The sequence below is a fragment of the Apodemus sylvaticus genome, chromosome 2, assembly GCF_947179515.1.
Source record: "Apodemus sylvaticus chromosome 2, mApoSyl1.1, whole genome shotgun sequence".
In the NCBI taxonomy this organism is placed as follows: domain Eukaryota; kingdom Metazoa; phylum Chordata; class Mammalia; order Rodentia; family Muridae; genus Apodemus; species Apodemus sylvaticus.
The window spans coordinates 144,673,054-144,738,716 of NC_067473.1; the positions used below are offsets into that span (position 1 = coordinate 144,673,054).

The following is a 65,663-nucleotide window of genomic DNA, read 5'->3' on the forward strand; positions in this document are numbered from 1 at the left end:
ACAGTCAGCTGTAAGTCCAGTTCCAGGGAATCTGACAGGATCTTCTGACTCCGCACGTCCCTGTGTTGAGGTCTATCCATCACCAGCAGCAACATAGCCGTAGCCATTTTGTTCCATGCCTGCTAGCTATTTCACAGTGTCGCTGTAATATGCCTGCCAGTCATTGACACAGAAAAATAACTTGACTCAGAGCAGGGTCATGCTGACCACATTCCCTGTTACGTTCTATAAGTTCTAAAGTTTGTTAATCTTAAGAAATTCCACAAAGCTTTACATAGGACCCATCAAGTTAAAGTTCAACATGAATTGTGTCTAAAACGGCTTGAGTCAGAGCTGGCCTGCACTTCCTGCACCTGTGTATGAGTTCATTTCGATTTTTGCAGTTTTAGCCTTTATAAGCTGACAGAGAAAGATGTTTATCACTGTGGCTCAGCCCGAGACTTCTGAGCTACAGTCCTGATCGATCAGTATTAGGGTGTGTGCTCAATATACCACCCTGTCTGACCGAGATTGGTGTTTATATGGTTTGTGGGGTGATGCATGGACTCTCCAATGCCCTGCGTGCATGTGGTATACAAAGAGAGACAGCCAGAGACATGTACATACACGCAAAATAAAATTAATTTTTAAAAAAGCCAATACAGTAAAATGGGTTTATGTAACCAATCAAATGTGAGGTCAAGAAAAAATTGCCAATAGCAAACGCTTTCTGAACAGATGGCAAACACAATTAATTCAAAACCAAACATATAAGGAACTGAGGTTTCTTGAAGTTCTTGTCCAGGCTGCACTTTGTTGATTTGCTGCAACCCTGAACGCAGCAGAGGCACATGACCAGAGTAAGTCCCTTTTACTGTCCCTTTTACCACGAGTCTCCAGCAAACACCTGGGTACCAAATTTGTCTGTCTCTGAATTGTTACAATGTGTGGTTTTCTTTCTTTACTTCCATCTTGTTTTGGTTTTTTGGAAGAAGGTCTCACTATGTTGCCATCGCTGGTCTAGACTGCTCTCTGTGTACCAGGCTAGCCTCAACCTGGAAGAGATTCCTCTGTCTCTTTCTCCTTAGTCTCTGGAGCTAGACACATGTGCCACCATGTCCAGCTAGATTCATTAGTTTGAGTTTCTGTCTCAAGCTTCAGAAAAAAAAAATGGCTCAGTGAATTTTATTTGGGGATTAGAACAAAATTTCTAACAATTTCTAAAAGGTCGTAAGCATGCTTATGCCATGGTGTACCATGCATCTCTGCAAAGCTGTGTTCTCAGCATCGGTGATTATAAAACCAAAACATCAATCAACTCTGAAGAACGTCGAAGATGCCCTTCATCCTGGAGCATCAAATGTTCAGCCGAGATCTAATGTCTTATATAAAAATAAACACATCCACCACATTAGTATGCAAATTTGCTTTCATCTTTAATAAACAGTGAAATGCTGCATATACCAAAGAATTGTTTAAAATAATGATCTTCATGATATATAAATGTTTGATTCTTTTACCCATTGAATTAACCTATATATCCAGGGTCACATAAAAATTCCTCAGGCAGAACGGGCTATGAGCAGAGACTGAAGGAAAGGCCATTCAAAAGCACCATCTCATCCGATATAGAAAGGCCATTATTAAAGGCTAACACGGAGGCTGGTGAGGGTGCAGAGAAAGGGGAAGTCATGTGTGACTGGCAGAGGTGCAAGTTAGTAAGCCATGAGGGGAAAGAGTATGGAGATTACAAAAAGAGAGAAAACAAAAAGAAAAAACCCTAATAATAGGAGCTGCAAAGGGGCTGAGGGTGAGAGTGAGCTGGCCATGTGTGAGGCCTGGGCTTACCTCTCAGTGATGATGCCGGAACCCTGGAATCATCCAGCAGTACTTCTGAAGGAAAGGAAATTGGAATGTCAAAGAGATATTTACGCTTTCACTTTTATTTATTGCAATGCTATTTGCAAAAGCCAGACGAGGGAGTGAACCCAGGTGTTCATCAGCAGATGAATGGGCGAGATGCAGGACAGCGTCTTACTCAGACCTAAGAAACGAAGATGTGCCATCAACCAGAGGAGCCCGGAGAGCACCATCGTTAAGTTAAACAAGCCAGGCACAGAAGCACAAATGCCACAGCCTCACTCAGGTGTGAAAGCTAACCAGAAGCTGGTCCTAGAAGTGTGGGAGGAAAACCAAGATTGGGCAGGAGTGCCGCTCGTGTAATGGGCTGACTCAGACTCCCAAGGCTCAGGTTCACTCCCCAGTGCTAACTAACAAGGAAAAGGAAAAAAGGAAGGTTGCACAGAGGTGAAACCAGGGCCGGGAAGAGGAACTGAGAAACATTAAATAATGGGAATCAAAAGAAAGTTAGAGGCAGAAGGTAGACACCCTGGTGTTCTAGAACACAATAGAATGAATACAGCTAACCCTAGTTCTGTATGTGAGAATTCTCTCGCTGCCTTCTGACCATAGCTGTCCCTGAGAGAAATGATACATATTCCCTACGACCAGAACCAAAGGAACATGGCTTTTTCTCTCTGAAGGTGCAGAGACCCAGGGAGGCTGAAGGAAGGAGCCTGACCCACTTCCCACCTCACCTCAGCTCGTGTCCCTCTGGGCATGACTCACCCCTCAGCCAGCCTCTTATTTTCCACTGCTCTTCAGACCTAACCCTAAAACACACAGGCTTAGCTGTCTCAGAAGCCTTCACTTCTCAAGACTCTCGTGTCTGAAAACACTTATGTTAAGTAAGTGTGGATGCTCTTGTTCTCAGCATGGGCTGCCTTTTTGGAGGGCCTCAGTCATAAGCCTAGTGATGGATAGGAAAAGAGTTCTCCTCTCATACCCACACGCTTAGCACCTTCACATACTCTCTCTCTCTCTCTCTGTGTGTGTGTGTGTGTGTGTGTGTGTGTGTGTATGTATGTAGGTATGTATATGTATACATATATATATGTATATACACTTTTTTCATATTTAAAATGGATTGGCATCTTAGTCCCTTTCCACCTCAAAAAAAAAACAAAAAAACAAAACTGAAAAGATGGGGCTGGAGAGATGGCTCAGAGGTTAAGAGGACGGACTGACTGCTCCTCCAATGGACCCAAGTTCAGTTCCCCGCACCCACATGGCAGCTCACAACTGTAACTCCAAGCCCAGGGGATCTGGAACCTTCACAGTCATACATGCAGGCAAAACACCAATGCACATAAAATAAAGGTAAATCTTTAAAAACAAAAAGAACTACAAAGACAGAGTAAAAATCAGCTCACACAGTCCACACTTGTGGATTCACAGCCTTGGCTACATAGCTTAAGTTTTCCCTGAGCTACATGAGACCCTGCTCAAAAGTAAATAATAAATAATAAATAAATGCTGTAAAAATAAAAATAAAAAAATAAGTGTGGGCAGTGGTGGTGCATTCCTTTAATCCCAGAACTTGAGAGGCAGAGGCAGGCAGATCTCTATAAGCCTGAGGCAAGTCTGGTCTACAAAGCAAGTTCCAGGACAGCCAGGGCCACAGAGAACCCTGTCTTGAAAAAAAGAAACAAAATGATAATAATAACAATTATAACAATAATAACAATAATAAAATAAAAATTCTGAATTTTAATTATTTCCTCTCACAAATTCCAAATTACTGTTTTCATATCTTTTAGTTCTTAGCTTTCCACGCCTCACGCACAGGTATTGCCTTCTGGAGGTCCTCTATTCATGTGCGAAAATTCTTGGCTCCTCACTCCTTTCGCTGCAGACCCTTCTTCTACACAAGGTCCAGATGTCACTGATGGGAAACTGGAAAGGTGACTCAGCACTTGATGCTATTCCAGAGGACTGTAGCTCTGTTCTCAGCATAGGCAACTCACAAGGACCTGTAACTCCAGCTCTGGGGAACCGATGCCCTCTTCTGGTCACCATGGGCACCTGCACACATCCATTTTTTAAAATCAGAATTTCCCTGGTTATGAACTCTCTCAGACTTTGCCTATTAATACTCCCATTTGCTCCTCCTTTTGAAAAAATGTTTTACTGTATAATCCCAGGATTTAATTTTTTCTCTGCACATCTAATATTTTTTAATTGTTTTTATAATTGCTGACACAAAGACAATGGGGGTTGTCACCGTCCTTTAAAAGTTTTCTGTCTCCCCCTGTTCCTCTGTTTTGCTTTTGATATGTGCAGGTGTGGATTTTGTTTTGTTTCTCTTATGTGAGCTTTCCTGGGCTTCCCTGAGTACATGTGTAGAAAGGTGTTTTCATTAATATTGAAAACAGCTGGTATTTCTGCACACAATACTTCCTTCATTCTGCCTTCTACATCTCTCAAACTCTTCTATGCTTTCTATCTCTTTGTCTCTCTAATATTTTAATTTTTTCAGAATATTCTTCCCTCAGCCACATCTAATTAACTGTTGAATCTATATTTCATTCCTAGAAATTCTTTTTTTAAGAATCTAATTTGTCATTTTCAAAGTCTTTTTACTTTTAACTTTATCTCTCATCTCTCTTTTGTTTGTTTGTTTGTTTGTTTGTTTGTTTGAGACAGGGTTTCTCTGTGTAGCCCTGGCTGTCCTGGAATGCACTCTATAGACCAGGCTGGCCTCAATCTCAGAAATCCGCCTGCCTCCCAAATGCTGTGATTAGAGGCGTATGCCACCACTGTTACATCACCACGGCGAGCTAACATCTCTTAAACCTCTACATGACAAACTTCTATAAGCCTGGAGGAGACCAGTGAATTTGGTTCTGTTGAGCTCCTGGGGATTGAGATCCCACATAGCGACACCTTGTATTAACTCATGCTTGGGTCATCAAGAGTTTTGACCTGTGGTGACAGTTTTAATTCTTGAATGTCTTTGTGGGTGTCCTCTGTCCAGCCCAACTGTTTAAGACAGGCAGTTGTCTCCTTTCAGGGGACAAGATTCTCAGCCACCCTTACAGAAAGTCATCTTTTCCCCAAAGCACAGTCATTTGAGATAAGTTATATTACATCCTTCACTTGAACAGGGTTCATGTTTTGGCCTGCTGTCCTCCATGACTGAAGCCGTGAAAAATCAAAGGTCAAAGCTCAGCAAGCTCAAAAATTGTCTAATAGGCATAAGTCAGCTTTGAACACCATCTTTCTTAGTTTTATACTTCGGGACACTCCTTAATTTCCTGGCTCGGGTCTATCTGTATATCTATCTATCTATCTATGTAATCTACTTTGCATTTTCTAGACAGGGTTTCTCTGTGTAGCCCTGGCTGTCCTGGAATTCACTCTGTAGACCAGGTTGGCCTCGAACTCAGAGATCTATCTCCCTCTGCCTCCCAAGTGCTGGGATCAAAGGCGTGCGCCACCACTGCCCAGCTCATATGTGTTTTTAATACAGGTGGGTTGCTTGGCTTTTGTTTTTGAAAGAGAGAGGAGGGTGGACACATGTGAGTGCAGGTGTGCACATCTATGCACGTGTAGAGGACAAAAGGAGGATGCCGGCATCTCCCTCTGCAGGCAGTCTTCTCTTCTGAGGCAGAGCCTCTAGGAAATCTGGAGCTCTGGTTACTTCAGCCGGGCTGGCAGCGATCAAGGCCCAGCAATGCTCCTGTACCTGCCCACACTCAGTGCTAGGATTCCAGGCTTGTTACATGGGCGTTAGGGCCCAAAGGTGGGACCTCTTGCTTGAGCAGCAGTGTCCTTAACTGCTGAGCCTCTCTCCAGCTCCTAAGCATGGCTGTTAGGTGGGAGCCAGCGTGTTCAGTTGCTTGCAGCAGGAAGATGAGTGAAGGAACCGATGCTGGCACACTGCCAGAACACAAATTCACACAGAAGCACCTACCAGGTGAAGGATAAAGGGGTCGACATGGGTTTGCTATGCGCAACAAGACAAAGAGAGGGTGGTGAGACTGGAACTATCCCTCTAAGCTGGGAACGCACCAGAACAGCTCAGTGGGGACTGTGCAGGGAGGAGCACTATCTGCCGTTCTGTGTTTGAACTTTTTATTCAGTAAATAATGAAGAAACTTCAAAATTAGTACAATAACTTCAAAATTAGGAATTATAGTGGATATCATGCCCATTCAGTGTTTATGTGAGTTTGGGGGATGCTAACCCTAATCCTCATGTTTTCACAGAAAGTGTTTTAACCCCTGAGCCACCCCTCTCCATCCTAAGTTTCCCCTTAAATAGTGTTTGTCAGAATGTGGTCCAAACTCTGTCTACATCTAAATCTTCTAGGTCACCTATTAAAACTTGCAGATCCAAGCCACAGCCCCCACCAAACAGGTATCCCCAGAGAGAGAAATAGGAAGAAGAAAAATTTCCAGAATGTAGAAATTTGAATTTTAACCAGCTTGCAAGTAAACTTTATGCACAGTAACTTGGAGCCTATGAGTCGGAGTGAAGCTTTCCAAACATTTGAGACCATTAGTGGGTTAGGGGTTTTTATGAATTAGAATAAAGTAAAAACTCTAAAGGATGAGGAAACCTGCCTAAAGCCTTGTTAGGTTAGAAAAGTGTATATGTGCATGTGCAAATGTGTGTGCATGTGCTCCTGTGTGTGTGTGGGGGGGGGTGTTTGCATGTGTGTGTGCATATACAAGACTCTAAGCTGTGTTTTCTGTGCTGAGTCTTAAAAAGTTAGACAGGCACTGCCTTAGAGGAGGCATCACTATTATTTTAATCAGATCTTACCTATAACTTAAAAAATATAGGGGAAAGGAAGCAGTGTAATTGCCCCCTGTCTGACCCTGTCTGTAGTACATCTATGTGTTTATGTGAACCGGTTCATTCCGGCACTTCCTGACTCCAAGTAAACTGAGCAAATGAAGCATCCATTTGAACATGGCGAGCTGAAGACATGCTGTTAATTGACACCTCCCCAGGGAAGGTCCCTTATTTTTGTGAGGACAGCAAAACACTCGAGTTCCAGCTCTCATTGCATCTCAGCAGATTTACACCAAAGGAAAAGCAGGATCACAGTGCTCTGACAAAGTACTGTGTGCAAGATTCTGTCATACTGAGTTTTGCTCCCACAAGTAGGTTGTGGGTTCCGCTGGAGCACGTTTGCTGTGTGGGTATCTTCCTCCCTTGCTCTGACGCTTGCTGCAACCAAATGTCTCTGCAGCCTTCTCTCAAAAAAATAAGTAAAATAAAGGAAAGAGGAACAAATCTACTCAGTCAAGCATCAATTCCAAATATGCACACAAGCACACATTATACACATGGAAATACACACATAGACACACATGTGTCTATATACACTATACACATACATAGACATAGATGTACACATAGACATACATGCAAAGACACATACAGATGCACATGTGTATGCATATGTGTATGTGCATACAAACATTGGCTATCTTCAATACATCTACATCGCACATTTTAATCATTCTTGTACTTCTTGTATTTCTCATTTTTACAAACTTCTGATATGATTCTTTATCTTTTTCAGATTGTATTTGTTATTATGTACATGTATGTATAATGTGTTTGAGTGTGCTTGTATCATGTCATGCGCATGGATGTGATGGTTTGTATATGCTCAGCCCAGGAAGTGGCACTATTAGGAGGTGTGGCCCTACTGGAGTAGAAGTGTCCCTGTGGGTGGGGTCTTAAGAGCCTCACCCTGGCTGCCTGGATGTCAGTATTCTGCTAGCAGCCTTCAGATGAAGATGTAGAACTCTCAGCTCCTCCTGTACCGTACCTGCCTGGATGCTACCATGTGTCACACCATGATATTTTTAAGAAAATTTTAAAATCTGGATGCCAAAGAAATCCTTGCTAAATGTATATGGCATCATATCACTAAGCATGCCGGTGCCTAGATGAGATGGAAGAATTCATTTATTGGCATGGCCGTTATCCTCAAGATAGATTAAAAATGTTTTTAGATATACATGAGGTTGTATTTCCTAATATGATCTTTACAGCCTCTGCATAATAATACTCTTTTGATTTTCATAGATGGCTCTTCTGAAGGAAGAGCTAGATATCTTATTTATAACCAACAGGTGGTTATAGAAAACATCTGGGCTCAGCTCAGTTAGCAGAGCTGACAATGGTATTAAATGTTTTTCAACCTATAAATAATACTTTTAATCCTTTTACAATTAGCTTGTATATTGCAAAATTTGTCCTTTTATTAGAAGCCTATGGCACGTTTAATTTTAATACACCATCAGGATCTTTGTTTTCACTATAGTAAAACAATGCCCTACCTGCCTTTCCTTATCTCCAGCTCCTCATTTAGGGGTTGATCCATGTGGCCTTATGCCCAATCATTTTTGACAAATGGATGTAACTTACTACACAAAATTAGAAAATTAAAATTTATACATGTTTACATTGATACTTGTCCAAGATTTCTTTTCACTTCTCTACATTTGAGAGAAGCCTCTAAATGTAATCAATTATTGTTCACAAGCTTTCTATACCATGGGATTACCCAAAGTCATTAAGATGGATAGTGGGCCAGCCTACACTGGCAATAACTTTATCTCGTTTTGTAAAAAATTTGGTTTTAAACATAAAACTGGAATTCCTTATAACCCTACATGTCAAGGAACTATTGAGCATGCACATCACACTCTTAAAAATTGACTTTTTAAAACAAAGAAAATAGAAACTATACCCTTCTAAATCACCCAAAGCATGCCTTGATTTTGTTTTGTTTGTTTTAAATTTCTTGCAAACTGATGCTAAAGGTCAGTCTACAGGGTATCGTCATTGGCAACTTGCCACTTCTAATTCTTATGCCATGGTTAAATGGCAGGACACTTTAACTAATACATAAAACGGTCCAGACCCTGTTTTAATATGGAGAAGATGTTCTATTTATATTTTCTCTCAAAAAGAAGATGGAGCCCGATAACTGCCAAAAAGATTGATATGATAGATAAATAGAGACCCCGAATCAGCTGGTAAGTATGACTAATTCAATAATATTCTTAAAGCTGCTTCTCCCATATTGGGAAGGTAGGCTGCTTTTCCCCTAGCCATTAATTTGCAAGCCAGGTTTTATTCCTGAGCTAATAATTTACAACCAAATTAAATACCACGGGTCTTCCAGAGAAACAGTCCAAGCAGTTTTTCCTTTTAATCTCTTATTTTGTGTTTCAAGCAGGTATCTCTCAGATATAGCACTTGAAGATGGGCTGCTACAGCAATGGCTTCCAGGGCTTGATGGGTGGCTGTGCAGGCCCACCAGGCCACACTCACAGGACATTTACTTTACCAGAGGATCCCCAAAGATGGAGCTGCATAGAACTCAGATATATGCATGTTTGTTAATTAAATAAACATGGACACCAGTTATGAGGTGCGAGGAGAGGCACTGCAAGGGAAAAAGGAAATGTCCTGCTTCTGAGTTTCCCTGAAAGTAAGCCTGGCTGCATAGGGGTCGACGCTGAGAGACTGTCCTTTAAAATAATAAGGCAGTCTATTTCCCCTCCCCTGAAAAGGACGTCAATTAATATTTAAGGGGGTCGAGGCCAATTCTTTCCCTCACTGGTCAATGCCCATCATCTTTTTTGGGGGGGGGGGATTTGGTTTTTTCGAGACAGGGTTTCTCTGTGTAGCCCCTGGCTGTCCTGGAACTCACTTTGTAGACCAGGCTGGCCTCAAACTCAGAAATCCACCTGCCTCTGCCTCCCAGAGTGCTGGGGTTACAGGCCTGCACCACCACCGCCCGGCTACCCATCATCTTTTGACGAATATATTTATCCACTGGTTTTTTTCTTAAAATTAATAAAAAGGGAGGAATTGTGACCTCCTCCTGCCCACTGTTCTAAAAGAATAGCAGCCAGCAACCTGATCCACCTGCCTCATTGAAGAACAAGAAGAACTGGTTTCTAGCCTTCAGGGGAGGGGCTTGGCCTGCCTTTGTATCTTGGAAGAGAGGGATTAAAGATGGAGACTTGTACCAGGAGCCATGTGGTTTTGTGTCTCTCCATGTGTTTTCTTTTGCCCCTGTTCCTATACCCATCTTTCCTTCCAGGAAACCTGCTGTTAGAATGTATGAGCTGGACTCTACACTGGACTGAACCTCTGAACCTGTAAGCCAGCCCCAATTAAATGTTGTCCTTTATAAGACTTGCCTAGGTCATGGTGTCTTTTCACAGCAGTAAAACCCTAACTAAGACACACTTTTTTTTTTCATTTTGCTATTAACTAAGTCAGTGTCAGAGGACAACTTTGTGAAGGGTGTTTTTTTCTTCCACCTTAGCATTGGAGTCTCTAGGATCAAACTCAGTCATGGGGCTTGTGCCATAAATGACTAAGGTGTCTTGCCAGCCCGTTTACCTCTTTCCCATAACCTGAGTAACATAAAAATGGTTTTCAAAGGGAATACCTTATCCCACCCTTACAGATGGAAAAGTGGTATCACTTGGTAAAAAAGAAGGAATCTGTGAAAAGGAATGAGGGAGGAGAGAAGGGATGATGCTCGGGCTCAAGTCTGTTGCTGACTGAGTCTCTGGAATTAATTGAAGTCTGTTCTCATTGTGCAAAAACATTCACACAGAGAAAGATTTGGGTGTTACTTCTTAAAGACCCATGGGATCAAACTGAGTCGGAGGATGTTAGCAGACGGAAGTTTAGGGGAGAAAACACGTATCCACAACAGCCCACTCTTCCCACTTAGATTTCCACCTGACCGGGTACCTCAGAGCATGACCAACCTGTTTTTTAGCATCTCGGACTCGGGAGACCATGGTAGAAGTCTGTGTGAGCATGAGGTCCCCACTCCAAAGCCTCTTACAATCCAGATGGCTGTGCCTTGTCCCCAGAGTGGCTGATCTGTAGGCAAAGCTGGGAAAGTCTGCATTTTTAGCAAGTTCCCAGAAGGAACTGGTGCTGTCGGGCTCAGAGCACTTTCTGAGAGCCACTGAATAAATAAATCCCGCCTGTGCCCCAAACCTGCTTAGGGGAAGCTCATCTCTGCTCCCCAGGAAGCCTCCTCTGCTCTCTGCCCCCCTTAATCTTCTCATCCAGTAAGAACACCCCTCCCATTGATTCCCAGTGGTTCCACCAAAATAAAACATCTTATTTTTCCTCCCTTCACAAAGACTACGCTTTGAAACACTTTCTATCGAACAAAATGCATTTATTAACTGATAATGAATTCACTTTCTCATGTTTTATTAATCAAAGACTGCCAATCAGAGCCTCCAGTCAGCACGGGGTAACTGGTGTTTCTATACTGAGTTGATCTAATTCTAGCCCCAAGCAAAGAAACCTGATGTTTTGGTTTAATTAGCCCGAGCATGTCATCTCTGGTAAATAAAAGCTGCTGGGATCAGTTCTTTTTGAAGCTGGAAATAGCATATAGGCCCTCTCCCCTCCCTCCCCATCACTGAGACCCTTGGGAGCCTGAGGTGCTCAAATTGGGACCACCTGATATATATCACTCCTGCGGTGATTAAATCACTCATTGTCTTTGTCATTTCTTCTATTGTTGTCTGGAAAGAGCACACAGTGGAGGCGGGGTCATATCTGACCTTTGCTTTTAAACTGTGTCATGTCTCACTTTAGGCTTCAGAATTAGCAACTACCAAAATTTTTTTTACAAAGGCAAAACCAAAACTAATTATTTAAATTATATGTTTGATTATACAACCTTTGTATCCAGGGAAGAACAACTCAGTTAAAGTCCCTCTGCTGTAAAACAGCCTATCACTGTAGATGGGAGAGTAAACCTCCAGTCAACAACAACCGCCTGCCTTCCAGGACTGGTACAAACTTGAAAAGAACCATTTGCCTGGGGAGGTTGACCCGGATGTAATTCCAGCTGACAACCTTGCCTGGCACGAAGGATGGTAAAGGAAAATGGCTGAAATGAGCCCAGCCTAATGAGAAGCTTCAGATGACGCTAAGACCTTAATGAATCCAGTCTGCCTTCCTCAAAGGGATGGCTTTTTCTACAGTTCTGCTTAAAACTCCTGAGTCAGTTTGAATAAAGAATTGAATACAGAAATCTCTGCCGTAGGCTCGGCATTTAACACTTGCTCCCCAGTTGGTGGCGCTGTTTGGAGAGGCCATATGGAGGAAGCTGCGGCCATTTTGGAGGAAGTGTGTCACTGGGGGTGGGCTTTCAGAATTTGGGTTTTTTGGTGTTTTGGTTTTTTGAGACAGGGTTTCTCTGTATAGCCCCGGCTGTCCTGGAACTCACTCTGTAGACCAGGCTGGCCTCGAACTCAGAAATCCTCCTGCCTGTGCCTCCCAAGTGCTGGGATTAAAAGTGTGTGCCACCACTGTCCCGCTGGGCTTTCAGAATTTAAAGACTGGAGCCACTTCCAGTTCTGCAGGGAGCCTGCGCTGTGGGAAAGGGTTGACGTGGAACACGGCAGCAGACGCGGGCCATAAGACTGATGAACTCCCGCCCTTTAACTCTTTCTTACTATTCTGTGCTAAAAACTCAAATTACGATTACTTGTAATTAAATAAGCGCTATATAGCAGGGGGGAAATAAGTGAAAGGGTTTATTGCTAGTGTTTCTGTCTCTGCAACCCTCACTGCCAGGGAGGGAGTTAACTCCTTTTGAACCAGAGAGAAAAAGGAAAGGAGAGATGTCACTCACACAGACACAGACAGACCGGATGAAGTGGGAAAATGGCTGCACCCATACATTTGGATGGATGGATGGATGGATGGATGGATGGATGGATGGGTGGATGGATGGATGGATGGGTGGGTGGGGAAAGCCCCCCCAAGCCACAACTTTACTTCTTTTTTCTGGGCTTTTTATAGACAAAGTTCTTAGAAAAGTATCTCATAGATAAAATGTTACAAAAGGGGAGTTACAAAGGATGCTGATATTAAGTTCAAAGCAATGTTTCATTGTATAAACTCATTATAAATTCAACAGTTTTCACATGGCCTTGCCTTATAGTGCATACCCGTGGCTTCATCCTTGGACCTGAATGTTTTTTCTTGAACACAAATTTGTCCCAATTTGCCTATATCTCTTTTTATTGTAATTATGAAAGCTCATTATATTTCTTGCTATGTAGCCTTTATTGACTATTATGAGGAGTGGACACCTTTTTATTTTTTATTCTAATTTTACTACATCTTCCTAGCAAAACAGCTAAAACTGTCTCTTAAAACCTTCTTTCTAAGGTCAAATTAGGAATTCTATAAAATCATTAATTCATCTAAACAGCATTAATTTATGAAAGTTCAACTTTATGTCGATCTGCAGGAAATCTGCTCAATAAGGTGGGCTAATGCCCAGGGATTATTATATTAGTTTAATGATGACAGGAAAAGCACATTAGCTGCAAGAAGCAATCCTGAGGTGCAGTCCCTTTGGGACCTTGCTTCTCAGAACTCACCCATCTTAGTCCATGCAAAAAGGTGAACCGCCACCTCCAGGAAGACCACCTGGTAGCCTTAGCCTTTCGTAGATGGCTCCTGACATAGTTTCCTTTCTGCCTCATGCTTAAGCCTGGAGGTATGAGATCACAGCTTCCTGCTCCTGCAGCCAGGTCTATAGTTTACTCTCACCCTTCCCTGCTATGGTGGACTCTTATCCCTCAGGAATTAGAGACAAAAAACTCATCCTTTCAGAAGTTGTTGGTGCTCATGATATTTTATCACACCAGCAACAACAACAACAGAAAATAGCTAACACCGCTCCTGTCTTCCAGAAGCTGAGATGTGGTGACTGCCACCACACAAACCTGCTTCCTTCTAGTCACACACTATTCTAAACTCCCCCAGCAGTACAGTGCATTGAAATTGAAATTTCAAAATCGCTCTCCCCACTCCATGACAGAGTCCTGAAACGTGACTTCTCCACCGTAGTTGCTTCATATGATGACCTCGCATGTACTAGACATCGTGAAAATGTGAATCAGCAATGGCGGCAAGCTGTTATCTCTCATTAATCTCCCCATGTGACTTCTCGTCCCGCACTAGTGAGAAGAACCCTCCAACACTGTTACTAACTCTGCTTCAAATACTTCACCAAAGAAACCCCAGGAAATTCTTTTGACTATTGATGACTCTGAGGGTAAGGAATGCAAAAGGCAAGACTTGGGAGGTTGTTTTACTTGTTTTAAGGACTTATTAGATTTGGCTAATTATGCAGCTTATCAACGTAGAAGATCTTCTGGGTGCCATGTGATGATCTGCCCCATCATTTGTGCCTAATTAAATCATGTAAGTTGAAGCTAAGAAGGCCTTCCTGTAATCAGGTTCCTGGTCGGGCCTGTTGCTATGGCAACTTAGAGCTCCAGCCAAGATGACAGCAGCTATATTACACGTCACTGCGTGTTCTGTCCCCTTTAGTGCCCTCAGAGCCAGACTGTGCTTCGTGCTGTACACATAGACAAATACATTATGTCCACAACTCACTTTTTTCCTTCCGAATGAAAACCAATCAAATTGATACTTTTCCAGTATCTTCCCATCCATGCAGCAGAGACTAAAAAATATGTTACAGGACCATGCACCTCTCTTCCTGAGAAGAGAGATTATGATCAAGAGATTAGAAAGGAAGCCAGAAGTTGTGGTTCACACTTTTAATCTCAGTACTCTGGAGACAGAGGCAGGCAGATCTCTGAGTTTGAGCCTAGCCTGGCTCCTAGAGAGTTCCAGGACAGCCAGGGCTACACAGAGAAATCTTGTCTTGAAAAACAAAACAGGGGGCTAGAGAGATGGCTCAGAGGTTAAGAGCAGTGACTGCTCTTCTAAAGGTCCTGAGTTCAAATCCCAGTAACCTCATGGTAGCTCACAACCATCCATAACAAGATCTGATGCCCTCTTCTGGGGTGTCTGAAGACAGCTACAGTGTACTTACATATAACAAATAAATAAATCTTAAAAAAAAAAAAAGAAAGAAAGAAAGGAAAGGAAAAACAAAACAGGAGCAGAGGGGGAGAGGGCGATTAGAAGGGGGTGTGTTCACATCGACCCGGAGAGTGGAAGGCATTATTGCAGTGAGTTAGACATTTTCACCCGCTCCCGAGTTTGCTCTTTTTTTTTTATGACATAAATTATAAATAATACTACATTTGCCATTTTAGGGCTGAGGACATAGCTCAGTTATAGAGTACTGGCCTAGACTGCAGAGAAAGGAAGGAAGGGGACAGGAGAGCGAGGGAAGGAGGGAGAGGGAGGGGGAGCAGGGAGAGAGAGGAGCCGAGAAGCCATTTTTAGATGTTCACTTCACTGGCATGATATACATTCCCATTATGCATAAAGGACCCAAGCATCCTTCTCAAGAACTTCCATAGTCCCAAACGAAAATCTGTGCTTGTGAAGCGCTAGCTGCGGCCTGCTCCTTCCTCCTCTCGGCACCCCCCGCCCCCGCCCCGCCCAGCCCCGCCCCCGCCCCGCCCCCGGTCCATATGAACTATTCTTATGAACTTTCAGTCTCAGTGTACTGCTGCGGTTGATGTCTCATGTAAACGAAACCACACTGAATACATACTCAGCCCTTCTGTGTATGGTTCATTTCGTTTTACATCCTCTTGGTCGATCTATGTAGTGATATATATATATATATATATATATATATATATATATCACAAATATAGAATAAACCAACAAGATTGCCTACCACAAACGCAACAGCAAAGAGCCCCATGTCATAAGCCCTATCTGTGCACCTGGGCCTTCTTTGGTGACTTGATTGATTATCAACTTCAGAGGATTGAGAATCACCTTGGAGACACATCTCTGGGCATGTCTATGAGGGAGTTTGTAAACTGGGTTAGTCGTGGTGGGAGAATCCACCTTCAGTGAGGGTGATACCATTCCTGTGCTAGGGAGGCAGGACGGCATGGAAGGAGGAAGTTGACAGATTGCTGGTGACTGCATCCCTTCTTGTCCTGACTTCGAGTGTGACCAAGTCCCTTAAACATGGCCTGCTGCCATGACAGACTATATGTTGGAATTGTAAACCGAGGCAAACCCTTCCCGCCTTCCTTAATCTGCTTTTGACGGGTACTTTGTCAGAGAAATAAGAAGTAACCAATATGGCTCCCAACCAGGTTTTATGCCAAAAACATGAAGTGATAATGTAAGGTCTCCAGGTATATTAAAAAAAAAGGGGGGGGGGGGCTTCATTAGAAGAGAGCCCAAGTCGTCAGTGGCAGCCATTTTCCGGTAACTCACCAAAATGACGAACACAAAGGGAAAGAGGAGCACCCGGTATATGTTCTCCAGGCCTTTTAGGAAACATGGAGCTGTTCCTTTGGCCACATACATGAGAATCTACAAGAAGGGTGATAGTGTAGACATCAAGGGAATGGGCACCGTTCAAAAAGGAATGCCCCATAAGCGTTACCACGGCAAAACTGGAAGAGTCTACAGTGTCACCCAGCATGCCGTGGGCATCACTGCGAACAAGCAAGTTAAGGACAGATTCTGGCCAAGAGGATCAGTGTGCGGACTGAGCACATCAAGCACTCAAAGAGCAGAGACGGCTTCCTGTAGCAGGTGAAGGAGGACGATCAGAAGGAAAAGGAGGCCAAAGAGAAGGAGAAGGGCGCCTGGGTTCAGCTGGAACGCCAGCCCTCGCCACCCAGAGAAGCCCACTGTGTGAGGACCAACGGGAAGGAGCCTGAGATACTGGAGCCCATTCCACACGGATTCATGGCCTCATGTACAAAAACGAAACAAAGGATCCGGACTGCAAGGTGTCTTCCAAAAGAACAGTGCCCCCTTCTACTGAACCAGATACGAATAGGAAAGGCCACTAATGAAAATTATGATTGCTACCCCTACAGAATTTACACATTGCAACAATCAACTTTAAAAAACAAAACAAACAAAGATCTATGAAAAAGAGCTCTTGGGAACTTAAAAGTTAATTGACTGCTTGGAAGTAATCAAAAGGCATACTGGTGGGAAGGGTAGGTATAATATAAATAAATATCTATATAAATATAGATAAAGAAGTCGGGGATGAATTCAGTTCATTCAGGAAAAAGAGGGGGTAACACCAAAGAAGTAACGTTAGAAAGTTAGAGCACAAGGGTCTGGTTGAAAGTACTATCAATGACAATTTCAACAAGCCAAGGGTATCGAGAAGAGGCTGGAAGTATCCAGAAAGATACATCTGATACAATTGAATGAAATTAAGAACTGTATTGGGCTCCTAGAATATGATCCTGGAAACCAGGACCACACTGGGACAATACCTTCAAGGAAACATAGTTTAAATAGATTTTTATGCAGCTGAACTGAAGAATCCACATGGGATAGAAACTTCAGAAAATGTTTCTCCCTTGTACCTTTCTAGGACAGGCTGGGAAGCATGTAGACCACAGGGCCCAACATAAGGGCTAAAGCAAAAGCAACTCCCCAAATTACAGTTGGCTGAAAGGTCTAGAGAAAGATCTCAGTGTATGTTGGAGGGAAGAGACTTCACAGAAGGAGGGTGAGAACACATGCTGTACGACTGCATGAAGGATTATTGACATATCCTTATACCCATAGATGAGTGCGGCTCTCTCTCCCTGTTCACAAAGCTTCTTTTAGTGGCAGAGATCATCACAGAAAGCCACGAACGGGCAAAGAACAACGACTGACCACGAGGTGCCCAAACCCAGTCGATACAACTACAGCACAACTTCTACATCTACAGCTTAGGGACCATCTCAACAGAGGAGACGAAAAGAGTGTGAGAGACAGAGGACAAGCACACCTGCTAGGAGCTCATGTCTTCTACAGATGACAGGGGAGCTGCATCCATGAAATCACATCAATGTGGCTGTCTAACCAAGATCTATCCGGCTGGAGTGCATGCCTTTGATCTCAGCAATTGGGAAGCAAAGGCAGGTGAATCTTTGAATTCAAGGCCAGCTTTGTCTACAGATGAAGCTCCAGGACAGCCAGGGCTATACAGAGAAACCCTGTCACAAAACAAAACAAAACAGACCTGAACAATGACAACACTCGTTGACATAGCAATGTGGATGGGGGACATTACATCAAAAAAGGCTCCACACAGAGATAAAGAGCTACAGTCAAGTAATGACTAGAGAGAGAGAGAGAGAGAGAGAGAGAGAGAGAGAGAGAGAGCGAGCCCCGGATGAGTCTTCTAATTGGCTATTCAATACCAAGTGCTCAGTCCTAGAAACACATACATATGAGCACCACCAAATGAACTCAGTAGGTTATGCTGATATATTTATATATATATATATATTTATATATATATGTATATATGTATATATATATATGTATGTATATATGTATATATATATATATAAAATCTTTAAAAGAAAGAATAGGAAAGTTAAGCTGAATACTCATCCTATCTGAATTAGAAACCTGCATTCTCTTTTCAAATACTTTAATTCATGATGATGATGATGTGATGGTGGTGATGGTGGTGGTGATGGTGATGTGTGTGTGTGTGTGTGTGTGTGTGTGTGTGTGTGTCAGGGTGGGCATCTATATATATATAGATATATCTTTTAAAGATATAGATATAGATATAAAACAAAACAACCTACTGGTAGGCCCATGGAAGTTCTAATAGGAAAGAAAAGGACAGACTCATGAAACTGCAGAAAATGAGAAGACCTTATTAACTCCAAGGAACACAAAGTTATACAATGAAGGAGACATAATTCCAGCACACTTTATAGATTTTAATCAGAAAATCATTACACAATATTCAATAATATAATGCAATTGTGATTAAATATCAAAGTATAGTATTCAATAGATATCCATTTGACTAAAAATTGTGATTTGCAAGAAGAGGTGGGAGATAAGTATTAAAACATAGTTTTATCTCAGCTATCAGCAAGCTAAGAGATGGTTCCCAAACTGACTCGCTAAGCAACAGCGTCGTTAGTACTTTCTTTGGTATGCATGACTGGACACTCTGATGACTGTGGTTTAGAACTTTCAGGTCTGATGAACTTTATCTGACTAGGGCCCTTTTTGTGGAACTGGCATACACTCATTCCTCACCGGGTTTCCAGGGACCATGTGGGAGCAAACAGTTGAGGGTACAGCTTGGGGACTGGAGAGAAAGCCCAGCTAACGAAAGCACTTGTCACACAAGCCTGACCTGAGTTCAGTCACTGGGACCCGTGATGAGAAGAGAGACTCAGGGCTAGAGAGATGGCTCAGTGATTAAGAGCACTGACTGCTCTTCTGAAGTTCCTGAGTTCAAATCCCAGCAACCACATGCTGGATTACAACCATCTGTAATGAGATCTGACACCCTCTTCTGGGGTGTCTGAAGACAGCTACAGTATACTTATATAATAATAAATAAATAAATCTTTAAAAAAAAAAAAGAAGAGAGACTCAACTCCTGGGAATTGTCTCCTAACCTCTACATATGTGGTATGCATACTCATGCCCACCCTGACACACACACACACACACACACACACACACACACATCACCATCACCACCACCATCACCATCATCACATCATCATCATCATAAATTAAAGTATTTGAAAAGAGAATGCAGGTTTCTAATTCAGATAGGATGAGTATTCAGCTTAACTTTCCTATTCTTTCTTTTAAAGATATAGATGATATAGATGATAAAATATAAAATGATATATAATTTATGTATACACATACACACACATATTTAAAAAGTTTTGTTGTTGACAACCAAAATTAGCCAAAGTTATATACATAATCTGTTTTGCCAGCATGCATATCTGGGCACCACATCCATGCAGTGCCTACAGAGGCCCAAAGAGGATGCAAGAACCCCTGGAACTGGAGTTACAGATGGTTGTAGGCTGGCATATGGATTCTGAAAACTGAATTCACATCCTCTACAAGAGTACTAAGGACTCCGTACCATCTCTCCAGCCCCAGATTTCCCACCTGCTTTGCTTTGCTTTATTTGAGAGCTTTGACAGATGCTCAGGCTAACCTTGAACTCATGACCCTCTTGCTGTTTTACCTCCTAAGTGCTAGAATTATGGGCATGTATCACATTCTGCCGGCTCTCATTAGAGTGAATTTTTGCAGTATTTGTCACATAGTCTGTGCTCCTTAAATGTAAGCTGGTGCGTGTGTTGTCTTCATGTTAAACTCCAGTTACATTGGTCTTCATATAATAACAGAACCAAAGGAGAGTTTGTGACCAACTCAACTGAAATTATCCAAGTTTATTACAGTGGTTCATAATTACTCTCCATGGTTTCTACTGCTAAGTTTGGTTGTCACACCTGGGAAGAAGGAAAGCTAACTGAGCATTGCCTCCCTTTGCCTGTGGGCATGCCTGTAGGGCTTTGTCTTGCTATTGATGGATGTTGGGGAGGCTCAGCCTACCTTGGGCAATGCCACTGCTGAGTAGGTGGTCCTGAGTTGTATAAAAAAGCAAGCCAGGGGAAGCAAGCCAATTAGTAGTGTTCCTCCATGGCCTCTGCTTCAGCTCCTGCCTCTGGGTTCCTGCCCTGACTTTTTGCCCTGGCTTCTCTTAATGATGGACTTTGAACTGTCAGTCACATCAAGCCCTGTGTCACCAAGTTGCTTTTGGTCAGTGTTCTATCACAGCAACAGAAACTGAACGAGAACAATGTCTCCGATCATCCGCTTCAATCCATCTTCCAGGAAGCTGCCACGGCCTCCTGAAATAAAAGTTTTAACTGTGCTAGCTAGTACCCAAAGATGCCCTCAAACCATTCTGCTCTCCCAGCGTGCACCTGCCGCTCCCTCCATCAGAGTCCAACCTAATTCCCCTCTCCACGCATCTGCCCATGAGCACTTTGACCAGCACAATACACGGGAGATGAGGGCTGGGGACTTGAGAGTCCAGGCATCAGGAAGACCTGGCAGCTAGTAAGCCACCAGGAAGAACAGGCCGAGCACGTGGTTACAGGGGCAGATCCGGAATGATGGACAGAGTCTCGTCCGGGCACCAGACATCCTACCCCAACCATGCCATTGCTGCCTTGAGACTACAAGCTAAACCAAGAAAGGCCCCGCGCAGCTGAGCTCCGGACACTCCACAGAATGGAGGGGTAGACGCAGTGATGCTGTTCCACCCAGTAAGTGTGCGTGCCTCCATATGGAAGGCCACGCCCTTGGCTCTTTGACCGAGTTTCTCAGTGAGGCATACAAGAAATCAGCATGCGCCGGGAAGTGGTGGCGCACACCTGTAATCCCAGCACTCTGGGAGGCCGAGGCAGGCAGATTTCTGAGTTCAAGACCAGCCTGGTCTACAGAGTAAGTTTCAGGACAGCCAGGGCTACACAGAGAAACCCTGTCTTGAAAAAAAATAAAAAAAAAAAAATCAGCATACACTATGTGCCCTGGACACAATACCTCACCACCTAGTGTGTTTGTTTCTAATCTGCAGTGAATGAGGCAGAACCTGACAAATATAACCTGTTTAGTGAGCATTAGCCATCCTCACCCCATCACTGCCTTGCCCTGCTGACCTCCTAGTCATTCCTAGTACACGCTCTGCGGGGGCAGCCATTCTAAAATACATTTGCCCCTAATACGTCATGCTCCACACTTTCCTGGTATGTATCCTTCTGCCGGGAGTGCCCTTCACTCACCAGGTCCGCCATGTGCCCTCCTGGGGAAGCTTTTTGGATCTCTCCAGCCATTGGAGTATGTGTCCCTGTGATTTTTCTGAGCACCTAGCTTTTGCCTTTGTTGACCCCTGCCTCCCTAGCTGAATTCTGAGTTCTTGAAGAATGAGCGAATACCCGACTCACAAGCCAGCAAAGCGTCTGTGCTGGCTTAAGTTATGTCGGCTTGACCCAAGCTTGAGTCATCAGAGAGGAGGGAACCTCCACTGTGGGAATGCCTCCATAAGACTGGGCGGTAGACAAGCCTCTAAACATTCTTCAGTGACTAATATGGGAGGGTGAGCCCTTGTCGATGGGGTCACTCCTGGACTGGGCTGGGATGCTGTAGGAAGGCACGCTGAGCAGGCCATGAAGAGGGGGCCGGTAAGCAGCGCTGCTTCATGGCGTCTGCATCCGTTCCTGCCTCCTGGTTCCTCCTGTTTGAGTTCCTACCCTGACTTTCTTAAGATAAGAATTGTAATATGGAAGTGTAAACAAAATAAACTCTTTCCTCTCCAAATTGCTTGGTGATGGTGTTTTATCACAGCAAAAGGAACCCTAACAAAGAAATTGGTACCAGGAAGCAGGGTATTGCTATGACAGACCCGACCTTCCTGTTTGGGGAAGGACTGTGGAAGGATATTGTAAATTTGAGCTAGGAAATCCATTGAGTATTCAAAGGTTGGCAAGCTGCTGTGAGAACTTGGAATCTGAGCCTTAGAGCAATGCAGGGGACAGAAGCCTGGCTTGTGAAGTTTCAGAGGGACGCAGACTCTTTCGGGGTCATTTGATATTCGGAATTTAGAATCTGCGGTTCTAGTCAGCTGTGGCCAAAGAATCAGCTTTGATTAACAAGAGACCCAGAACCACTAAGGTGAGACTTTGGCTTAACTGGGACAGTTGGTGCCAGTTAGCTGGAGCAGAGGAATCAGCAGTGCCTAAGAAGGGGCTAGTATCATACCAGCATGGCAGCAATAGAAACCCTAACTAGGACACCAAGGCACACAAGGTTTATTTTAATTGTGTGCATTTGTGAGTAAGTATGTGCACGCATGGAGGCAGGTAACTGTGGAATCCAGAAGAGATTGTTCAATCCCCTGGAGCTAGAGTTCCAGGCAGGTGTGAGCTGCCCAGTAGGAGTGCTGGCAAGCAGACTGGAGCCCTCTGCAAGAGCAGGATACGCCGCCAACTGTCAGCCATCTCTCTAGCACTCAGAAAACTTTTAATACATATTTCAGGAAGGGAATGAAATGCTTTTACAACAGTGATTCTCAATAAGAGAGCGGTGAGGAAGCAATTCTATCCCCTGCCTCATCCAAAACATCTAGAGGCATTTGGCTGTTGTATTCCTCAGGGAAGGTTATACTACCTGGTGGGTAGCAGGCAAAGATGATACACCAGACAATGCACAGCACAGCTCCTTGCAACAAGCCATTACCTTGACATAGATGAGATTGAGAATTTTTGTTTAGAAGATCATCACATGCAAGAGACACACAGACACAGACAGACAGACAGACAGATGGACAAGAAGAGAATGAGAAACAGTTGGATGCATATATGCATATTGTCACCTTCCTTCTGCCTACCCTTCCCTCAACAGGACCCACTATCCATTTTCTATGCATGGTCCTTCTGGGCCTGCCTGGCATCTATGATTTAGTGACAGTCGTGTGGTGTCTGTTTCTTTCCTTGCTAAAAGCTGTTGATATTGCACAGACTGTCACATGCCCAGAAAGGAAAAATCCCAGAGAGTCTGGTCTGAGTCACAGAGTGCTTGTGTTACTTCTTGGATGGCTCGATGGACCTCACGTGCCTGAGATGCAGGCTGCCCGGCTGCCCAAAGAACTAGCCTGAGGCTGCACAAAAAAGCAAGATGGTGGAAGGTGCCCCTTGAAGGTTGTAGGGCTAAATATAATCTAAGAGTCCTTGTATTTGTCACTCAAGGGACCTTGCGGGGAGCAGAAAAGCATGAATGACATCTACCTCCTTGTCCCCCAGGTTAAGAGCAGTAAGAAACTGCTCAGTGCTTAAGAGCACTCGCTGCTCTTCCAGAGGCTCAAAGTTTGCTTAACAACACCCTCCCCAGGCTCCCTAAACACAAAACTCCAGCTCCCAGGGGATTCAACACCCTCTCTGCCTTCCTCAAGCACCCCAATACAAGTGGCATGTATTCACACAGATACAAGCACATAGTAAATCAAGCCAGGTGTGGTAGTACATGCCTTTAACCCTAGCACTAAGACGAAGCAAATGGATTTCTGTGAGTTCAAGACCAGCCTGGTCTAAATAGAGAGTTTCAGCCCATCCAGTGCTACAGTGAAAATAAGAGATAGATCTTTTTTAAAGGGATAAGAACCATCACCCTACAGATGGGTGGCTCTGGGAGGACTGGACCCTGCAGGCTACCCTGAGCACAGGTAATGCCCACGCTGTTGAGGGGTCCGAGCTCACTGTTTTTGCCAGTTTCGAAAGGAGGCAGTAGAATGCAGAAGTCAACAGCTTGCTCTTACAGCTTAGTCAGACAGGCCTGACTGTGAGGCACCCTCCTGTCACTGGGCAGTGACCTGCAGAGAAGACTTTGTCATCTCTGAGCCTCCTCCATGTGATAGGAACATGCTAAGTGCCTACTTCCCTGGGTCGGGCTGCAGGTCCCTGGAGAGAATGAGAGCCTGGGTTTAACACACCGCATCACACAGCATCACTGAAATGTGTGACAAGTGTCATAAAGGGATGCTGTGGCAGGAATACACAGGCGAGGGCCAGTATGGGCAGCCCAGAACCCTCCGGGAAGTTTCTCTGTCCGGGGAGGGTGCTGGTGAACCAACCACATTCTCATCCCATAAGCCTCCACCGCCGTGAGTGCTTCACCTGCAGCGGGCAGCTCCCATGGGATACTTTATTGCCCCAACTTTATGGAGGGAATAATGAGACACAAGTTTACTCACAGCCCTTTATCCTGCTGTGAAAAGAGGAAGGGTTGTGACAAAGACGCTTTGGCTCCAGGTCCTTCCCCTAGCTGCACATACACTGCCCCTGAATGCCTCCGGAAGGGGAAGAAATGCCAAGAGCCTGTTCCCTTTCCTGTCCACAAACACCTTCTCCACCCGTAAGAGCAGAAACTGATAAATGCCTAGCAGGGAAGCACTAGCTCTGCCCACCGGGGTCCAGTGTGAGGCGAAGTCTGAAAGGCAAGATCTAGAAGAGTCTGCAGAGAGCTGGAAGAGAAGTAACACAGTGGGAAGCGGATGAGGTTCAGAACTGAATAAAACGGGACTCCGCCTGGTGACGTGGGACCTTTGAGCCCAGAGACATACTCTCTCAAAATTCTATTTCTCCCTGTCTGAAACAAGGCTTAGACACATTTAGCTAGCTCTAAAATGCTGGGTTGTCCTGGTGGGGAGAGGCCACTGCATGCTGGGAAGCGAGAAGAGGGCGTTGGTCAGAACCTATCCCGGTAAAAGAGCGCCACCTGGTGAGGCATTCTGAGAATATTCCTACTGGCTGCTCTGACGGATCATTGTAACCCAAGGAAGACACTTCCATTCCCTGAATTTCAGAACTTAAAACAGTAAAAAGACGTTGGAAACTGGCAATGTAATAATTCCTGCAATTGTTAACCCCCTTACCCCCACACATTCTCTTACCACGCTCTTTCAAAATGGTAAAGTGTTGTGAAGAATACAAAGAATAAATCTTAGAGTGGTGATCTTTTGTTCTGGAAATGCTGTTAAGACCCTGCCTCTATTTTTTTTTCCTTAACTTTTCTTTACTTAGGGTTTGGATGGATGTTTTTGTTGTTGTTACTGTTGTTGTTCTGAGGCAGGGGTCCACTTTATACCTCTGGCTGGCTATAAAGGTCAGGCTGTCCTCAAACTCACAAAAGGTCCTCCAGCCTCAGCCTCCGGAGTGCTGGGATTAAAGTCATGCACCATTATTCCTAGCTGTTTGTTTGTTTGTTCGTTTTAGTTTTTCAAGACGGGGCTTCTGGCTGTCCTGGAATTCACTCTGTAGACCAGGCTGACCTCGAACTCATACAGATCCTCTGCCTCTGCTTCCTATGTGCTGGATTTAAAGACATGAGTCATCACTGCCCCGCTACTTGTTTTTAATTGTAAGCACACAACATAAGACTTTCTTCTTAGGATGGTGGTATGTGCAGGCAGGGTGGCACTAACTCCAGGCATGATGTTATACAGATCTTGAGAACTCACTCATCTTGAATAACTCAAATGATACATATCGTTTACCAAATGCGGTCTGAATAATGATTACATGATTAACCTTGTTGAGAATGATTTATTCTTATGACTTCACTTAGCCCCTCCCCCAAGTAACCACATGAGTAGGGAAGGAACGGGAAGACTACATCACTGTTTGTGTCGTCACCTAAGACTCTGCCAACTTGAAAAGTCCACACTAACGTGTAATGTGAATTACACTTGATAAACATGCACTTAATTAAAGCCGTATGACCGCTGCAGAAGAGAGTGGTTGTTCTCCCAGTCAGGAAACTGTAAATGTGCTGCAGTTTGAATCTTAAAAGTCTTTCAAAGGCCCATGTGTTAAAAGGTTGGTTCCTGGACCACCTTGTTGCTAGGTATGGCTAGGAGGAGGTAGAACTTTAAGATATGGAGCCCTAGGGGGGAAGCTTTCGGTAATAGGGGGACACAAGGCCTGAGGGAATTATGGGACTCTGATGTCTTCATGTATCTGCACCTGAGGTGAAGGGCTGTGTTCCACACTGTGTTTGCCACATGATGTGCCTCACCACAGGTTCAGAAGCAAGGGGCCCAACCATTCCCAGACTGAGATTTCCAAACTGTGAGCTAAAATACACCTCTCCTTTTGACATAGTCTCAGGTGTCCGTTGCCGCTCTGGAAAGCTGACTGTACAAGGTGTCGGCTTCTGAGCATTGTGCTATTTAGAGGCGCACCTGACTAACGTACTGGGGAGTCTTAGTGCTTAGGAAATTATCCACTTGTCAGGAAACAGAGGTATGACTAAGCACTCTAAGATGGACATACAATATGGGCGCATCTAGAAGCAGAAGAGCTGACTTGAGGTACAGAAAGAACTGTCAAAATGGCGATGCCCAGGCGGATACTTTGCAAGCATCTGCAGCCCTCCTGAGAGCTCTGCTCTCAGACTATCTGCCCCATCTTCCCTTTTGACAGCTCAGCTCAACAGCACCTGTGTCCTGATCGCCTGATAACCAGCGCCCAACAAGGAGCACAGCAATGGCTGCTAAGCAGATTTATTCAGAAGACGTCTCTAATTCATCTCTCCCTTTCTTTCCCCAGACCTTCCTCTTGCTCCCAGTACCCACACAGATTAGCTCCCTAGTTCCTCAACGGACATCTAAGGATGTGGAGATTCAGGTAGCCTCCAGCCTAAACAAACTAATGGCACTAATGCCTCACGGATGCGTCTCTTCACCAGCTCCCCTGGCACAAGGCCAGTTAAGACAGAAACGCTGACAGCGGCCACAGTTACCCTTCACTGAGCCCTTACCCCGTGCTAGCCTGCTGCTAAGCCCTGGTTCCATGAACTTTTCCTATGGAGACATGACCAAATGACTGCCCACCCCAAATAGGGTATGTGCTGGTTAGGAGTTTTGTTTTTGTTTCTGTTTTGTCAACGGACATAAGCTTGAGTCTTCTGGGAAGGGAGAATGTCAACTGAGGAATTGCCTCTGTCACATTGCCTCCATCTTGACAGATGATTGACGAGAGAAGGTCCAGACCTGTGGTTGGTGCCGTCCATGGCCAGGAGGTCCTGGGTTGCATAACAAAGCAGGCCGGACAAGCCAGTGAGTAGCGCTCCTCCATTGCCTCTGCCTCAGTTCCTGCTCCAGGCTTTGGCTTCTGCTGCTACCCTGGCTTTCCTCTGTGGTGGATTATAATCAGAACATATAAGCCGAATAAACTCTTTCTTCCTCAAGTTGCCTCGGGTCCTAATGTTTACCACAGCAATAGAAAGCAAATCAGGCCAAAACACTGCTGACCAAAGTACAATTCTCCCCAGGTCTGCTTTGGTTCCCACATGGATTTCCCCATATCTGTATAGACGGAGTCATCTCTCCATCTCCACCCCTGCCTTACACGTTCTATATTCTCTAGAGCAGAGGTTTTCAACCTTCCTAATTAAAACCCTTTAATATAGTTCCTCATATTGTGATGACCTTAAGCATTAACTTACTTTGTTGCTACCTCATAACTGCAATTTTGTTACTGTTGTGAATCATAATGTAAATATGATATGCGGAATTTCCGCTGTTCTAGTGCCTCCTAAGCCCATGGGCAGCTGGGACAGGATTACACACAGGTGGCAGAGAGGAGGCATGGGAGAGGCTGAAATCTCAGGAGAGGGCCAATGACCTGCCCCACCCGCTCCTTCTCTAAGGCAGTAGTTGCAACAGTAGTTGGAGCTGCTCTGAGGACAAAGACAGACATGTTTGAGGACAGAGTTCCACAACAGTCCTTCACCACGTAACCTCATTGTGTCCTTACAGGTCTGTAAGTAAGGACCTTATATTCTCGTGTGCTGTCCACCATCATTCAGATTCTAAAGAATAAAGAGTTGTCAGGTTGGGCCTTCTAGAAGACAGTGTTAAGACAGAATTAAATATGCAAGAGACATCCTGGGCAAAAGACTTGTGGAGGAGAGGGAGCTGGAGTGGTGAGGAGAGCCTCCGCCCATATGGCCTATAAGAGAGAGGGGGGAAAGAGGCTGGGCAGGGAGAGCTCTTTGCAAAGTTCTCCCTTAAAGTGGAACTGTGTAGTGCATCCCCATGGTGACAAAAGACTCCATTCCCTGGCCGCCACATCCCAGCCCTAGCCCAGGCCATAGCAAGCACTTAGCAAATACTTGTTGATTCCACCTCTTGTTCTTTTTGTGTAGAAGAATTAGGTACTGAGATTCTTCCTGACCTTTTTAGGCTGACGCAGTTGGTAGGTAGCCTCACTGAGATCTGTGTCCTAGTTTTCTCCAATTTCATCTTTTGCTGAACTCCGGCTCCCCCACCCTTCCCCCATTCACTCCTTCCTCTACACTGAGCATTTTCAGCATTACTTGTCTCTTGTACAAGGATCCTTACCTACTTTTTTTTTTCTTACTCAGCTAATTGCTCATTCATTTGTTCATTCAACAGATATTCCCTGTGTAGTGTCTTCACCCAGGTACAGCAGCAGGGTACTTGGACCATTCAAAACAACAGGGAGCGCCCCTCCCTTGAAGAGGTTTATTTTCAAGGGAGAGGCAGTACATGACAAAGAGTGAGGAGGAAGTGCAACTGTTTCCATGGTGATGCTCTACCCAGCATCAATGTCTTATGGCAGAAGCACGCGTGGTTCCAGCTAGATTCTGTCACTACTCACCTTTCCCCAGTCCATCCTTTCCAAACTTCTGGAGAGAGCTTAACCACTGAGTGCACAAGCAAGACAGAGGGCACAGGGGCTGGAAATGCTCACAACATTTCTTTAAGGAGGGAGTAGTAACCTGGTAACCACAGAGCCAGTCAGGGAGTATGACTGACTCGCAATCCTATGTCACAGGGATTGAAGGTATTTCTTAACCAGATGCAGATTATGTTTAATAGGCGGGTTGAGGGTTGAAGAGATGGCTACAGGTTTAGAGCACTTCTGATCTTGCATAGAATCCAAGTTCCATCCGCAGCCGTCTCCACATCAGGCAGCCGTCAATCAGCCATACTCCAGCTCCAGGGGAATCCAAAGCCCTTGTCTGAACTCTGAAGGCACCTGAACTCACATGTACAAACCTATACACAGATACATATATGCAGAAAATAATACAAGTAAATCTTTTTTAAGAGATGATTTAGTGAATGGGTTGAAAGAAGATTTTGAGAACAGAATATTTTGAGAATGGAGAATAGATTCCTGTTAGAAGTACAAAACAAAATGTAAATCCGTGACCTAAACAGCTAAGACAGAAAGGATCCAACACAGATGGTCTATTCAGCAAGATTGACATAGGTCCTAAAGAGAGACCGTCAGATTTCAAGGGCATATTTGAAATAGGAACAGCAAAAAGTTCATCAGCATTGTAAACACTAGAAGCAATCCTAATATCTATCGGTGTGGGACTGAACAAATTTGCACGATCACAACCATGAGGTTTCTAAGTTGGGACACAGCGCCATCCTACTTCTTGCATTTGTGCACAAAGTCACTTGGGGATTGTTAAGAAACAGATGTGCCCTCTGGGTGGCAGAACCTCAAAAAGTTTTAAACCTGTCTGGAGTTGCTTGGGTATTTTATTTTATTTTATTTTATTGTGTTCTACCTGCAAGCATGTCTCTGTAGCACTTGCACGCCCAGTGACTGTGGAGGCCGGAAGAGGGTGTCAGATCCCCTGGGATGCATCAGTCCTGCCCACCCGTGTCCTGTCCTGTGTTTACAATGGGGTTTGTAAGCCTCCATTGGTGGCTCCGCATGAACACTGACGATGGACTTTGCATCCTGGAACATCATCCCCTCCCATCCTGGCTCTGGGTGGCCATGCGATTTTACTTTAGTCAATGGAAGGGACATAAAGCAAACACAGCCTGGATAAGTGCTTATCCATTGACACCTGACCCCACTGAAGGCTTCCCTTAGAAACCCAATTGTTGGGTAGGAAGTATAGAGAAGACAGTAGGGATGAGAAACCACAAAAGGAGAGGGGCTCATCCTCGTGTCCAGACTCAGCAGCCTCATGAGAATCGCCAGGCCATACCCATAGAATCTCCTAGTCAAATCAGGAAATTACAAGAGACAAAGTGCCGTTGTATTACACCACTGACTTTTGGAGCAGCTCCTATATAACAGTGAGTACTGAAACAGTCTCTGCAGGATATATCCCATCCCCTCTCCCCCATAGCCCATCACCTCATGACTCCATACCCTATCAGCCTCACATTCTTGGTTTGGTTTTTTTGTTTTTCCAGACAGGGTTTCTCTATGTAGCCCTGGCTGTCCTGGAACGCATTCTGTAGACCAGGCTGGCCTCAAACTCAGAAATCCACCTGCCTCTGCCTCCCAAGCGCTGGGCATGCGCCGCCGCTGCCGCCACCACTGCCACCACCACCACCACCACCACCACCACCCAGCTCCTCCTTTACTTTAGATAGCCTTGGAAATTCTGTCCTATCCTGTTCCATTTGACTGGCATCCCTAGGACACCTTCCTAATGAGCACTGCTCTACAGAGTAGCCTGGGCTTTCAGAGAAAATCCTGGACAGTAGGGCAATGACATTCACCTACATTTAGAAGGAATTGAAATCAAAACTCCAAGGCACAGTTAACTTCCAATTTAACGTTTACTTATTCATGCAAACTATTTTCTGGATGCTTGTCATATGCTAATTTGAAGTACTACAGTCATTAGATAGAAGAGAGTGCTAGCCTCTACTCACTGAGTCTCTTTTAACAAATAGGTGGAACTAATACTACCCAAAAGAGCCCCTTTTATTATAAAAAAAAAATTTAAGCAAATTATTTCTCTAAGATTATTAGGCTAATCAGTCGCCGTGCCAAACTGAAAGATTTCCTTTTATCATAGCCAACAGGTTGAAATAAATGGACTATTCCCCAGTGAAGATGGATAAGTAAAATAGTTGCCAGGACTGAGTTTAATTTTATTTTTAAAAATAAGCAGGAACTATAATGCCCAACCTAGTGAACACTCACTGTTTCTCCTTTTAACACTCATATTTCTCTTTTCCTGTTCATGTTCTCTTTATTTCAATTAAGTAGTTTGTTTGGGGTTATTGAACTTCTAACTTCACGAGTGGATCTGCTCAGCATAAAGTCTCAGAGCATAGAGGGCACAGAGTCCTGTGCTCACAGCCAAACAGTAAAGAAACCAGGAATGTTAAACACACTGGCTTGCCTTCTCGGTGGGAGAGGCACCTACCTGTTTCCTGCCCAGAAGGCTGGGAATGAAAGTAGTTCAGAGCCTGGTGACCCAAGCTGTCTGTAGGGCCAGGCCACACCCGAAACCCCAGGTTATTCTGCTTATCCCAGGTTCCTCCTCCGACACCTTTACCGTTGTTTAGCATTATTTCTCAGTCAATAGAGCCCATTGCTAGGGGAGGAGTCACACGGACTTCACAGCAGCCTGGGTAAAGCTGTGCGGTCTACAGGGCCACACCGGACTCCCACAGACCTTTATGTTTGTCTCATTCACACTCCCTCCACCCTTATCTTGAGCATTGTTTCTGAGTCCTTAGAACCCATCTTTATGAAAGAGGTTGTTTGTACTTTGTAACGGGTTTCAGTGTGAATATGGCTTAAGCTTTGTTTTACACAGAAGATTGAGTTAATTATCGTCGGGATACTTTTTTCCAAAAATTATGCTGTGCTTAAATATGCCTAAAATAAAATGTCCGGTGTTAGACTCTAGAAGTTTGAACCTGCACCGGCCACTGAGTTGTGCTAAACCAGACTTGCTTCTTGTCTCATTCGGATCTTTCTTTCTTTCTTTTTTTTTTCTTCTTCTTCTTCTTTTTTTTTTTTTTTTTTTTTTTGCAAGTCCTGGTGGCCATAGAGACCCCTACGTTGAGTATTGAAACTGGCCACAGTAATTGGGTTAGTGGCAGATGTAAGTATCCCTCAGAGGCCATGTGTTGAAGGCTTGGTCCCTAGTCTATGATATTATCAAGATGTAGTGGAACGTTTAGGAGGTCAAACCTAATAGGGGCCGTCGGGAACATCCCTTTGAGGGAGATATTTGGGACCTGGACCCTTTCTCCCCACCCCCTCTTGTTTGCCTCCTGGCTGTTGTGAGGTGAACATGTGCTTCAGCCATGATAGTTCCCCTCACTAAAAGCCCAAGGCAATGTGGTAAATAACCAGGACTAAAACCCCTGAAACCATGAGCTAAAATAAATTCCCTCCTTTTATTATAAGTTGATTTTCTAAGGTATTTTGTCACAAAAATGAAAAGCTGACTACCACACATTCCAGTTCCATAAGGCCAGTGGCACTTTATGAGCTATTTCCTGGCATTTCTGTGAAGGGACATCCCATAAAAGCTAATCAAAGAGACAGCCTACCTTTGCTTAGGTGTGGTACAAGGTGCCAAGGTCTGAGGCTGTGCCAACCAGCTAATAGCTCAAGAGAAGAACAATTGGGCTTGCTGTTTACAGACCTGCAATTTAAAGCACTCAGCAGGGAGGAGATCTCTGTGAGTATGAGGCCAGTATGAGTCTATAAAGCCATGTCCAGGCCAATCCAGGCTATAAATGGAGACCCTGCTTCAAAAACGAAAGCAAAAATGAACTAACAAAAACTCAGAACAGACCACAGGGTGGATTTGGCTTTCAGGCCATCAATTCATCAGCCCCTGCTCTGAAATATTTCCTAATATCAGTGATACTTGGGGATTTGAGGGATGCAGAGGAATTAGTAGGCAGGAGAAGCTGCGGATCACCCTTACCTACCCTGCTGTAAATGGGGCCTGAGCTGTTTCTGTCAACTCTCTTCTGTTGGGAGTGAGCTGAGAACCACGGCACTCTACTATGGTTGGCATAATGGATGTGTGTAGCTGCTACTCCTGTTCTTCAGTGCATAAAGCACACATATACTTTGTTGGTGAAAGTTAAACAAACCTTCTGACATTACATCTAAGTCATGGTCAGCTGAAGTCCCAAGGAGCACAAAATTTGCCAAGACCAAGCCTCAGACATTGGGAAAGAACCTGGAGGCTGGTTATCAGACCAGGCATAGGGCCAGGCCACCTCCAGTGCTCCCCAGAAAAGAGATAACTGCCCAGAAAAAGAAAAAAAATGCTGATTTCTACAGCATGTCTGCCCTGAGAACTAGAAGCACCAGAGTGGTAGGTGAGGAAACTATAGGCCTCCAAGTCTATAGCAATATGAGTCCCCTCTGAACCATTGTTGCACATGCCTTCAATCCTAGCACTGATGAGGCAGAGGCAGGAGGATCTCTGTGAGTTCAAAGCCAGCCTGGTCTACTTCAAAGTGAGTTGCAGGACATCCAGAGCTACACATAAGAACTCTGTCCTGGGCAGTCAGGTCTCAGGGGGCTGAGGATGTCTTAGATCAGGGAACTCTTGGTAAGGAAGATCTTTAAAGGAGTTTTAGCTTGCAGGTGTTTTTGGAGCTTATTTTTTATGTAAAAAGATGAACTCGAGCCAAGATTTCAGGCAAACAATGAGCAAGACATTTCCCTTCATTTTGGAAGTTTATTACAAATCCATTGAACCGTCTGGAATGTATGGCGTTAGAGAGAAAGATCGGGAAAAAATGGCTGGATAGCAAAAACTAAGGCCTGTCATCATGCTCAGCTTCCCACTTGAGCTGTTTGAAATCCTTGAGGGGAGAAGACAGATGAGTGTGTGCCCGTGACCCCCCAGAAGCTCCCTGGCTGTGACTGCAGGCCTGCGGTTCCCCACGCTCTGTGCACACCCACTGTCTGTGGCTTTCCTCTACTGTCTAGATGAGGATTTTACAAATGAAAATATAGAAGGATTTATACTGGAAAGATTTTTCTTTTCTATTTTATGAAAGAACAGAGACTAGTGATTTTAACATCAGGAATATTTACAAAATCTTCATGCATGTGAGAGTACATCTTTAGCCAAGTCTAAATAAAATAGACTAACTCTTGAAAGAAGAAGAAAGAAAGAAAGAAAGAAAGAAAGAAAGAAAGAAAGAAAGAAAGAAAGAAAGAAAGAAAGAAACGAAGGAAGGAAGGAAGGAAGGAAGAAAGGAAGGAAGGAAGAAAGAAAGAAAGAAAGAAAGAAAGAAAGAAAGAAAGAAAGAAAGAAAGAAAGAAAGAAAGAAAGAAAGAAAGAAAGAAGAAAGGAAAGAAAGAAATTCTGTCCTGAAAACCCAAACCAAACGAAACAAAATAAAAAGATAAATCCTCACATGAGTTCTATCTCTTTCGTGCAGGGACACTTTATGCTCTCCTCCCCTGGGGGGCCTACGACCAGGGAATGTGCCAGACTGGAACATCTTTCTACCCTTTTGTGGTCACTTACTTTTCATACCTGGGTTAGATGTCTACCCCCTATACACACACACACACACACACACACATCTTTCTACCCTTTTGTGGTCACTTACTTTTCATACCTGGGTTAGATGTCTACCCCCTACACACACACACACACACACACACACACACACACACACACGCGCGCGCGCGCGCGCGCGCGCGCGCGTTCCCACATGCTCTGACCATCCTGTTTACCATATATAATTCCATTCATTTATTTATTCATTAACAACTTTGTATTGTTTTGAGACAAGATCTCATGTAACCCAGGCTGGCCTTCAATTAGCTGTGTAGCTAAATATGACTGAAATTCTGATCCTCTTACCTCCACTTCCAAAGTGCTGAGATTGCATGTATGCACATTCACTTGTCGTCTGTTTGGGCTTGGATCAAACCCGAAGCCTGTGTGTACTAGACAAGCACTCTACCAACTGAGTAGTTCCTTCTATGTGCCAAGCGGTCTTCCAGGCACAGCACTGACCAGCACGGTATAGAAGTAAAAGAGACAAGCAAAATTCCCTGCCATCAAGGAGTTCCATTCTAAACAAAATTGCATCAGTTACAACCCATATTCAAAGTGAGTAAATGCAAAGGGGGAACACAAGGAAAGAGGGTTAAAAACCATCAGGAAAATCCTTGGTAAAACCTCATGGAGAAACCAGTATTTTAAGCAAAGACTTGCAGTGGATCTCAGCCTTCCTAATGCTGCTTTAACAGTTCTTCATGTTGCTGTGATCCCTGCCACACAATTATTTTTGTTGTTACTTCATTAACTGTAATTTTGCTTCTGTCGTAAATCATGATGTAAATATCTGATGTGCAGGATAGCTGATATATGAGCTCCGTAAAAGGATTATTAGACACCCACCCCCCAAAGGGTCAGAGCCCACAGGTTGAGAACCAGTGACTTAGAAGCTAGCTATACACAGCCCTCTGACTGTCTGGTGGCGAATGTGATGATAATTGCTAAGGACATTGTTGAGTGGATACCCACTCTGTCAGAGAAAACGCAGGGAAGCCAGTATGGGAGGAGAATGCGAGTGGGGAGAGGTAATGTTTGGGGTGCTGAATGGCTTACAGAACACCCCAAACCCTACAGTTGGTGAGTACTGGAGGATCCTCAGCAGAGATTTTTACCTTAGTCTGTTTTAAATTGTTGAAACAATGTTACAGACTGAGAAATGTATAAACAATAGAAACTCATTTGCCTCAGGGTTGTAGGCTGGAAAGGCCAAGATAAAGGGTTGCATCCCATAAAAGCCGCTGGGTCATAACTTGTCAGAAGATGTTTCAGAGAGAGAGGGAGCATACTCCTACATTCATCCATTCACGGGCATTCATTACCTAATCACTTCTTAAAGGTCCCACCACTTAGTCTTGAAATGATAGAACTTTATTTTATGTGTATGGGTGCCGTGCCTGCATATATGTCTGTACACCTTATGTGTGCAATGTCCAGAGAGGTCAGAAGTTGCTGGATCCCCAGGAACTAGACTTACGGATGGTTGTGAGCTTCTATATTGGGACCTAGGGACTGAATCTTGGTCCTCTGAAAGAGCAGCCAATGCTCTTAACCACTGAGCTATCTCCTCAGCCCCAGACAAAGCTTGAGTTTTAGATTATTTCAATCACAGCAGCAATGGCATTTTTCTTACTGAAGTTATATTAAAAGATCATGAGTCATCGTGTTCCAAAATCACTCTGAAAAGTGGACTGTTGCTGTGCTGAAGTTTTGACACCCATGCATCTAGTCAAGTGTCCAAACCTCCTTCTGTTCATTTAACAAACTTTACTGAGCCAGACAAAGCAGTCTTGGCTGTCAAGAAATGATCTGTGGCACAGAGAAGACAGATCGGCAGCAGCTTACCTGTCTAAGAAGAAAGTCTGAATGGGGGCTCCTCAGTGTGTACTTTCAATTGATAAACAAATGGTCAATTTTCTGAAGTGGCCATGGTTGGATTCCATTCACAAAAGTGTATGCCCTGGTGGCGCATGCCTTTAATCCCAGCACTTGGGAGGCAGAGGCAGGCAGATTTCTGAGTTTGAGGCCAGCCTGGTCTACAGAGTGAGTTCCAGGACAGCCAGGGCTACACAGAGAAACCCTGCCTCAAAAAAAAAAAAATTAAAAATAAAAATTAAAGTATATCCCTTCAGAATGCTTTGCTTCTGAGAGAAACATGAGATTCCTTTTTAAAAAAAACTAAAAGATAAATCCCATTATCAATAACCTGTAATACTATAAAATAATAATAATGATGATGATGATAATGATAATGATGATGATGATAATAATAATAATAATAAAGTCATGCTAAAGTACATGTGAGGTTAGAGGACATTCGTAGGAATAGGTTCTCTCCTTCCACCAGGTGGAACACAGGCCTCGCACTCAGGAGTCAGCCTTAGGGCTCCTCTGCCCACTGAGCCATCCTGCTTCCCCTCTCTGAGCCATACATAACAATGGGTTTCATTCTGACATCTTCACGCATGTACATGATGGGTGTGATCACCCTCACCCCTATCACCCTCTCTTGCCTGTCATTCTCAAGGATCCCCCCTCCTCCTCCCTGTAGCCCAAACCTTCAGTCCCTCCTCTGCTTCCATGTGGGGGTGGGGCAGAACCCAGTGTGCTTAATTAATCAGGCTTGCCTAATCACAGCAGTATGGATGAGGGATTGATTGCTTACAGGAACATGGGCATCTTACCAGTGGTTATGCCACTGAAGAAGAATGCCTCTGCACCCCCACCCCCGGCAACCATGAGCTGCCTGATGGGCCCTCCTGAGTCCCTCCCAGCTCCACGGTAGGCCCCACCTTATACTGGTCTTGTGTCAATCACAGGTGAACAGTGAGAAATTGTTCTTTTTTTTTTAAGCCTCTAACTTTGTTTTGTCATTCAATAACAATCAAAAAAAAAAAAAGTTGGAGAAAGGAAAACAGAAATGAATGGCTTAAATTGTGTCTACTATCAAAATGCCATCTCAACAGACTCCCAAGGTTAAACTCCTCTTTGTAATGCAGTTCTGTACTGTCGCATACTTCACGAAAGTGGGTCACCAGCTACGGCCAAAAGCTGGCTTGCTTGCTTTGTTGGTTGGTTAGTTGACTTGGTTGTTGCATTTTTTTGTTTTTGTTTTGTTTTTGGGGGTGGGTTTTTTGGGGGGGGGGATATTTCTTTTCTTTTTTAATGTATAGTAATTTTCTCCATAGTTTTTTAGAAGCTGGGTTTTAAAGTCAAACTGATACTTTTTGTTCTTCTGAAGGGGTGCATCAGATACATTTGTTTCAAAGCCTGCCTCGCATACAGTTCCTAAAGTTAATAAAGAGCGCTTGATTCCGCCCTTGTCCGGCCTCTTCACTCCTCCCCACTAGGCGTCTTAAGGAAGACAGAAGGCTGCAGAAAGCTTGTTTTGTTTGGGCTTTTTTTTAAGCCTGAGAAACTGGGACTCCCCTGCCTTTCAGAGCACAAAGGTCTATTCTTTGAGGCAAGGGGCCAGGGAGGCAGCGTAATTCAATTTTGTAGGCCACCGTGTACTTCCGTCTCCATTTCTCCTGCCAAACCAAGGCTCATACTAATCCCAGTGGACCTTAAGGGGGCAGTCCTCCATGAAAAAGGGAAAGCAGTCGAGGAAAAAGAAAAGGGGCCAGCCAGAAGCAGTCCTTCTGAGAGCCTGGGGAACGCTCATTATAATTGAATGAGCCCATGAAAAGGGCCTTTTGGGGCCACTGGCTTGGTCCCATTGTAAATTCCATCTGTGTACTATCACTTCCTGACCCAGAAACAGGGAAGGTTTTGGCCACACATTTCCCTAGGAGAGGTGCCAGGCAGGCTACGCAAGGCTTACAAGCTTACAGAGATGAAGTATATAAAGCTCTAAGATCAGGTCGGCCTGTACTGAATTCCTTTTCCGAATTTACTTACTAAAGGGTCTGTTTCTCATCCCCCCAGTTTCCTTCCAGAAACTAGAGCCTAAGTAAAGCAAGATGTAATTGGAATGGTTGCAAAGAAAATTCTGGAGGGAAACAAGCTACCTGGCTTCCTAAGAGGAGCTTATAACGTGCAGATACCCCCAAGCAGAAAGAAGCCAGTCACATGTCAAATGTACAACGGGAGCTTGACTGTGTTTGAGTCTGAGAGACTGGGATGTAAATAAGAAAATTAAAATGGTGTGGAATGGTGTTTCTCACACTGTGCCATATTTGGGGACCATATGATAGACTGTGGTTCAGGGATTTTGAGATGGGGCCTGAGAATGTGCATTTCTGTGTCTGCGGGGACGACATAGTGATGGCCTCTGGGGCAGAGAGGGCTACCCCGGGCCTCAGCATCAAGCAAGACATGAGGTTGAGCCAAAAGCTCAACAGCATCTTACTCAGGGTCAGTAAACACGCTGTGGTGCCCAGCTACAGACACAAGCTAATGTTTTGTATGAGCACTAGTCCTGATGCTCCATCTCAAACAGGGTTTGATGTAATCATATTTGACTGGAGAATACAGCAGTTGTGCAAATTTATTTTTAGCCTGTATCCAAACAGGATAGCAAACATGTCACAAAAGTAAGGAATATGTCTAAGCTCTGGTCCTTATAGAAAACCACAGAAGCCGGAAGGGGTACATTCTAATGCCTGCTACGGTCTAACCACTGTAATAGTAGAAATTACAATCACTTTATCTGGCTCATAGGCAGGCATCATTAATCACCACAGGCACGTGCCTCTGCCCCAAGACTGCCTGATCCCTTCCAGCCCAGCATCCTTTCTAAGCTGTTGGAACACAGTCCAGGAACGGAGCCATAGGAGAATTCTGAGTGCTTGTGAGGAAACAAGATGAGTCCAGTAACCTCAGCGTCTTTAAAACACAAAACTGTTTAAGGACTGCGTTTTTGTGCTCCTCCTAGGTGTAGCAGATAGGAGTGAGTTTACTTCAGATTCTTCTTCCATTGAGGGAGCAACTGGGACAGAAGTCTTCCCGCCGCCATTTGCACCAGGGAGCCAGGAGACTCCACAGCCTTCTGTGCATAGCCTGCTAGGAGAGAGTGATCTCCCAGCAGTGCTTTCACTTCTGAGTTCAGAGGAGTAAGGACACAGGTTTACAGGCCCACAGGAAGAACAAACTCCAGCCAGAGACAACAATACCAGCTAGCACCAGAGATAACCAGATGGCGAAAGGCAAGCACAAGAACACTACCAACAGAAACCAAGGCCACATGGCAACATCAGACCCCAGTTCTCCCACAATAGCAAGTCCCGGATACCCCCAACACACCGGAAAAGCAAGAGTTGGATTTAAAATCGTATCTCATGATGCTGATAGAGGGCTTCAAGAAAGACTTAACTCCCTTAAAGAAATACAGGAGAACATCAGTCAACAGGTAAAAGCCCTTAAAGAGGAAACACAAAAATCCCTTAAAGAAATATAGGAGATCATGGGTCAACAGGCAGAAACCCTTAAAGAAGAAACACAAAAATACAGGAAAACACAAACAATCAAGTGAATGAATTGAACAAAACCATCTAGGATCTAAAAGTGGAAGTAGAAACAATAAAGAAATCACAAAGTGAGACATCTCTGGAGATAGAAAACCTTGGAAAGAATTCAGGAGTCATAGATGCAAGCATCAACAACAGGATACAAGAGATAGAAGAAAGAACCTCAGGTCCTGAAGATACCATAGAAAACATTGACTCAACAGACAAAGAACATGCAAAATGCATAAAGCTGGTAATCCAAAGCATCCAGGAACTCCAGGACACAATGAGAAGACCAAACCTAAGGATTATAGGTATAGATGAAAGCAAAGATTTCCAACTTAAAGGGCCAGTAAATATCTTCAACAAAATTATAGAAGAAAACTTCCCTAACCTAGAGAAAGAGATGCCCATGAACATACAAGAAGCCTTCAGAACTCCAAACAGACTGGACCAGAACAGAAACTCCTCCTGGCAAATAATAATCAAAACACCGCATGCACTAAACAAAGAAAGAATATTAAAAGCAGTAAGGGAAAAGGGCAAGTAACTTATGAAGGCAGACCTATCAGAATTACACCAGACTTCTCACCAGAGATGATGAAAGCTAGAAGATCCTGGGCAGACCTCATACAGACCCTAAGAGAACACAAATGTCAGCCTAGGCTACTATACCCAGCAAAACTCTCAATCATCATAGATGGAGAAACCAAGATATTCCATGATAAAACCAAATTTACACAAGATCTGTCCACAAATCCAGCCCTACACAAGAAAATAGATGGAAAATGCCAACACAAGAAGGGAAACTACACCCTAGAAAAAGCAAGAAAGTAATCTTCCAACAAACCCAAAAGAAGATACCACACAAACATAAAAATAACCTCAAAAATAACAGGAAGCAACAATCACTATTCTTTACTATCTCTTAACAACAATGGACTTAACTCCCCAATAAAAAGACATAGACTAACAGAAATATTTCTCATGTAAATCTTCAATTTTATCTGAAAATGTTTATAATTTCACCTTCAATCAACTTAGAATTATCTTTATGTCTATCATTTTGTCTTTAGAATTTCCATGATAATCTTTAATTTTAACATTTTTTTCTATATATTTCTTCAATTTTATCAGAAAATGTTTTAAAATCCCCTTTTAATTAATTTAGTATTTTTTTTATGTCTACCATTTTATCTGCATTATTTTTCATGATAATTTTCAATTTTAATGTCTTTCTATATTTTCCTTTATTTTATCAGAAATGTTTTCAATGTAAATCTTTGATTTTATCACAAATGTTTCTAATTCCACCTTAAATTAATTTATAAAAAGTTTTTATATCTACCATTTATATGTAAAATTTTCCATGAAGTCAATTTTAATGTGTTTGTCTATATATTTCTTGAATTTTACCAAAAATATTTTCCATGTAAATCTTTAATTTTATCTGAAAATGTTTATAATTCCACCTTCAGTCAACGTAAAATTATCTTTATGCCTGTATAATTTCCATGATAATCTTTAATTTTAACATGTTTTTCTATATATTTCTTCAATTTTATCAGAAATATTTTCCATGTAAATCTTCAAGTTTATCAGAATTTTTTTTTACTCTGCTGTCCTCTTCTTTTTCTTTTCTTTTTCTCTTTTAAGATGTATTTATTTCATGTATGAGTACACTGTTGTTGTTGCTGTCTTCAGACACACCAGAAGAGGGCATCAGATCCCATTACAGATGGTTGTGAGCTACCATGTGGTTGCTGGGAATTGAACTCAGAACCTCTGAAAGAGCAGTCAGTGCTCTTAACCTCTGAGCCATCTCTCCAGCCCCCAGAAAATGTTTATAATTCCACTTTCAATCAACTTAAGAATACTTTTATGCCTACCATTATCATATCTATATAAAAGTTTCCATAAAAAAATTTAAAAAAAGTTTCCATGATAATCTTCAATTCTAACATGTTTTTCTACAGTTTTCTAGTTTTACCAGAAAAATTTTCCATGTAAATCTTCAATTCTATCGTAAAATGTTTCTATTTCATATTTCAATTAATTTAGCAATGTTTTACATGTCTACCACTTTACTCTTTAATTTTCCATGAAAATTGTCAATTTTAACATGTTTTTCTATGTATCTCTTCTATTTTAGCTGAAGTATTTTCCGTGTAAATCTTTAATTTTATCATAAAGTGTTTTTACTTCCCTTTTCAATAAAAAGATATAAATAAAAATAATAATAATTGGCCATTGATATTTGGTTTTATGCCTCTATGTAAAAGCATGGTTTTACCATGTGCAGCTTGCCCTTGTGACTGTACACTTTATTCATGTGACTCCTCTTAACCCTCAGAGTATAAATTGTTTGATGCTCTGAATAAAGTTGCTTATTGCATGAGACTTTAGCCTGGCTCATTTTATCAGCTCCATTCTCCCAGGTCCCACCACCTTCAGAATGGTAAAAACTAGACCACACTGGGAAACCCGATCTGCTCGTGTGCTCTTTGTGTTCACAGGACTCTGACTGGAAAACAAAACCTGGATTCCTGCTCTCTGTGACTGTCTGTGTCTCCACTTATCGCGCCATATCTTCTCATCTCCATCTCCACTCATGTCCTGCCCCAAACAGTAGAATCTTTGCTGGTCTGAGAGAGGATCCCCACCCCTTCAAGGTCCTCGTTCTTATCACATTGTCCATGTCAATATCTTTGTGTGTGCGTGCATGTGTGCGTGTGTGTGTGTGTGTGTGTGTGTGTGTGTGCATGTATAGGTCAGAGTATAACCCTTTGGGAGTCAGTTTTTCCTCCCCTCATGTGGGTCTTGGGGGACTGCACTGGGGTTCCCAGGCATGGCAGCTAACACCCTTACCCACGAAGCCATCTTGCCACCCCAGTTTGCTTGTATAATGCAGGTTGGCTTTCAACCCCACCCTCATTCAGCCTCCCAAGTGCCAGAATAACCACTGTAGGCTAGCTTCCATTCCACATCTTGATGTTCCCCCAAATGCTTCAAGTTTTTTGAAACCAAAAGCTGGGGAAAAAAATCTACATTTTTTCTTTAATTTTATTCCTTCTCTGATGTTTTGTTTCCTTAGGCAATGAGCACAGAACAATCTGCCTGTTCAAACGAGAAACACAGCGTAACAGGGAGATGCTTAGAAGTGGACAAAATAAATGTATTAAAGGAACATAATTTAGCATTTGGGAATTATTATTGCCAGTTTGGCAACTGGGCATGGTGCTAAGACTGCATGGTCTCTGCACACGCTCTCTGTACCGGGATAAGATGCACAAACAAGAATTAGTGAGTATTACTGTTCCTTATTTTCGATTTTATACCCTTCTATATAACTCCCTGTCATCTACCTCTCCTTCCTACAAACTTATTAATGTGTGCATATGTGTACGAAAGGCTAGACTATAAATAGATTTTACCAACAGATCAATAGTAACTAAATCTGTATAGTAAGATATTGAATAGGACTGGAGAGATGGCTCAGCAGTTAAAAGCAGTGACTGCTCTTCCAGAGGTCCTGAGTTCAATTCCCAGCAACCACATGGTGGCTCACAACCATCTGTAGTGGGATCTGATGCCCTCTTCTGGTGTGTCTGAAGACAGCTACAGTGTACTCATCATACATATCAAATAAATAAATAAAATATTTTTTTAAAATATTTTTAAGCCAGGCGGTGGTGGCACATGCCTGTAATCCCAGCACTCTGGGAGGCAGAGGCAGGCGGATTTCTGAGTTCAAGGCCAGCCTGGTCTACAGAGTGAGTTCCAGGATAGCCAGGGTTATACAGAGAAACCCTGTCTTGAAAAAACCAAATCCAAAAAAAAAAAACAAAAAAAAAAACAAAAAAAAAAAAAAGAAAGAAAGAAAAGAAAAAAGAAAAAAGAAAAAAGAAAAAGAAAAAAATCTTTTTAAAAAAGATATTATGTTTAATAATTTTCTAAAAGGAATATAGATTACTTACAAAGTAAAGACAGATTCATAGGGAAGTATTTTATTTTATGTGTATAGGTGTTTTTTCCTGCATGTATGTCTATGTACCACATATGTACAGTACTGGGAGAGGCCAGAAGAAAACATTGGAGCTCCTAGAACTCGAGTTACAGCCACCTGTGAGCCCCCATGTGGGTGCTGGGAGTCGAACCCAGGTCCTCTGGAAGAGCAGCCATTGAGCCATTTCCCCAGCCTCACTGAGTGAAGAATTTTAGATAAGGGCACTTGAGCTAGGGATCTAAGTCAGTGAGTGGTGGGGCACACGACTAGCATATATGAGGACCTGAGTTCAATCAATCCAAGAACTGGAGATGCTGAGGCAGGTGGACCGGCATGGGCTATGCAGTAAGTTCTAAGTCAGCCTGAGCTACATAATAAGAAAATTCCAAAGAATGACTACCTTATGTCACATACTAGGCAAACTGTTTTTCCAGGATAGGTTTCATTTAAATTTCACAATGTGTCTGAAAAACCACTATTGCTGAGCTCATTTTAAAGATGAGGAAATGAAGCTTGAGGCCATAAGGATTGACTGACTAGGCAGTACAATTGTACAGACGTGTACAAAAGTGCCTGGATATGTTTATATACACTGTACCCTAATGATAACAGACAGAGGTGGCAGCCATTTCAGCCTCACACCTCAGCCCTATATATCCTAGTTACCTAGTTATATGGTAGAGAGAACAAACTGGCCACAATACTTTGGGATTCCACTTCTTCCTTCTTTTTACAATTTAATGTCTTGTTTTTATTTTATGTATATCAATGTTTGCCTAAATGTATGTATGTGTCTCTGGTATCCACCGAGGCCAGGAGAGGGTATCAGATCCCTTGGAACTGGAGTTACAGGTGGTTTGGGCCATTTTTTCAGCTCCCAGGGTCCCTTCTTTCGAGAAATAGATTTTCCATTCCTCAAATCTGAGCTGGCCTTGAGATCTGCTTTGACAGACAGACTGTGAGAGAGATAACACTATGTAAGCCCAGGTGACTTGTGGATTCTACCTTCAAGAGGCAGACTTCTACCTTGGAAATCCAAGACCACCACAGTGTGACAAAATCCTCAAATGGAAGACGCTGAAGAGGCAGAAGCTCAGCCGTCCTTCGTAACCCAATGAAGCGAGCCCCTGGGCAACTTTCCGAGTGAATGCAACCTTGAGTCCTCAGAAAACCAGAAGAAAAATCTACCCAAAGAACCCATAAATTAATGGGAGGTACGGTAAACATGCACCACTTGATGATGTCTCAGTCAGCAAAAGACACACACATACACACATACAACACACACACACACACACACACACACACACACACACACACGATGTGGCCCCACAAGGTTTCATTACCCAGGGAACTAGTTACGCAGGCATACTATAGGATATGTCTGAGCACCAAAACAACCTCAGGATACATCTGCATCATTCAGTGGCAAGTGATTGTTGACTGAGGCCAGTAAACTGGGAAGGGATTTATTATGCAGCATTATCTAACTGATACAGCTTGAATTTACCAGTGAGCAAGGTGTGTTAAGTCACTGAAATGCCCGAGGTTTGCCATAGTTATCAAAGTAACACAGTGTGGTCTATAAAAACTTGCAGTGTTCCTTGTGTACAAATCTAGACCATATTCTATGCCCAGAGAAGGAACACAGTCTCACACTCCCTTCCAAATACTCTTCTCTTAAGGGAGCAATCTGCTACTAAACAGATCTGGTGAGAAAGAGGAGACTACAAGAAACAAAAATTGTATAAAAAGAACTCTGTTTGCAAATGAACTGTTTGTATAGAAAAGCTGGTGGTAAACCATTTTTCCCCTTTGTCTTCACAGCACATTGGGTTCCTGCCCCTCAAGATTTACTGGTTTGTGAAATGTATTAACTGTAGCAGACCGAGTTTTAATTACGACAGAAGGCAAGGGACATTTACCTACAATTAAATGTCTCTTCAATAACACACTCCTAAGCAAAAGGAACTTGGTACAAGAAGCAAAAGACAGATTGTTACTGGAGCTGGAAAAAAAAACTCTTGCTTGTCAGTGACCGGACAGCTATGGTCAGTTTATAGAATAGCAGCACATTGTGTCAATCATGATAGCCTTCAAAAATAAAGTCATCATTAGCTTAAAAACACTTTGTCTTTGTTTTTATAAAAGAAAAGCATAATGATGATTTAAAAACAAAAAACACCAATAAAATGCTCCAGAGGTGGGTAGGCCGAAATGACGAGACCCCAGGGTCTGGCCTCAGTCCGTGGTTCCGAAGCCCCTCTGGTCAACCTGGCAGCTTCTTGCTCTTTCCTCAGTCTCTCTATTTTTCTTATTTCCAGGCTTGCTTCCTCGTTGGTTTCAATCACTTGGGCCCTCTGGTTCCTCTTCTTCTTGGCTCTCTGCCCCCTCCATTCTGCCTCGCCCCACACCAAGAACAAAGCTGTTCCCTGGCAGGACTGCCTGCATTCCTCTGATGGTGGCTCAAAGGTGCCTCTCTCAGGCAGGGTCCTCTGCACAGTAATGTCACTCACTTCTTTTTCTCAAAGACTCCTGACTTTCTGCCTCACTCTGCTTCTCTCTGTCTCTGTCTCCCTTTCCCCACTCTGCCCCCAAATGTGTTTTGATTAAAGAAGGGCAAATTTGATCACCGGCTAGAGTATAATAGATTTGAAGCCTAGATAACTACTGGGACTTTGTTTAGGGAATACACAGCAAGCACCCTGCTACTGAGCACACCCCACGCTCAGCTCACAGACAACTCTCAGACCTAGTTATTATTTATTGGGGGCTGGAGAAAGGGATTCATGTGTGGAGGTCAAAGGACAACTTTGTAAAGTCAGCTCTCTCCTTACACTGTTGCATGGCTTCTTGGACTTGAACTCAGTTCACCAAGCTTGAGCAACAAGTGTCCTTTCCTGCTGAGCCATCTTGCCGGCCCATACACAACTTCCAAATGACATTTTCAAACATTCTTCCGAAGAGTAGTCCTATATATATATATATCTTCTAAGATACTAAAGTAGAAATTCAATTTATTGTTTTTAAAGATTTATTATTATATATGTAAGTATACTGTAGCTATCTTCAGACACACCAGAAGAGGGCAATCAGATCTCATTATAGATGGTGTGAGCTACCATGTGGTTGCTGGGATTTGAACTCAGGATCTTTGGAAGAGCAGTCAGTGAGCCATCTCTGGCCCAGAAATTCAATTTAAATCAACAATTACTGAATGTTTACCACATGCCAGATCTTAGCATAAGGTTTGGGCTCCGTCATCAAAGAGAAAACATGTCAGAAGAAAGAAAGAAAAGCAAATAGCTACCAGCTGTTGGTAGGGGCTGGCGGCAGCTCTGCATAGCACACAAGGCCCTGGGTTCCATCCCAGCACTATGGAAACAACAGTCAGCTGCTGGATAGAAAATGGTAAATAGTAGTCCCCACCTCAGTGTCTCCAATGGGAAAGAAATTATCAGGTACTCATTTAAATACGAAGATAATGAGATTGGTGACAACACCTGCTTCTCAGCAGTAACACTGGAGCGATCAAATCGGAACATGTGTGTTGTTTAGATTGTGCAGTCCTGGGAGTCTATAATTACTGCAAAATAAAAGGGCCCAAAGAAAAACATTAGTGTAATTGAATGTATCTTGCACCTATATTACTCAATTTCAGTTCTACTCAGTCATTCACTCAGCCACTCTAGACTCTAGACTGAAGTCACTCTAGATTCACTCTAGACTGAAGACGTGGACAAAAAGGGTAATCCATGTGCTCTGAAATAAAGCAGCCAAGATCTAAAGGAGTGAAGACACAGAAGGGATGGAAGATGATGTGACGTGCTGGGACAAGGCTACAGGCGCCGTATCAGATGGTAGATCAGAGGTTACTCATCCCAGGCCGGGGGAGGAGAGTGGCAGCATGGGATGCTCTGGAGAGAGCGCACAGCAGAGGGGCACTGCTGAGTAAGGCTCTCTGTGCGCTAGTAAGAGTCGGGCATAGACAAGGAATGCTCTCAGAAAAGCCGGACACAGGGTTCCTCTTCTTTTTAAGTTTTTTTGTTTTATATATATCTAAAATATTGTTTATACTAGTTAACATATACTTATTATATATAAATAATTATGTAAATTTTAAAAGAAATAAGGTGGCTGTGAGATGGTTAAAGCCTTTGCCACTAAACTGTAAGACCTGCATTTGATCCCTGGGACCACATGGAAAGCCAACTGATTCCCATGCTTGCCCTCTGATCTTCAAACATATATATATGCATATATATATTCATTATATAATTTAATCAATATATAATTATGTAATATTAACACATTGTAATATAGTATTAATTATATGATAATTAAATATACAGTTTATATAGTATATAATTATAATATATCTAATTAATATATAATTTAGATATAAGTATATTTTTATTAATATATGTGTGTATGTGTAAGCACATGCCACTGTATTTATATTTACATGGAGGACATGATGTGTGTATGTGAGCACTTGTGTGAAGATCAAAGGTCAACTCTGTGATCAGTAGAGTGGGAACAAACTCAGGTTGCTAGGCTATGCAACCAATACCTTTACCTGCTGAGCCATCTCTCCTGCCCGAGGATGTTCTTGCAAACAGCCTGCTCACTGATTTGCAGAGTTGGACTTTAGTGGCCATCAAGTCACTTGGCCTAGGAAAATTAACAGTTGACTGCCCAGATGGAAGGAAGGAAGCCTCAGACTCAATAGAGTGATTTGTCCCCTTTGTTACTGTGTGGCTCTACAATGTCCCTTGACTTCATGGGTACCATGGGAATGTAATTCCACCTGACCTGACAAGCAGGGTCACTGGAACAATGGTTATAGAATATGCTTTGAGGGGCTGACGAGATGACCTAGTGGTTAGGATAACTTATTTCTGATTTCCAGTACTCATAATGGTGTTTTATGCCCATTCAGCATTTCCAATCTAAGGGACCTGGTGCCCTTTCTGACCTCTGTAGGCAGCAAGCATGCTTGTGGTGTACAAACATGCAAACATACGTGCAGGCCACACATGCACATGCAAAATGAAATGAATCAAACAAACAAAAGAAAAGGCTGTCCCCAAGTGTCCCCAAGGTAAGGCCAGGCTGGCGATTCATCTACTTACTGACTGACAGCCAGCAAGAGCCCCTCAAGCAAGGTTCCTTCTCCATACGCCACCCTTGCCCCTTCCTGCCTCTTCCCCATCCCCTGCCTTCAACCCTGCATGTGATCTCCTGCCGAATGAGAATATAGACAAAGCACAGTTAACTCAAGGGGGAGCCCATCTACACAGCTTTTGGGAGTTCATTATCCAGGCTGGGATGGGACATTTCACTAAAGAAGCTATTTGGGGGTCACCCACACACCCGAAAGAAGCTATTTTAGGATTACCCACACTCCTCATAAGCGCAATGAACACAGTGAAAACAAGTGCTGGCATAGGGCCTGAATGCTTGTGGCCATGGCTTCAGTGTTTTAGCCTTCCTCTCTCACCGAAGTCCCATAGATATATATCTCACAAAACACCGTATCGGCTCATTTACTAAGGAAAATTCTTTAAGAAAAATAATTAAATTAGCTTGTACATTTTTATTTAATTTTTAAACTTTGTTTGATATTTAAATCTCGTAAACTACATCCTTCAGAGAGTCTGAGAGATGGCTGGGTGTAAAGAGAGAACCTGAGATCAGTTCCCAGCACCCGCACCTGGCAGTTCAAAATCACCTGTAAGTCCACCTCTGGGGGATCTACAACCTCTTCTGGACTCAGTGTAGTAGCATCTAGAGGCACAGACCCATGTATGGACACAAACTTATACGCATAATTTGAAAATAATAAAATTAAATTGTTTTAAAAATTACATCTTTTAAATAATTTAGTAACTTAGATAACCTAAATGACTTTAAGTAACTTAGAAAACCACCAAATTATATAAATAGTATCATTGTAAAGATAGCTTATACCTATTTCTTATAGCACATAGTTTATACCTCATTCACATAGCTTAAACCTATTTCTTGTGGATGTGCATTGTCCTGAAGTTTCTCTCACTCTCTTTAAACTTGAAGCACGTATTTATCATTTCTATCTAATAAATTTGCTGTCTTGGCTTCACACTGACTCATCCTGAAATTCTTTTCTTCAATGATTTAGAGTCAAGAATTTCACTCTATTTATTGGCGGTCTCTATGGGGGAAATTCCTCCGGCATTGGTAGCAGTACTGGGCTAAGTCCTCTCATTACCAACGACTTGATCTTAGCCTACCAAAGCCGATAGAGCCCAGGTTTTACTATAAAAACTGTAGTTACATGAGGATTCTGCTAATTATATCAGCTAGTTATTGCTGTGTAACAAATCACCCTACAACTTAATAGCTGATATCAAAAAAGTATATTGTTTCTGAAGGGGCTCTGGCCAGCCCAAGTGTGGCAGGCATGAGTCTGGCAGGCCTTGCCCTTCGCCCCCATTCCCTCTGCCCTGCTAAAAACTGTTAGATTCCATTCCTAAAGCTTGCCCCAAGGTCCATCCCCTTATTTGGCCACTTTCTCCTCCTGAGGCTGACCACCAAAGTCCAGCTATCAAAGTATTGAAGTCCACCAATCAAAATCCCCCTTTGGCTCACCTAATTAGCATGCCCAATTAAAATTAAACACCTAGCCGGGCAGTGATGGCAATGCACGCCTGTAATCCCAGCACTCTGGGAGGCAGAGGCAGGCAGATTTCTGAGTTTGAGGCCAACCTGGTCTACAGAGTGAGTTCCAGGACAGCCAGGGCTACACAGAGAAACCCTGTCTCGAAAAAGCCAAATCCAAAAAACCAAAAAACAAACAACAACAACAACAAAAAAAAATTAAACACCTCATCCTAACCCGGGGTTTCTCCTTGTAGCTTTCTTTATAAACTGCCACTTTCCTCTGTGCTTAGTCTGTCTCCTCTATCCAGAGGCAGTCCTTTGTCCCCCGGGGACAAATACTACCCCCCTTCCTTGTTTCCTTCCTGTTCTCCCTCATCCTCTATCGCCTCTTTCTGTCTGATCCCTTGCCCTCTGTTCCTCTGGAGCAAGAACTCTCCTTTGTGCTAAGAACGTGGTCTTGAAGGGCCTGAGACAATATTTTTTCTTTCACTTTCCACTAGTTTTACTAGTTGCTTAGATAGTTTTGCTGTATTAACTGATTAATATTAAAATTGTATTTGCATGTATTCATTTGGAAGGTTTACTGGGACCTAGGCCTTTTTTTTAGATGTTATTATTTATTTGTTTACTAATTACTGAGACACTGTTTCCTATAGGTAAGGGTGACTTCCAACTTGCTTTGTCGCCATGGGTGACTGTGAACTCCTGAACCTCCTCCCAAGTGCAGGCATTCCAAGAGCACGTCCATTTTATGCGGGCCTAGGGATGAAACCTAGGGCTTCAAGCACGCTGCGCAGGCGCTCTGCCAACCGAGCTACAATCCCAGACCTATGCATAAGTAAATCTCTGATTTTAAAAGGTTAACTAATTTTTAACAGAAAACATTGTGGTAGCTGACTCAGTGGGTAAAGGCACCTGCCATCAAGCTTGACAACCTGGGTTGAATCCCCTGCACGCATGAATATACACAAGAAAAACAACAAGAAAAACACAATGATGAAAAGACCAACTTATGTGACATCACAAAACACATCCAGACCCTAACTTTGGAGCCTGGGCTACTATGCAAAGTAAAGCTTTCAGCTACTCCTTTAGTGTCAGGTTTTCCTCAGTCCACAGAGTCTATATCAGTGACCTGGGTCCCTAATCCTTCTGGACAGAGCCTCTCAAAGTGAGATTCCTCTCCCCCAAGACCAGCAGCACCTGAGGACTGTTAGAAATGCAAATTCTTGGGCCTGCCCCAAATCTACTGAGGCAGGCACTGAGGATGGGGTTCAGGCATCAGGACAACCTGGGCTGGTTCTAAACTATGTCCTGGAAACACCTGGAGAACTTAACGGACTACCAATGTCAGAGCCCCAGTGCATCTGACTTACATACCCTGGCTGCAGCAGTCCCTGCAAAATCTTAAGTGCTCTGAAAATGCCTCTAAGCTGCAGGGATTGGACTTCACTTAGACCTTGAATTCAAGGTTGAATCCAAGGGGTTGGGGAGCTAGGGATGTCTCAGAGGGGAAGTACCAAGAGATTAGAAGACTAGGAAACACCCACCTCCCTATGCCATGCCCCCGCCCCAGTGCTGTGGCTCAAACTCAAGGCCTCCCACAGGCTACTCAAGGGCCAGAGATTCATTCTTGCAACAGTTCATTTCCAGTTATCTTCCTTAGAGAACAATGGGAGTTACATCCTGATAAATTATCTTAAGGTCAAGCAACCACAAGCCTCATTCTCATAAATCAGACTGTCTATATGTATATACATACTCACAAGAATTAGTTTGCATGATCACCAAGGCTCAGGATCTGCAAGGTGAGGGCCAGGGAGATGGCTCAGCAGGTAAAGAGCTTGCCATGTGAGACTAAGGACCTGAGTACGGTCTCTGGAACCTGCCATATAAAGGTGGAAGGAGAGACCTACTCCACACAGTTGTTCTCAGACCTCCACATGCATGCTGTAGCATGCACACCTGCACAAAAATGAACAATATTAATAAATAAATAAAAGATCTGCACAGGGAGTTGGAGGCCCAAGAAGAACAAATTTCAGAAAGAAAAAAGAAAAAAATATCCCAGTCCAAAGGTGGCCAGACAAGTTGCCTGTTAGTCTTTTTGTTCAATTTAGGCAGAAACTATGCTTTACTAAGTGTACCAATTTCAATGCTAATATCACCTAGAAACATATGTCAAATAATGACTGAACAAATATTTAGGCATTCCATGGCCCAGTCAAGTTGACACATAAAATTAATCATCACAGGGAGTATGGACTTGAATTGGTGGACCAGTGTTTCCCAAGTGCTTTTCATGAGGATCTAGGCCAGTGAAATTCTCCACCAAAAAGGCCTCTGTAAAAGCACAAGTCTAGAGGAAAGCTGTGTAATAAGACACATTAACATATCAAAGCTATGAATCATCCCTTGGAAAGAAGTGACTCATGACTTTCTCAACGTTAGCAGCGTTTGATCCCAGAATCTGTTTTTTACTTAACACCTATTCATTTCCCACGGAACTAAAGTGTTGCATAGCACATATTGGGAAACGCTATGCCAAGCCATGAGAAGATAACACAGATTTGGAACGTGGGTTGGGGCATGATGTTTTAGAGGAATCTGACGGTAGTGTACCGTGCTATTAAAGGAAAGAGTCTAGAGACAGAGAGCCCAGACGTATCTGAAGTGATAGAGGCTGTTCTTGAGTGGCGAGGGGGAGAAAAGGAATATGATGAGATATTTAATGGAAAAGTATTTGAATATATAGTTTATAAAGAGAAAAGAATAATAGAACATCCCAAACTTTGGAGCTTATGAAATGAAAGAATAAATAGTCCCAACAGATGGGGGCATGGAGGAAAGAAAATCTGGTTTGGAAATCTGGTGTGGCACATTAGGCTAGGGGTGTAGCTTAGTGGTAGAATATGTGCATATCTGAGGGAGGCCCTGAATTTGACCCCAACATCCCCAACATACATGCACAGCTGCACACATGCACGCACAAGATACATTCAATTTTTGGTGTGTAGTTTTAGGATCACAGTAGACGGGGCTGTAAGAAATATACAGCAGTTATCTGAATTCTGAGAGTTTGTCTGTAAGACATCGAAATGATTCACCAGCATGGGACTCATCAGCAGAGAGTTGGAAACTAAGTCACCTTTATCCTTGTTCCTTCAACCAGAACAACCCCTTCTCAGTTGAAAAGGCCATGCTTTTTAAGGCAGCCTTGGGGGCTCTTGTGAATTGTACAAAGAAGCTTTCTAATACATCTCTGTGTACTGTGGCAGTAGGAAGCATTGTCCTTCAGTGAAGGAAGCCTCAGACTCCATGTATACAGCCCATGTTGATTGTGGACAGGAACATTACACTCTTCCTGTTGCTGCGTGTAAAACATAATGTTCACTACTTCGGGGAGTTTCAAAGCTCTGGGTACCTAAAACCATCAGCTTTCAGATGGATTTTATAAACTAAAACAGAACCTTGCAATTTTCTCAATGTGCTAATGAGAACATGCTGGCCATCATTGTTAGTCCGTTCAGTAAGCCCCTTAACACGTGCCTTCTGTGTGCACAGCCAGAGTGGTCCAAGGCCTTTCCCCTCCTCCATACTGTTCTGTCTGAATCCGAGCTGGGCCTGCTTCCCCGCCAGCTGTCTGAATTCTGATCAACTTGTTTAATTACTTTGGGCCTTGGCTTCCTTATTTATGAAAATTTCATTTTTATTTATTTATTTATTTATTTATGCATTTATGCATATATGCAACAAATGCTTCTGAGCTCCTGCCTTGTAGCTCCGCTTATGCATAGTGACCTCTCACAGTGGCAAAAGATGATCCTTGTATTCATGGAGATGAAATCTCACTGGATTCAGTGGGGCAGTGATGGTGCACCTTTAATCTCAGCACTCAGGAGGCAAAGGCAGGGAGATCTCTGATAGTCAGAGGCCTATCTGGTCTACAGAGCAAATTCCAAGGCAGCCAGAGAAATCCTATCTCAAAAACAAAACAAAACAAAACAAAACAACCCTCGCTGGATTCTTAAGAAGAATTAGAGATAATTTGTGCAAATTACAAGGCGCACTGGTTATGTGTAGAAGGCACTCAAGAAATGCTGGTTTCTTTATTTTTGATAAATCAAAGCACACAGACCCAAGTGTTTGTGGCAGCCAGCATGAGCCCAAGAATCAGTAAAACTACAGCAAGCACATGCGCAGTGGCCACGTCCTCACCAAAAGGACAACAGGCAAATCAACACCAGCCCACTGTCCCAGGAACAGATATGGATCCAGGATTCTTTTGATTTTAAAGAAAAGCAGGGGGGAAAAAATCTCTATTTTAGATGTTTCAAACCTAGTGTGGGCCAAATACAATATCTCTGGTTTGCAAGCTGACCCTGAGAAGGCGGCGTCCTCAAGGAACTCTCGGTTTTCATTCTCTCTGAGACATCATGTTGAAAGCTAATGGACCCCGGAGTGAAATCCTCCTTCACTCTAGCTCAGTCTCAATCAATCAGCCTAACTCTCTTCAGGCTCCACTGAAACAGGAACCTGGAGCGACAGGGTCATTATCACCAGAGGAAAGGGAAATCTCACCACGGGTCATCAGCTCGCATTGTGTAAATTACTCTAAGGGCTGGATGGGAGCAACAATGGAGGGGGCACAGCAGAGAGCAGCAAAGCAGAAGCAGTTCAAGAATCCGATCTGCTGATTGGATCCGCAGGTAGCCACTGAGGGCAGCCACGTTTATAAGCGAGCACTCAGTCGGCGCCTGTAAGGTGGTCTTCCACCAGGGTGACGCTCATTGCTTTCATCATCTCTGACTCACTCTTTCCACTTTATGGATTTAATATCTGGTTCCACCCCTGTCCTCTCTTCCTCCTCCTGCTTCAGAGCAGGGCCGATGGAAAACCCATAATAAAATAAACAATGGCAGATGTGAGACGATGGGGCACTTGTGTTACTTCAGTGTGGAGCCCTAAGACGCTAACAGACAAGAATGTAGCAGTCTCATCCCTTCTAGAAGAATCTAAACATTCCTAATGCTTTCGTTCTGCTTCATAGAGATCCAGTAAGTATACTTCTGTGTTCATACAACCTGGTTCAAAGTTTTCTTTGTATTCAACCCATGTAAGATAAGCTGGATATCCTATAAGACCTTGTCATCCTGGAGACCCACGTGTCATTCACCTCTCCCAGATTCTATCAAGTGACTTGAGATGGCACATGATTCTCATATACTGGGAAAGTAGGGGAACAATAATACTGGTACCCAGCCGGATTCCTTGACATGCATGAGACACATGAGTCCTATAAAAGAGGTGCTGAACTCAGTTCACTGTTGGAATATATAACATTAGGTGATGAACTGAGGAATTCTTCAAAAAGAAAAAGTCTAGGCTGCCAGAAGAATCAAAAGGACCACCATGAATGAAAAAGTTTTGCAAATGAATGTCTCACTCAGCCTGGGCTGCCATAACCAAGCGCCACAGACCAACTGAATTAAGTGAGAGAAAATTATTTTCTCACAATTCTGGAGATTGGTTTTCTGTGAGGGCTCTCTTCTGGCTTGTAAAGGACAAGTGAAGATAGATAGATAGATAGATAGGTAGATAGATAGATAGATAGATAGATAGACAGGCAGGCAGACAGAATATGAATCATTGTCTTAAAGCAGGAGTTCTATAGGGTTAAGGATCTACACAATTAGTACCTACCTCATTTCATGTCACTTAACAATTACTTTCTAAAACAACAGTCTCCAGAGAGAGTCATATTGGGGATTAGGACTTCAGCATATGATTGGAAACATGGAGAGAGACAGACAAGTCATGGTAGTGAGCTAGTCAGAACAGCATGCTGAGGATGCTAAAGGGACAGTGCCTGGTTATTCCTCAACCCAGGAAGACTCCCCCTTCCCCAGCCCCATGGTCAAGTGTTGTTTAACTCTATGAAAAGAAAAGCATAAAGCAGGAAGCTGTGTCACCAGAACTCAGAGCTCTGCTACAAGAACACACACACCCATGAGAAGATGGAAGTGTCTTTTAGGTGCTTGAGAGCGTGAAAGAGACTGGAGAGTGGTCTTGTGTGGGAAGAGGCTGCCACCAACACAGGCTGTCACCAATGAGCTACGTACTGATCAGCTCGTGGGGAGGCTAGCAGACTGTGGTCAGTGAGTGATGAGCAGTCTAGAAGTCCGAGGCCCAGTGAAAGCTGGGAATGACAGTGGAAGCGAATGGAGCACTGGGCCTGGAGTCAGAAGAATCCCAAATGGCGGAAGCAGGAGCCGCCAAGCAGAAAGTCTGCTGTTCCAATCATACCCTAGAGCCGCCAGTGCCCTCTCAGCACTTCTAACACATGCCTGCCCCATTCAGAGACTCCTTTGAGAAAAGAAGAACGGGTACCAAGCTTTCTGCTAATCATAAATTGAAGTATGGCTACAAATGTCAACATATTCACCAGTGAGCCCAAAAGATGTGTGCTACCTGAGTTTTCCCATTAACCTATAGGACACACACTGGTGGAGTCCTTTTTCCCAAACTGCTCGAGCCTCTAGATACAGATTTTCTCAACACTTTGCTAACAATAGTAGCATTTGCTCTGTCTAAATTTAAAGTTAAGTTGAGAAGCTAAAATAGATATTGTGTTTCTCTTTTATAAAAATGAAAACCGGTGCTGTGGAGACAGCTCTGTGGTTAAGTGTTTGCTGTGCAAGTGTGAGGACCAGTGTTTGGGTGTCTAGAACCCAAGTGACTGTCAGGAGGGCATGGTAGCCTGCCTGTAATTGCAGTTGTGGAAGGTGGGGACAGAGATCCCCAGAGCAAACTGGCTGTCAAGACTAGTCATATAGGTCAGCTTTGGGTTTGACTGAGAGACTTCAATTCAGTGAATAGGGTGGAAGAGCACGTGAGGATGATACCTCACTCTCTGACCTCACCATGAACATGTGCAGGTGCTTACACATATATGCAAAATGTGTACCAGCACATACATGTACACTATAAACACACACATGAAAAGGACTTGGTGGGACCCTGTGTAAACAACTATCAACAGACTCCAAGTAGCCAAGTAGGGCATTTTCATCTTTGTGGCACTTGACCTTGCCAACATCTGCTATGTGGACATTTCCATATCATCCTCTGGTGACCTCCTTCTCAACTCTCTGGCCACTGTTGGACCACCATTGTCAAGCCAGGCACACATGGAAAGGCAGGAATTTTTAAAACCACACATGTACCTACCAGAAACTGTCCTAAGCACTTAGACTCTTGAGCGATCCCCACCCTGAAAAGCAGTGAAGAAAGGTCAGACAGAAAAGGGGCTGCACTGGCCCCAGACTGTCGTGACAGCTCCTTGAGGGGAACCTCCAGTTCTCCTCATTGAGCACTGGTCCCTGAGTTTGCTGTATAGCTAACTCAGTGTCCTAATGAGCTGAAAGGAAAGCAACAGTGAGTTGGCCCAGTTGGCCAGTCTTGCCAAGCCTTAATTCCAGACTAGCCGACCACAGGCTGGCCGAGCTCCTGCTTCTGTTGGGCCTTCTCGGTGGCTTCCTCTGCCTTGCCCTAAGCACTTACCACTCAGCAGGAGCATTCCCACACACAGCTCCTTTTACTGTGTACTTCCAAGAGACCTGAGCATCACCTCAGTTTTAACTATTTTCTTTAACTATGATTTGTACTGATTACATAGACTGGTAATTCTGTGTTCTGTGCCTACAGAGCAGACACCTGGGCTCCAGACACTGACAGCTTAGGACAGGCCCCACAAATCCCTTATGCCTTGTGTTTCTAAAACTGAATTCATTACTTCCATCTAGTCCCGCCTTCCTCATATGTTCTTTCTGGACCTCCATCAGTTCACTTAAACAAGCTTGAAAGCCAAAATCATCAAAGGTTCCTACGTTTCTTTAAACACTTATTTGGAGCACTGCAGGGATGACTATGAATCATACTCCCTCTTTTGAAAGACTAACTTTATCACTGGCTTGCGGGCGTGGCCTGTGTTTATTGTTCTCACTGGAGTACTGATCTCATAGGTAGGAGTACTGGTTGTGTCCACATCAGTTTTCTGAGTCATCTACATGATCTACACCTTATTTCTCACTCGCAGTGCTTCTCACCTGAACCACTGTAATCCAGCATCCCTTGTTCATCTCCTCATTTCCATGAAGGTAGTTTTTGTTACATTGGTTTTTGTTGTTGTTGTTCCTAGTAAACATTTTTAATTTTTTTTGTTGAAGTAATAAACATCTGCTGTAGACATCTTGGAAAATATTGTTACAGATGTTTGCTTTTAGTGTATGCATGTATGTATGTATGCATTCCAGCCATTTTCCCTCAGTGGGCACACCTCTTGGTATGGAAAGGATTATATTACATACATTCTTGTATATCTTATTTTTAAAATTAGTCTTGTGAATAGTTTTTTATGTCAGTAGGTCTCTTTGTTTTCATTATTAATGAAAATGTTCCATCTTATTATTAGCACCATTAAGTGTCTGTATTTCCTAATCTTTCAAAAATACACTATAATAAACATATTTATGCGTAGGTCATGATCACATTTCTGTTTTTCCTCTATGGGATTAGAAAAACCAAAGATGCTGCATATTTTTAAAACTCGAAGCTGTCACAAAACCCTCTGACAGAAGGGCTTGATCTTACTACTGTGGATGATCACTGCAATGTGCAACTTAGACTACTGCTGAAAACTGGGAAGACTGTTATAGGTTCAAGTACAGAAAAGCAGAGAAGGCTCAGAAGAAGGCATCCACATACATTCAGGCCAGTGTCTCCCATTATAGAGTTCAGTTCCCAACATCCACATTGGGTGGCTCATTACGGCCTGTTACTCCGGTTCCGGGGGCACCCAATGCCCTCTTCTAGCCTCCTTGGGCGCCTGCATGTATATATACAAAGCTGGGTAGTTGTATGTCAATTTGACACAAGCTTGACTAAATTCACCTGAGAGGAGGGAACCTCAATTAAGAGAATGCCCTACTGGAAGCATTTTCTTAATCGGTGATGGGGGGGGGGGCTCAATCCACTGTGTGTGGTATCAGCTGTGCCTGAGCCGGTGGTCCTATCTGAGCAAGCCATGGGAAGCAAGCCAGTAAGTAGCACTCCTCCATGGCCTCTGCGTCAGCTCCTGCCTCCAGGTCCCTGCCTTGCTTATGTTCCAATCCTGACTTCCTCTCATGATGAATTGTGATGTGGAGGTGTAAGCCTGATAAACTCTCTCTTTCTCAAGTTGCTTTGGTTATAGTGTGCCATTACTATAACCAAATAGTAACCCTAAGTAGGACACACAGAGGCAGGCAGGTACACACACATACATGTAGATAAAAAAAAATTTAATGTGAAAATACAGTGGGGAATATAAGGACAGAGAAAAAGGAGGGAGGTGATTGGAGAATGGATGGAGAGAAGGAGGTTTATGGGACATATGCGGATGGGGGATCTGGGAAAGGGGAAATCATTTGGAATGTAAACAAAGAATATAGAAAATAAAATATTAAAAAAAAGAAAGAAAATACAGTCAAGTTTAGTGGTGCAGGCCTATAATCCCACCTAGTCAGGGAACTAAGGCAAGATGATTGAAAATTCAAGACCTGTCTGGAATAAAGAAGGCTTTTAGTCCAGGCTCAGCCTCTTAGTGAAATCTGTCTCAAAAGAAAAGAATTTAAAGCTGGGCGGTGGTAGTGCACGCCTGTAATCCCAGCACTCTGGGAGGCAGAGGCAGACGGATTTTTGAGTTCGAGGACAGTCTGGTCTACAGAGTGAGTTCCAGGGCAGCCAGGGCTACACAGAGAAACCCTGTCTCAAAAAACAAAAAGAAAAAAGAAAAGAATTTAAAGGGGGTGGGATATAGCTCAATATATAGTGTTTGCCTATACGTATGCATGAGCTCGTGACTAGGCTCCCCCATCCAGATTAAAATAAACAAATTTTGATTCTTAAAGCAAACAGCATGTAAGACCAAGGACTTTCATTTTCCACACATGACTAAGTATTTAATAGCTTCCTTCGTTAATTATTAAGGGTGATTAAGCGTTTATGCTCACAGGGGAAATAAAGAAGTACTGCCAAGTGTTTAAAATGCTGGATTGCTCAGGAGTTTGGCAACGATGCTAATTTTCTGTTGCACATGTGAGAACATGGGTTGCGGGAGTTTCCAGTATTTCAGAAGAATCTTTTTGTTTTCTCCACTAGTGTTTCTCCCCCTCCCCTCCCCTCCTCCTCCTTTAGTACTTCACGGTGTTGTGAGTATCCATCACAGCTCTCTTCTATGTGTTATTTCACTTGTCAAATAATTTTTCCTGTATTTGATTATTCTGTTTATATATAAATGCCATGATATTCTTGCTTAGGTCTCAGTCGGGGTCTCCCCTCCTCTGTAATCCCTCACAGAGATCCACCTGCCTCTGCCTCCTGGAGTTAAAGTGCTAGAGCTAAATAAAGGTGTGCTACCAGGCCTGGCTCCTCTTCTATTATTACCAAGTTCTGAGCCAGCCTAGGGAGAATGGAGGCAGCAGGTATAGTTTAGGGTCCTTTGGCCCCAATAAGTTGGAACCAATAGTCTGAATGACTCAAAATATCCCTTCCCTGAAATTAGGTCAGTTTATCTATAAAGAAGCCTGACCCCTAAGATGATCAGGTGTTTTGGGGACCGAATGAGCCCAGAGCAATCTTTCAGGAAGGTGACAGGGAAGGTCAGAGACTTGTCCTTTATTCTACTTTGACTTCAAAAACACAGTTCTTAGGTACAGAAGATATATGTGGTACTCAGGGCTAATTTGGCTGTGCTGAGAAATGTACTAATACCGCTCGGTACTGAATGGCTGTCTGTAGCCACTGGCCTGCAGAGAAGACTAGTAGAAAAGAGAAGCAAGGCCTTCCTACCTCAGTGACTCTCCAAGGAAATAGAGGTATCTATGCCATTTGTTTCAACTATCTGGTCGATATAGCTTTTCCCATCTAGCCCTGGGAAGTCATGTTTCTAAAATGTATATGATTACCGTGACAAACAGCCTAGGAGAGGATATAAAGTCTGATTTCAGTCAACCCAGCTTGCATTTCAAGTGGTTCTTAACAGAAACTGCCTGAAAAAAGGCCTGTTGTCCTGCACATCAGTGCATTTCCACTCTTTAATCTAGAAAAAGAAGAGAAGATTGGCTAATTAATCCTACTTGACTGTCCACATTTCTACTGCCAAGAGGAGCAGTTACTCACCAGTAGACCCTAGAAACACCCACACGCTAACAGACATGTACAGGCAGGTCCTTGTCAGGCGTTCTCAGCTTGCCAGTCCACTCACAGAAACCTCCGGTTGAAGTATTCCCAAGCACCAGAACAAGCCTCTCCTCAATAGCAGAGGGGTTTTTGTTGTTGTTTTAATTTTGTATTTTCTGTCATGTGTATAGGTGTTTTGTCTGCCATGTATGTCTGTATACCACATGGGCAGATGAGGGTGTCTTATCTCCTAAAAATGGAGTTAGAGTTTATGAGCTACCATGTGGGTGCTGGGATCAAATCTAGGTCCTCTGGAAGAGCAGCCAGTGCTCTTAACCACCGAGACATATCTCTGGCTCCAAATAGCAGAGTTTTATATGCAATAAAATTACAAGCAACCATGATTTACAGATATATTTGCAGCATTTTTCTTGGATCACAGAAAAGATAGAGGGATGGAGAGGACAAGGGAAAGTCGAGCGTACTGTGCACACCTGTGATCCAACCTTCAGAGGTGACAGAGAACTGCAAAGAGGAGGCGGAGCTGGGTGGTGTCACGAACCTGAGGCCACCCTGTGCTATCTTGATGGCAAGAACTGTCAAGAGAAAGAGAGGCAGGGGTGGGGGTGAGGGGAGGAGGAGAAAAAAGAAGAGGAGAGGAGGAAGAGAAGGACACTAAATGAAATCAGGCTAAAAGTAAGCAAACATTTTAAGAGATAATGTTAATGATTTATTCCAGTACTGGATTGTTTCAGCTAGTAAGCATAATCTATGTTAAACATTGCTCTACACCCATTGTTTAATTCAATGCAGTCATTACACATGTTCTATATGTTAGTCATGGTTCTAAAGAAGGAGTACTTTATTGAGAACAAAACACAAGAAAAATTTCTCCTTCTTGGAGTTTACCTCTCAGTGGGGATATTTAGTTATACCAATCAGAAATGGAGATTTGAAAGTCAGGAGTGTGTAAGGTACAGTCGAGTGGCAGACTGTGCTCAGCATACACAAAGCCCTGATCTGATGCCTGGCAGCAGGAAAGAGAGTGAAGAGTGAAAAGTAAGAAGAGTAGAGAAAAAAACATATATAGAAACAGAAAGACATGGACCGATATATAGGACAGAAAAAACCTTGAGGGATCTCTGAGTTTTCCTTCAGTTGCTGTAATAATACAGTGACTTGGTGAGGAAACAGTTTATTTCATCTTAAGGTTCATTGTCTATCACTGAGAGAAGCTAAGGAAGAAACTCAAGGTAGAAACCTGGAGTCAGGAAATGAAGCAAAGGCCATGGAGGAGTGTTGCTTCCAGGCTTGCTCAGCCTACCTGTGCAGAGATAGTGCCACCTACAGTGGTCTGGACTAGTCCAAAAATCATTAATCAAGAAAATGACCCCAAAGAGGTGGCTGTAGGCCAGTCTGGTGGAGGCAATTCCTCAATTGAGGGTCCCGCACTGACGAAAACCCAATCAGCACAGGGAAGAGGACCTAATGGAAATTAGTCCCTGTCTCAAAACAGATTCATTAGGCTTGGCTCCCCCACATAGTAAGTAGCAAAAACAGTGCAAAGAGTAAAAGTAGAAGCCACCGGCCTCTCATGACCCGCACTTGGAACCGGCCACAACACATTGCCACATTGCCACATTCTAGAGAACACAATCACACCCAGAGGCACACCCAGAGGTCAAAGCGAGCCATAAGCCAGCCCAGGCAATGCCCCTTGCTGAGAGCAAGGATACCAGAACTGTTGGAAGCAATTTTCGTGTAACCTTTATATTGCTTCAATGAATATCCACAGCCACTTATGAGACAGTCACCACCTCACCCCCTATTGTACAATTAAGGAAAACTCAGTCTGGATTGATTAAATAGACCCCTAAATGCAGGCAACAGACCTAGGAGTGGCTCTTTACTGCTGCAGAGTTCCTCTCTACAGCTGTTTTTCGAAGCAGAGGGCGGTTGTTAGATGAATAGAACCCAGTGTTCCTTCTTCTCTGGGAGAGATGGGAAAGCAAAGTACTCAAGAGTTCAGATGCTGGGGTGCAAATCACTTTGGTTTGTATTTGAATGCCGGTTCTGACTCACTGTCACCATGACTTGTTATCCACGTTAGCCTCAGTTTCACCACCTTAATAATGGGATTGATAACAATATGTACAGTTAAAACAAGGCAGCCGGGCGGTGGTGGCGCACGCCTGTAATCCAGGAGGCAGAGGCAGGCGGATTTCTGAGTTCGAGGCCAGCCTGGTCTACAGAGTGAGTTCCAGGACAGCCAGGGCTATAGAGAAACCCTGTCTCAAAAAAACCAAGTCCAAACAAGAAAACAAACAAACAATGGTGAGCTAAAACCCTGCCTGGATGCATCAGCAGCTCTCTTTTTTCATGGGTTCTACATTCATTGACTCAGCCAGAAAGAAAGGATGTTTTTCAATTATACCTGTACTACACATGTATAGACTACTTACACAGAATTTACATTCTATTAGTTATAAGACAATCTAGGGATGCCTTACAGTATACAAGCAGATATTCACAAGTCAGTACTACGCCACTTTATATAGAAATTTCAATATCTTTGAATTTGGGAATCTATTGGGGCACTTGAAATGAATCTACTACCACACCTAAGGACTGCTTACTATTGTTAACCTGAGTGTCCTAATTATTTGCCTTGAATCAAGCAGTGTCCTGCAGCCTCAAGACCACTATATCAAGGGCTTCTGTTGCCTATTGATACTAAGTCCTTGTGACTTCATCATTGTCCCATCATGCCTATGCGCTGCTGCCTCTGTCAGCTCTGCCTCTGACCCCAATTCTGCTGTGCCGCCTACTCCCAAGGAACTCTGTCCCAAGGCTGACCCTGGGTCTGCTCTTTTGTTGCACCTCGTATCCCCTTTGCAGCTAGCTACTATTTGTGCTAGAGCCCTGGTGGCCTTCCATGTTTGCCTACACCATTTCCTTTGCCAGTTTCTTTCAGTTCTGACTGGACAACTGGAAGAGGAAATGGAAGTTTGCAGGCTGGGTCATTCGCTGCATTTGTTCCCTGTACTAGCTCACCCCCTACCCCCACCCGCTGCTTTGAAATGCCCAAAATGTTCCAGCTCGGGGAACCACTAGGTGGCAGGGCTGTTTCGCTGCCTAGCTCATCGCATTCTTTATTCCCTTCTATATATCAACTGCAGCAAAAATACAGTTCCTTTAAAATGAATGAGATGCTTTTAAATCAACTTGCTTACTGCTATGCAATTGCTGAAGAACTAAGAAAAGTCACATACTTTACTCTGAAAATCCACTGTGATGTCACTAATTCCTTTCAGAGTTCTCACAGGGGTCAGATTACTGCAGCAGTTTTACTGCCTTTGGCTTGAAAGGGCGTGGGAAAAGCAAATAACCGAGTGCTTGTTGAGCACAAGGCCAGAGCTGATTGTTTTCCCTCTAGTTGTCAACGCCCAGCAGGACAAAGGTCTTTAGGTTAAGGTTCACGGACTATTAGGCTGTTGTTTCATTAATAGGATTGTGGCCGCATCTCTCCTTTCCCAGAAAGGCTCCCAAGAAGGTTGCTTTGGAGGAGATGGAATTTCAGCTGCTTCCTGAGACAGAAGCAGGTGCAGGCACATCCTTCCTTCAATTACATCCCCACAGGAATCCAACCTGTCAGGTGGGATCTCTTAACAAAATGGTAGGAGGGACAGAGAAGGGAGGAGATGTGGAGTGAAGGCCAAGAATGCTAATAAAGCCCTCGCCTTACAGCTCCAGGACGGAGGATGGCTGTAGACTTTTGACAGGGCAAGAGATACAACTAGGTGTGGTAG

General features: G+C 43.4%; 2 pseudogenes; both read left to right on the forward strand.

The window, feature by feature from the left end:
- The first annotated feature begins 16,090 nt into the window (after window positions 1–16,090).
- On the forward strand, window positions 16,091–17,504 carry LOC127678076 (60S ribosomal protein L21-like; annotated as a pseudogene).
- Window positions 17,505–33,543: 16,039 nt separating this feature from the next.
- Window positions 33,544–33,779, forward strand: LOC127677581 (protein CEBPZOS-like; annotated as a pseudogene).
- The last annotated feature ends 31,884 nt before the right edge of the window (window positions 33,780–65,663 follow it).